Here is a 71,721-nt window from a genome sequence, read left to right on the forward strand (position 1 = left end):
GGATACACATAATAAAATCATCATCATCATCATCATCATCATCATCATCATCACAGACTTTGGTGGCAGCCAGATCTCACAGTAGGCCTTGAAATCTGCAAACATGTTGATCAATGCTATTTCTATCAAGTCTCCAGTCTGAAAGATTTTGATATGAAAAGGGGAGAAGACTGGGGCCACCAGAACATCCAAATTTGACAGGAAACAGGTCAGGCTATAAGTTTCAGTTCAATTTCATTTTGCCACTTCCAGTGGTTTTATGTCAAGACAAAAATACTCAACTGTTTTTGTTCCTGCTCCCTTCAGTACGGGACACGGGTGGCACTGTGGGTTAAACCACAGAGCCTAGGGATTGCTGATCAGAAGGTCGGCGGTTCAAATCCCCGCAATGGGGTGAGTTCCCGTTGCTCGGTCCCAGCTCCTGCCAACCTAGCAGTTCAAAAGCACGCCAAAGTGCAAATAGATAAATAGGTACCGCTCTGGCGGAAAGGTACCGGTAAACGCCGTTTCCGTGCACTGCTGTGGTTCACCAGAAGCAGCTTAGTCAGGCTGGCCACATGACCCAGAAGCTGTACGCTGGCTCCCTCAGCCAATAAAGCGAGATGTGTCATCCGCAACTGGACCTAATAGTCAGGGGTCCCTTTGCCTTTACCTTTACCTTCAGCACAGTAACAACACAGAAAGAAAGGGGTGTACATTATTTAGCAGCTCAACATTTTGGCCTTTTAGAGCACTTATACAAATGACAGATTGGACTTGTTTGATTTAAAATATTTCTATGCTGCCTTTCTTTCAACGGAATGGCCAAGAGACTTACAAACAGCAAATAACAATAACATAATAGAATAACATAAATACAACAGAAATTATATAGAATAATTAACAAATAATTGGTTAAATGATTACGAATCATTAGTTAGACAATTACAATCTATAAAACTATTAGAAAAACAACTGAAAAAATAAGCTAAACAGCTCAATTACAACAAGTCATATTACAGGATTCCCAAAGTAATAACTACAGCATTCATCTATACCCTGTTTCTCTGAAAATAAGATGTAGCCATAAAATAAGCCATAGCAGGATTTTTAAGCATTCAAGAAATATAAGCCATACCCCAAAAATTAGACATAGTGGTAGGCGCAGCAGCAATGCCGGCCGCAGCAGGAGGAGGAGGAGGGGGAAAAATAGGACATCCCCTGAAAATAAGCCATAGTGGGGGGTTTTTTTGAGGAAAAATAAATATAAGACGGTGTCTTATTTTCGGAAAATGGTGAAGGTGCATGTGTGTTATTCCCCACTTTTCTCCCACAAGCACTTACCCGATTGTCCTGAAATTTGGCCACATCCTCAGAGTCACATGTGAGCAGGTAATCATGCACTTACACTGACCAGCTGACACACTTAACACAGGTAAAAACCTGGATTTGTGGTAAAAAAATTGCGCCCTCCAGTGGACATTCAACGAACAATGGACAAACATACTCCCACAATCCCTCAAGCCCCGGAGACCACGACTCCAACAGAGAGCAAACCGCCCCGAGACAAAGCCGTTCCATAGGGAACCAAGCCCGCCTTGGAGATCACACATCCAAGACCAGGCCGCTCCCCAGGGACCCGCGCCCGCCCAGGAGATCACGTACCAGTGACCCCCTCCCCCCGACCAAGCCCCTCCACAGTGACCCCCTCCCCTCAACCCTCCCCTCCTGTGGCTAATCCCTGTGATTGCCCCCACCCTGTCCTGATCCATGATGTATTCTGTTTGTGTCCCCCCCCCCATAGGCTTATCCCTGTGAATCCCCCAACTCCCTCTTCCCGGTAACCCCCACCAGGGGAGGTGGGGTTCCCTGGGTGATCCTGGTATTTGGGGGGTGGGAGGGAAGGGTTGAGGAGAGTTGGGGGTCCTTGGGGAGTATTGGTTGGGGAGGGTATTGTGGGTGGAGGGTCTTGGGGGTAGAGGGTTGTAGTGGGGGTTTGTGGTGGGGCGGGATTCCGAGGGGGTTAGTGTCCATGAGGATCATGGGACTTTGATTGTGGAGAGGTGTGTGGAAGGTGTAAGTCCGTGGGGGGAGGGGGTTTGATCGGGGTGGAGGGGGTCAGACGGTCTGGTCCGTGGGGGTGGCGTTATCGGTGGTAGCAGGATCTGTGGGGTGGGGGTGATCTCCGGGGTGGGGGTGGTGTGATCTCCGGGGTGGGGGTGGGTCCCGGGAGGCGGCGGGATCAGCGGGGGTGTGATCCGTGGGGTGTGGGGATGTGGAGTGGGGTTGCTTGGGGGGAGGGGGTTGTGGGAGGTAGTTTGGAGAGGGCTAGGCCTGTTGTGGAGGCGGCCTGGTCCATGGGAGTGACGTTATCGGTGGTGGCAGGATCTGTGGGGTGGGGGTGGATTGGTGTGATCCCCGGGGCGGGGGTGGGTCCCAGGAGGTGCAATATGTGGGGGGGGGTATGGAGGGGGCTTGCTCGGGTGGGAGGGGGTTGCGGGAAGTGGCGGGATGGGGGCGGGATCTGTGGGGTGTGTGTGTGTGGAGTAGGCTTGGTCGGGGTGGAGGGGGTCACTGTGGAGGGGCTTGGTCGGGGGGGAGGGGGTCGCTGGTATGAGATCTCCTGGGCGGGCACAGGTCCCTGGGTAGCGGCCTGGTCTCGGATGTGTGATCTCCGAGGCGGGCTTGGTTCCCTGAGGAACGGCTTGGTCTCGGGGCGGTTTGCTCTCTGTTGGAGGTGTGAGGAATTATGGGAGTTTGTCCGTTGTTTGTTGAATGTCCACTGGAGGGTGCAACATTTTTGACCACAAATCCAGGTTTTTACCTGTGTTAGGTGTGTCAGCTGGTCAGTGTAAGTGCAGGATTACCTGCTCACATGTGACTCTGAGGTTGTGGCCAAATTTCAGGACGATCGGGTAAGTGGGAGAAAAGTGGGGAAGAACATCACAGTTCAAGAAGGATACTGACAAGCTGGAACGTGTCCAGAAGAGGGCAACCAAAATGGTCAAAGGCCTGGAAACGATGCCTTTTGAGGAACGGCTTAGGGAGCTGGGTATGTTTAGCCTGGAGAAGAGAAGGTTAAGGGGTGATATGATAGCCATGTTCAAATATATAAAAGGATGTTCATATAGAGGAGGGAGAAAGGTTGTTTTCTGCTGCTCCAGAGAAGCGGACATGGAGCAATGGATTCAAACTACAAGAAAGAAGATTCCACCTAAACATTAGGAAGAACTTCCTGACAGTAAGAGCTGTTCGGCAATGGAATTTGCTGCCAAGGAGTGTGGTGGAGTCTCCTTCTTTGGAGCTCTTTAAGCAGAGGCTTGACAGGCATATGTCAGGAATGCTTTGATGGTGTTTCCTGCTTGGCAGGGGGTTGGACTGGATGGCCCTTGTGGTCTCTTCCAACTCTATGATTCTATGAACACACATGCACCTTCACCATTTATATATACTGTATATAGATTACTGGTAGGTACTTTGAAATGTCTCATTGTTTCTGTTTTAGGAACTACTGTTACAATGTTACTAAAAGTGCATAAAATAAAAATCAATTTACGTATAAAATCCATAAATATAGTAACACAAAAATTTAAAATCCATCTTATTGGTTTTAAATACATAAAGTTGATAAGTTATATATGGGATTTAAAGTGGGGATTTTTGGAAATTTGTTTAAACAGGGTAGTTTTCCCCTCTCGAGTTTTTAATTTGTAAGACTCAAACTGGGTTTTTGAGTTTTCATGTGTTACATGTATGAATTACATAAGCTTACGGTTGGTTACAAACACTTCTAGGAGAGTTAACTATTATTAGTCATTCCAGCAATATGTCAGCAGAGGGCACGTATATTCATTCTAACAAATTTCAACAGGTTTGATTTAAACTACCCTTCAAAATGCTGTATTTTCACTGAGGTGCTTCAGAAAAAAATTAAAATCTCTCAAACTTAGAAGTCAGAGCGGAGAGTTCTAGCTTTGCCTTCTTTCGGAAGTGCAGTGTCTGTTTTTCACGGGAGCTGTGTTAGACTGTTGCAGCAAAAAGGGGTGCCTTAACAGCTGCAATATTTGTCATCACATGAGCTTTTCAATGACTCCAGTGCAAGCAAGCTTATGCCACAACAGACGCTAGAATCTAACAGCTCCTCTAGACCAGACAAAAAGCCTATCTTAGTCTAGAATTCTGTTCCCACAGGGATCAATTCGATGCCTATAGAAAACTCACCAGATTTGGGGGCAACATGCCTCTCCCAGAGGTAATTTATAAACATGCCATAGACAGACTTATTCTCCATGAATTTGTCGTTTTCAAGCTGTCCAAGTTGGAAAAGCCCTCTTTGTATCTTGTGGCAGTGAATTCCATAGTTTAACTAAGAATTTCCTTTAGTCTAGGCAGCCCTTAGGATACCAAATATAAGGAGGGAAGTCTTACTGGGAGTGTTATTTTACAGACATTGCAACCCTTGTACCTGAACAATAATGTCAGTGAAGTGGGCACAAGACGAGGATAAAAATCTGCCTCAGCTCTGAACATTTATTTGCCCAGAAGGTCTGGTTCAGCCTACATTAGACTCTTATGCACGTCATGGCTGGCACCTAAGTGCAGTGTTTTATATGCAACAATCCATTCACAGATGTCCATTATGAAATGCCATTTTTAGCCCACCAGAACAGTAGCTTATGAGTTAAGCATAGCTATAAAGCCCACTCATTATAGGCCCAATAAACTTAGCACCCCACTCAGGTGTCTTTTGCCATGCATTTCTTACTCAGCTTGCATATATTATTTTTCAGGTGCCCAAATCAGCTCTCAGTTCAGAAAGCAGCTGATGTGAAAACTCATGGGATAAAAATACTATAAACTTTAATTCACCACTCTTGGCAGCATGAGGGAAGATGGATTAGAATACAACCGATCTTGTATACATATGATCTTCAGTATATTCTCCCAGATCACCTTGCTTCTACATCCTGCGCTTGGTGCAGCTTAGAGGTAGTGAACCTGTAGCTCTCCAGATGCTGCTCAACTTGCTAAACTACAATTCCCAGAGTTCTCATTTGTTAGCCATGGTGGCTGGGGATCATTGGCTAAAAACCAAGTGGATGTTGAAAGGTAAAGGTAAAGGACCCTTGGACAGTTACCGTATTTCTCAGTGTATATAATGCCCCTGTGTATAAGACACCCCTATTTTGGGGGACACAAAATTAAGAAAATGGGGGGAGATTTCCCTGAGTTGTTGAGTTTTTTGGGGGGAGGATTGACCAGACTTGTTGAGCTTTTTTAACGAGGGGTGCCCCAGGGTTGTTGAGCTTATTTTAGGGGGGGGGGCTGGTGAAAATAGCTCACCCACCTGACCTACGGTGCCACTCGCATGCGTCCCAAAAGCCACCTATCGTCTGTCCCCGCGCTGGCAGAAGCTGCCATTCACCCATCCTAGTGCAGCAGCGACAGCCAATCAACACCAGCACTTGCCACAGCCACCATAACACGCCAAATACCGGCTGACAATCTAAGGCTCGCGGCAGCAACCAATCCCACATCCCCCCTCCATTATACATGGATATACACTATCCATGTATAAGACGACCCCCAATTTTTAACATAGTTTTTAAATATAAAAACTTTGTCTTATACACGGAAAAGTACCGTAAGTCCAGTCAAATTTGACTATGTGGGGTGGCGCTCATCTCTGCTTTCAGGCCAAGGGAGCCAGCATTTGTCCACAGACAGCTTTCTGGGTCAGGTGGCCAGCAGGACTAAACCACTTCTGGCACAACAGGACACCATGATGAGTGCCAGAGCACACAGAAATGCCGTTTACCTTCCTGCTGCAGCAGTACCTATCTACTTGCACTGGTATGCTTTCGAACTGCTAGGTTGGCAGACGCTGGGACAGAGCAACAGGAGCTCACCCCGTCACAGGGATTCAAACTGCTGATCTTGTGACTGGCAAGCCCAAGAGGCTCGGTGGTTTAGAGATCACAGCATCACCCGCATTGCTATGCTGCTAATCCTGCAGAAACAGATTTCAACTACAAATACAGTGATAGAAATAAGAAACCTGTGGCCCTCCCTATACTGTTGGGAGTCCTCAGTGCTCCTCAGCCCCAGCCCATGTGGCAAATGATCACCGATTATGCAAATCATAGTCCATTGTCTGGAGGGCCAGAGACCGCTCATCTCTGACATATACAACCTTACATCAGCCATGGCATGGGTACTTATACTATACTTATATGCTTCCACGACAGAGCAAAAGATGGTATTTTTTGTATAGACTTTATATATTACAGGTATGAAATGAAAATTTGATTTGCTAATTCCTAGGTAGCAAAAACCAAATTCATCTTCATATTCTAAATAATGTTTTTACTAATACACCTTTAGCATCCACTGGCGAATAGGCAATAAATGTATGATCTCATGAACATTTGCTCCAATCAGTTTCTGTAAAACTGTAAAGAATCACAACAAAAATGTTGAAACAAGGAAATAGTCAAAAGATAGGCTTTATTTGTGTTGTCTTTGAGTTGTCTTCATGTACAATAATCAGCAGAATGTTTAAACAGTTAACAGTGGGTAAAGCTTAGACCCAAATTTAGATAAACCGAATCTTGAGAGAAGAGAAATAACACAAGCAAAACATTAGTAGCATTAACATGGTTTAGATTTAAGTCAATGCACATAGTTTCCATTTCAGATAATTCATTGCATTGCCTGTAGAAACATTAGATTATCCTCTTTACTAAAGCAACACTTCCATAATTGTATTCTAAGCTCACTTTCAGTTGTGAGGGTCTCAAATATCCCTAAGTAACCAGACCAGTTTGAGGTAGTGCTCAGCCTGAAGTCGCAGATCATGTGCCCATTTTGTTCTCAGGCTATAGGATCCAACTCAGCCACCTTCATCCCCCCAAAATCATGAACACCAAGAGTTGCCAAGCTTGTAATGCACAGGAATGAAATGAATCTCCTAATCTAATGTTTCTACAGACAATGCAAGCAGTTCATACTGCTTTTTAGCACCAATCCTAAAATAAAGATGACAAGCTTTTTCTGGCCAATACCTTTTCACTTGAAAGTGAAAAGATGCAGTGGTCATTTGCAAAAGTTATCCCAGTTGCCACTAGCAGCCCTATAGTGTATATATTTAAAAAGTATCAGTACAGAAGGAGCATCAAGCCTTACTTGGATCTATGGAGTGTATGTCGGCTTTAATGCCCATGCAGAGCCCTACTGCAAATACATTTTTAGAAGCCATACTTACCGCTCTTGACCAAAAGCCCATCCCCAATCCCCTCCCCTCTCAAATGCCTTGTGCAAAATGTGTTTTGAGTAGCATAATTTGATTCTACTAAGGATAAGCAAATTTGAATTTATTTACAGTATTTTCAAAAGGTATATTATGGTAGTCTAGATTACTAACCTAGATTACTAGGTTGCATCAATGTTTCCACAGCTAATATGTTGGGCATGTCCCAAGTTTGTTAAATCATTAGGAATTAGTCCTGACATGGCAAAGCACATCATACTTCTCTGAATATAAAGGGGGGGGGGGAGAAGTATATTAATGCTTTTTCACACTAACAATTACTATCTGCCGGCCAACCGCATCCAGAGGCTGCAGCCTGCCTCTTTACTAGCTGATAAAAATGGATCATTTTGCCCACAACACCCTCAAGGATGGACAGGAGAGAGGACAATGCTACACAGCAGCCACTTATAAAGTCACTGTAATGCAGCACCAACCAGGGGGGTGGCTGTCTGTAGCATCAAGCTGTACAATGAGGTAAATTTTCCCATTCGTCACAGCTACAATCGGAAATGTGGGGTAGTGTGGACATAATAAAAGTTAGCTTCCTACACAACTAGCTTCCTATACAACTATAAGTTATATATTAACAATACAACTGTAGCCCTACCATGAATTTACAAGCTGCTTTACCCAAAGACAAATGTTGATTTCACATGTAGACTAGCAAAGTTAAGTTACCAACCCTGGTTAGCTCTAAAGCTATCATATGGCCACCTATATCGCTGCCCTGATTTTACTTCATTTTAAAAAATAAAACAACCCCTGGATTAAATGTAAGTTTCTGTGAAGGTGTACTTTGGAATTAAGTTGAGTTTTATTGGAGCAGCTTTTCATGTGAAAAACTATTAAGGTTCTGAAACATACCCAAGACAAACAGAAAACAAAGAACACAGTCGTATATGTCTTGTACTAATCTGAGGTGAAAGTCAACCGGTAAGCTTTCTCTCAGCAATTAACTGAGCCAATTGCCCCCTCATATCAAAACAGGGCATCTGGATAAAAACAATTTGAGGAATGATGTTTGAGGGATGGATTTCTGACAGTGACCAGATAGAAGAAAATTTAGCAGAGCTTCTCTAGAACTAAAAAGGTAAAGGTAAAGGGACCCCTGACCATTAGGTCCAGTCGTGACCGACTCTGGGGTTGCGCGCTCATCTCGCATTATTGGCCAAGGGAGCCGGCGTATAGCTTCCAGGTCATGTGGCCAGCATGACAAAGCCGCTTCTGGCAAACCAGAGCAGCACATGGAAACGCCGTTTACCTTCCCACTGTAGCGGTTCCTATTTTTCTACTTGCATTTTGACGTGCTTTCGAACTGCTAGGTTGGCAGGAGCTGGGACCAAGCAATGGGAGCTCACCCCGTCATGAGGATTCGAACCGCCGACCTTCTGATCAGCAAGCCCTAGGCTCAGTGGTTTAACCCACAGCGCTGAATGTTTAAGCAAGACACAGGAGAGAAGGTGGAGATTGAGGATTAAATAGATTTCTGCTTTCAGTAAAGAATAACCAAACATTTTGATTTCACTAGTGCAGAAGAGTAAAGAAATACCTGTACTGTATAGTTAAAAGAGTAAAGGTTCCCCTGACCATTAGGTCCAGTCATGGATGACTCTGGGGTTGCTGCGCTCATCTCGCTTTACTGGCCGAGGGAGCCGGCGTTTGTCCACAGACAACTTCGGGTCATGTGGCCAGCAGGACTAAGCTGCTTCTGGCGAAACCAGAGCAGCCCATGGAAACTCCATTTACCTTCCCGCCGGAGTGGTACCTATTTATCTACTTGCACTTTGATGTGCTTTCGAACTGCTAGGTGGGCAGGAGCCGGGACTGAACAACGGGAGCTCACCCTGTTGCGGGGATTCGAACCGCCGACCTTCTGATCAGCAAGCCCTAGGCTCTGTGGTTTAGACCACAGTGCCACCCGCGTCCCTTATAGTCCCTTATCAAGCTACAAAACCTCAACTTTCACAGCTCCAGTAAGTTTAGTGACACTTTCAAAGGCCAAACTAATATGAATGTATGCATATTTTGCAGTATTGTAAGCCAAAATTTACATAGGCACATAACATTATATGTCGAGTCAAACTACCTCAAAGAGTATGATGCTACGCTAGTGCATACATTTCTAATTTGTGGTCTCAACTTATTTAACAAACAGAATCATGATGGCACCTATAAAATCTTAAGCACAGAATGTGTGTTCTATCAATTAGCAACAGCAGAAAGTTTTTAGCTCAACTAGCACAACTCCAGGTCAGTTCATAGATGCTGTCTGCTTGCTTTGCCCCCCCCCCCTGCTACAACTGACTCTCCTCCACATAGTCAAGGGACAACTTCAGTGTGATGCAGGTGGAACAGAGGGACTGCCTGCAACAAGGACGGAGATCATGGCATAATTTGTTCCGTTTATTGGGGAGGGGCACAATGTGTTACTATATTGCATGATGTTTGTTTAAATACAGTGGGGCGGACCAATAGGATACACCTCTGAATCCAACCCAGTAACTTTGGCATATTTGCCACCCACTGTGGCAAGCCATAAATCATTTACCCTTGTATACTTAATGTGTCTACTCCTTCATTTATGAAAACATTAAAGCTACTCTAAGCTTTAATTAGAAGCTAGCATGACTTCTTTTAAGCAAAGTGTATCCTGAGACAAGCTGAGTCTCTCAAGTAGAAATGGATTATGAAAATAGCAAAGAGCTGGAGAAAGAGAGGTCAAGATAATGGAAGCAGCAGATTTGGGCAAGATGTTTTAGTCACATAGGGAATTGTGCTATGTCAGGAACTTTGCTGTTTATGCTTTGCAGGAAAAGCTCAGCATCAAGTGTGTGGAATTTCTGTTATTTGAGTTAAACATATCAGAATCTAGGCATTCACAATACAGAATACATTTCCCCCAGACAATCACAAAAATGAGTCGAACAAGTAAACTATGTAAGGCTTTAAAATGAGAAGCACAGTGTGGTTTGAGTATTACTTTGTTTACAAATTAGGCTACATTTTAGGTCTATTTTATATTTTATTCAAGCAAAAATGTATTCAAGGGAAAGGCAACTTTTTTTTACTATGAGGTGTCAACATTCATTTCACTATATAGGAGTACATTAGTAGGTATTTCATAATAATTGAAACAATTAGTCCTACACTTACAAACATTCAAATCAAATCTGAAATGACAACTGCAACTTTGCATGTTTGCCAATACAAAAAAGTTAGAGGAAATATTAGTTTAGTATTATCCAAGTTCTGTTTCTTTACATGATGATTTCCAAAATGGCCACTTAACAATGATATTCGTATTTCATACCGATTTCAGAGAAACCACTGTGTTTAGTTGTTTTAATATGTACCCTGTTAACAGGAGTAGTTCTAAAAATCACAATTTTGTGCCTTTCAGAGCGACACAAATGGCTAAATACGCATTTTTCGCCATTAGTCATTCAGGAAAAGAGAAAAACATTGAGAACAAGACATGAAAGATAATAAAACACATGTTTTGACTTGCTCCCTATATAATAGGGCCTGTAAATTCCAGTGGTTGTTTTTCCTTTTTCCTATTCCTTCAAATATAATGGCTATTTATATTTTACAACTGCTTCAATTATACCTGTGCAACAGAGTAGATCACAGTACAGTTCGAGATGTTTTAAAAATATTGTATATAAACTTGTTTGATATGCTAAAGCATTTGGCAACACTTTTACAGCATTTGATTTTACATAATTAATTTTTTTTCTTCTTTTCTATGGTTTTTGTACATCTTAAGAAAAACTTTCAAATTGACTTATGCATTAGTCTAAGAAAACTTGCAAAAAATAGATGAGCTACACAAACTTGTCCCCAACATCCACAGTTCCAGCTAATACTGGTATTAAAATCTTCATTAATTATGTTTCCAAACATTACCTGTACATGCTTGAAGGCAACTGACCCAATCTGAAAACAAAACCATCAGGTTTTATGCTGTGGCTATAAAGATCTACAGTTCTGCCATGAAATTCAACAGCAAATAATATATGCAGCAATTTACAAATTCACCAGTTCCTGTGATACAAACTGTTTTAATCTTTCAAGGTACTGTCCATAAAGCTCAACATCATTGTGTCCTGCCCCTTCTACCCACAGTGGCTCAACGGGTCTTTGGCAGCGCTCAAACAATGCTAGGCCATGTGAAAAGTCAATCACTTCATCTTCAGTCCCATGGATTATTAACACCGGGGATGTAATTTTAGAGATCTTGTCAATGCTATAGGAAAACAAAAAAAGAAATCAGTACACAACTTCACAAATAGCCATCCTTGGAACATTAGGCAACATCCAACTCTGCCTGCCTGTGAGTGAGAAGACTGACTTCCCCTTCCCAGCCCCCTGGCAGCTGCCTGTGTGTCTGCCAAATCTGATCCACAATGTTGGTGCTCCATCCAGAGCGGATTTGGGGAGTGCAGGGTCTTGAGAGGAAGGGTAAACCCATCTACACTACCGTGTTTCTCATATTATAAGTCATGTCTTATATTAATTTTTTCTTCAAAAAAACACGACATGGCTTATTTTTGAGGGATGTCTTATTTTTTAATAAAGTGCACGCGGGCGCTGTTTGCCGGGCTTGTCAAGCCCAGCAAACAGCGCCCGCCGATCTTCGGTGACAGGCGGGGGTGGGCGGAGAGCGGAGAACGATCTCCGCTTCCCCCCCACCCCCGCCTGTCACACAGCACAGGTCGGCGGGCGCTGTTTGCCGGGCTTGTCAAGCCCAGCTAGGAGCGCCCGCCGATCTTCGGTGACAGGCGGGGATGGGGGGAGAGCGGAGAACGATCTCCGCTTCTCCCCCACCCCCGCCTGTCACACAGCACAGGTCGGCGAGCGCTGTTTGCCGGGCTTGTCAAGCCCAGCAAACAGCGCCCGCCGATCTTTGGTGACAGGCGGGGGTGGGGGGAGAGCGGAGCACGATCTCCGCTTCCCCCCCACCCCCGCCTGTCACACAGGACAGGTCCGAAGATCGGCGGGCGCTGTTTGCCGGGCTTGTCAAGCCCAGCAAACAGCGCCCGTCGATCTTTGGTGACAGGCGGGGGTGGGGGGAGAGCGGAGCACGATCTCCGCTTCCCCCCCACCCCCGCCTGTCACACAGGACAGGTCCGAAGATCGGCGGGCGCTGTTTGCCGGGCTTGTCAAGCCCAGCAAGGAGCGCCCGCCGATCTTTGGTGACAGGCGGGGGTGGGGGGAGAGCGGAGAACGATCTCCGCTTCCCCCCCACCCCCGCCTGTCACACAGGACAGGTCCGAAGATCGGCGGGCGCTGTTTGCCGGGCTTGTCAAGCCCAGCAAGGAGCGCCCGCCGATCTTTGGTGACAGGCGGGGGTGGGGGGAGAGCGGAGAACGATCTCCGCTTCCCCCCCACCCCCGCCTGTCACACAGGACAGGTCCGAAGATCGGCGGGCGCTGTTTGCCGGGCTTGTCAAGCCCAGCAAGGAGCGCCCGCCGATCTTCGGTGACAGGCGGGGGTGGGCGGAGAGCGGAGAACGATCTCCGCTTCCCCCCCACCCCCGCCTGTCACACAGCACAGGTCGGCGGGCGCTGTTTGCCGGGCTTGTCAAGCCCAGCTAGGAGCGCCCGCCGATCTTCGGTGACAGGCGGGGGTGGGCGGAGAGCGGAGAACGATCTCCGCTTCTCCCCCACCCCCGCCTGTCACACAGCACAGGGCCGAAGATCGGCGGGCGCTGTTTGCCGGGCTTGTCAAGCCCAGCAAGGAGCGCCCGCCGATCTTTGGTGACAGGCGGGGGTGGGGGGAGAGCGGAGAACGATCTCCGCTTCCCCCCACCCCTGCCTGTCACACAGCACAGGTCCGAAGATCGGCGGGCGCTGTTTGCCGGGCTTGTCAAGCCCAGCAAGGAGCGCCCGCCGATCTTCGGCTCTGTCCCCCGATGCGCGACGGCTCGGGGAAGCAGGCAGGGAGCTCCTGCTGGGTCCCGCGCCTTCGCCTCTCGCTCGGTCGGGGCTACACGACATGGCTTATTTTCGGGGTATGTCTTATTTTTCACCAACCCTTAGAAATCCTGTCATGGCTTATTTTTTGGGGATGCCTTAAAATATGAGAAACACGGTAGCAGTGATTGGCTATCACCTGTTAGCTTCAAATTCTTTGTTTCTCTGAAGTGCGCCTTATTTTATTGACACAATGCCAACAGAGAGACCCATTAGTTGAGGAATACTAGAAAGTATTCATATGGAAATTACCAGTTTGATGAGCCGGGGGGGGGATTGTTTTAACCATTTTAAACAGTCTCATTCACAGCAAAAATCAAACTCAAGCAGCTCTGCACTAATTAAGGCTTCTTTATTTTAAGCTTAGTGACTTCTCTAGTCTTTGTTTATGAAGTGCTCTCTAGGTGGTTTGTCTAACTGTATAATACTACAGCTTACTTTGGAAATGCGTCAAAGCAGTAGGTCTTCTTGGTATCAGGAAAAGCTACACGCATTCCAGAGGTCAGAGGAGAATGAAGAATTACAGCAGCACTTTCATAACGAGCAGCGAGATCCACAGATGGCACCGTTCCTATACTTTGTCCATATATAATCACATTTTCAGGGCGGATGCCGTACCTGAAAAAGTAAGTAGCATGTTATTCCATGAATAACATTACTGTACTGTATATACAAATGTTAGAAAACTCATACAAACTCCAAAGCATATACCATTTTTTGCTCTGTCATCAAGTGTAACAAACTTGACGGGTAATAACTTGAATTCTGCAATTTGTAATAAAATTATTTGCTTTAAAATAGGGTTTTTTAAAGGTATAGGTAAAACATTATACTTCTGAGACCCAATAAATGCAGCAGATGCTGATCCTTTTTAAAAACATCTTGCAATACTGTTTAAAAGTGGCATTCACTATTTGCATGGCAGAAATATCTGTATTTCTTTCTCAAATTCAGGGAAAAAACTATTTACAAACACACATTTTCTAAACCAGTCTAAAAAGGGCAAGCAAAACCATATCCAAGCCTTGTTACCTATCTTGGAGGGTGTGCCAGAAGGGGAAGGTAATAAAAAGCCAGGCAAATACATTTCTCTGGAGAATTATTACAAGTGGCTGTGTCCAGGCTACAGAGAACTACTCAAATACTTCCCAGTGTTTTTCAGACTGTTCCTCAAAAATTACGCTCCCCTTCAATGCCACACAGCAGGCTATTATTGAACTGAAGGAAGTCAAGCTATTTTGCTATGCCACTGGAATCAACTGTGAGAAAGGAAGAAGGGAAAATGTACCAGATACCCAAGAATGTAAGAAGTGCTGTGCTGGATCAGGCCAAAGGTCCATCTAGTTGGGCATCCTGTTCTTACACTGGAAAATTGGGAAGCCTGCATAGAACCCAGGAGGGCAACAACTCTTGACTTGTTATTGCCAGCAACTGGTACATAGAGACCTGCCTCTGACATGGGAGGCAGAACATAGGATTCGGCAAATTTTTGGAAGTCTCTTTTAAAGCTGTCCACGTTAACAGACACGGCCGCATCTTGTGGGAGCAAATTCCACAGTGGACCTCCAGGCTCCTCTATCTGACTCTCAGGACTCCCTCTAGGTGACCCCCCTTTACTGGCCTGCTTTGGGATCTCTGCAAGTGCTTCTGCCTAGCAAAAAACATTGACCTTCAACGGTGATAATAGGTGCACAGAAACCTGATTTTTGCTTGACTGAAATGTAGCCAACTGTCAGAAGGTTAAGAGTCCACCCACTTTTGCCTCTGACTGCACCCACCATTGGCAGGGCCCCTCTAGAAGGTTCCCCATGAACCTTCATGCTGTGGAAGGTCCTCCCTCCCTCTCTGAGCTTCACCAGCTGATGGCTGATGGGAGCTGCAATCCAAAGCACCTGGAGGCAGGCACCAGGTTGAGGAAAGCCATCTTGTAGGGTCCTTAGGATTATAACATGTGAAACATTCTGAACACCTGAATTCACTATACAAGTGCTAACTCCTCCTGTTAGCGTGGTGTCTCTTTGAAGATGGACAAGCAAACTAAGAGGGACTCAAACCTTCCAGTTACTCTCCAATTGCTCCTTTTATACATAGGAAACATTATTCCTTCATACTGCAACCAATTCAAACTCATTAGACACTCATTGTATCAAACATGAAACAAAGCTAGAAAGCAGGATAGACTGGTGGGATCAGCAGCAAAATATGGCAGTTTGGAGTGCTCTTGTTCACTGGCCCATGCCAGCAGCCAGTCATCCAGTCATCCCTTCTGCATGGTACTTCCTTCTCCCATCCACCCAGTTTTCTATTCCATCACCACCTGCAAACTGTTCACTGGCCATAAAACACTAAGTTTTCAGGGCAGTAGAGCTGGGAGGTGGGCCACACCCGAAAATAAGCCTTGAATTTTAAAGGTGTGTCTTATATTCGGGCCAATATGGTACAATACTTAAAACCAATCATTAATAAAATACAGCAGCAAGGGTGGGTGTGGGTGTTTTACAGCACAGCATCAACTAATTTTCTCCAAAGGCAAGAAATTGTACTTTGGCAAACCCTGGGGTAACCCAAGGCTACCAATACCCCCTTGCATGAATGGAGAGAATATGGAGAGAATGATTATTACATAAAATTAAAATTAGAACACGGCAGCTGGTGCAGAGTACACACCAGTTAAATTACAGCAATATGATTTTGTACAGCTTGTGCTTAGGTCTTTAAAAGAGCGATACTAATTTAATGTCAACTGGCTAAAATGGCAGACTTCTATAATCAAGGGGCTCATGGCACTGCATAAAATATATTGATAATGTACAAAAGATAGTTTAAAACCACTATCTTGGAATAGTTTCATACACAGGATAAGCTTTCAGATCAATGAACTATGTTCCAATGGACTACACTATCACATAAAGGGAAGTACAGTGGTACCTCTACTTACGAATAACTCTACTTACGAATGTTTCTACTTACAAATGGAGCTCCGTCCGCCATCTTGGATGCGGTTTAGATAGGATTGTTTCTACTTACGAATTTTTAGACTTACAATTTTTTTCTCCCAATGCATTCCTATGGGATTCGACTTACAATTTTTTTTCTACTTACGAATGTGCATTCGGAACACATTAAATTCGTAAGTAGAGGTACCACTGTAGTTCTCAGTATTTGACAGCTCAACCACCAATTTTTTACACCACCCAGGACCGAAACCAATTCCACAATACCATTGATTGTAAAAGTTAGGGGCAGCCAGACTATAGATAATGAATCATTTAAAATGTTTAGGAAACAATTTTAGGATGAAGAGATTTTCCATTCTCTCTTCTGTCTCCTAGCTCCATATTAGAAAGGAGGAACCAATAAAGAAAAAGTTGGTGTTAGTCTCACAACCTATATGAGTGCAAATTGTGAATGTTCTTTGGTATAATTATTTTGGCAGCCACATACATCTTAGGGTAAAAAGAAAAACAGCAAGTGAATAATGGTGGGGTTGGGGAGGCAGGCTTGTAACTTTGGAACCATACCCAAAGCTTTCAATATGCAGCTTTTAAGCTTAGGATCTTTGACTACCACAACGCAGAATCCTAGTTCTAGTTTTGTAACAAACAATATACTTGCACACCACAACTATCGCTTTCTCTGTTCAAATTTAAGTCTCACTTCCAGATTTGAATTTACCAATGGTAGGGACCCCCTCCCCCCAAAAAGCCTGTCTTGCCTCATTATCAAGTTGTTTCACCACTCAACTACCATATATGTATTACTCATGACTATCAAATACTAGCCCTTATTGTTATAAAATAAATCTCTTAAAAGTGACACTCAATGTTCATTCTCTTGTGCAAAGGAAATCTACTTGTACAACCAGACTTCCAGTTTCTTCTCCCCCTTAAGCCCTCCCCAGTCTGTTATGGATGGTCCCACAGGGACAGGGATAGGCAGAAAGGAGAAGTCCCAACAGATGAGCAGACACCCCCCTCATACAACACAGAATCACACCTTAAATGTTTGGAGCCATTTGAATTCATGAACAAAAGGTTTCTGAGAAAGACTCCCAGGAACTTGTAGGATAGGGCATGTTTTGCAGTACCTGTGCAACTACCAGATCCTTTCACTTAACATCCAGTTTTACCTACACACTTCTAGTCAATACGTGCATGACCAGTTCCTAGTAAATATCAGAACACAAAAAAGCTGCACAAATCTTAGTAAAACATACAATGTGCACATTTCTTCTACACTATTTTATGCAGAAACCTATACAATAAAAATATAGCTCTATTTTTACTCATAAATCTCTATATATGCAAGTATTTAAAATGCAAATGTTCTACCAGGTGGGAAAAAAGGTTAGAAGGTGGAGCAGAACCAAGCCTAAAAGCTTCTTCCTACCCTTAGATTTATTTTCAAGTAATTAAAATGTTAGAACACTGCAGAGGATAAATACCTGGCAGTAGAAAGGTCTTAAAAATTCACCTGTAGAATGCAGAAAGTAGTTAATCTCTGCACAATGCCTCAGAAATATCAACCAGTCTAAATATATATTTCCTTTAAATATGTATTTCCTTTAAAATTTCCTTTAAACAAACAGCCTCCTCATATTAAAGAAATCTTAACTATTTGATCCGAAAGCACCCTCAGTTGTTCAACTTTTAAACAATATCTAACTTAAGTAGACATTTGAGAGATTTGAGTTTCAGGTTTTCAACAAATGATGCCTGTTTCTTGCAGTGACATTTGAAGAAGCAATTCACTAGGGCCAAGGTAATTGGTCCAAGGTAAATTCTAGTCTCCACAAACTCTATTTTGCCTCTCAAATAGGAATTAGCACTACAGTGCTGTTTCGAGCCTGGAATGTGTGACACACACACACACACACACACACACAGCTTAACCCTTAATGGTCAGAGAGGCTGTACACACAGCTGCAGAGTGCTCACTTTTTGGATCAAAAACATCATGGAGAAATAAGTGTCTCTTCCATCCTTGAAGAGTGAGGAGTGACAACCACAATTACAAGAAGAAAGCGGGGAGGAGATAAATTGGAATTAATCAGAAAATTAGTAGGTATGCTTGTGTCTGAATGTGGACACAGATGTATGTAAATATAAGTGAATGGAAAGATGGCGGTGAACAGGAAACCTAAGATTTGCAAGACTTGCTTAAAGCCAGCTCGGCTGCAAAGCTGCCTTTTAAGAATTCAGAGCCATTTGTTTAGAAAAGGTCCCCCAGTGTTGGAAAACGCAAATGAATGGCTATAGGTATGCAAACCAGAAAGAAGGCTGGCTAGAATTCCAGTTCTTAAATGTGCAGACTCTACATATCTGCAGATTCTTTTCTCAAATAAGGAAACGTTCAAACAGTCTATCTCCACTGAAAGGGTTCAGTTTCAGAACAGAAATATATATTTTCTGAACAGATGAATCAGGAGTAAGGATTTGAGCAAGAAGCCTCTCACTTGGGTCTCCTTCCTGATGTAAAATTACTAAATAATTAATCCATTTGCTATGGGCTCTGCCAATATAAACTGTTATCTTTCTTTTCTTTTTCAAATAATATTTATTCATTTTATAAAAATAAAAAATACAAGAAAAAAGCAAAAAAGCAAAAAACAAAAAGCACAAAGAACAACATTTCATACTACTTAACATTGTTCTATAGACTTCCTCGATTCCCCCCCCCCACTGAGTCCATTTTTAATCCATCCTTAGCAATTTTCATGTTATATCTTAAACCATTTTTCAACACTCGTACATTTTCACTCCATTATTCCTAACCTATGATCATAAATTATTCTTAACCTATAATCATCAAATATTCATAACATATTTTATGTTATGCAGGAGAGGGAGAGGGGCGGGCGCAGGACGGAGGGACGCTTGAATTTGGCCCACAGAACAGAATTGACATGAGCGAGGGTGGGCAGGTGGAGGTGTAGAGTGCGTGTTTGCGTTGAGGAAATGGCACTGTGCAACCGGAGAGCAGACTTTTCCAGGCGCGGAGCCCTCGCTTCTCCTGCAGGTGCGCACACCGGCGGACACACAGCGGCCCCGGACTCCATCCCTCCCTCCTTCCCGGCAGCTCTCGCTCAACTCTGGGAAGGAGGGGCAGATGGGAGCCAGCTAGCCAGCTATAGCCAACAGTAAAGAACGAAAAGGGGGCTTGGGCGAGAAATGGGATGGACGGGGGTGGGTGGGGCAGAGAAGCTGCGCTGCTCTGTGTGCCCCCCCCATGTTTTCTCTTCAATCCTTCAGCTGCCTCATGTTCTTTCTCTCTCTCTTCCCACCGCGATCCCTGAGGGAAACATGAGAGTGGCTGTGGTGTTTTACACTGCTTTAATTCACAGCCCAGCTCTTCCAATTCTGGCTCCCACCCCCACCCCCGTGTTCGCTCTATGAAGAGCAGCAGCAGAACGAGCGATGGCTGCGGGAAGGCCACCCGGGCAAGCTCCAGCAGGAGGGTGCTGCGCTCTCCCCCCCCACTCTCTCTCGCACGTGCGCGCACACACACACACCGCCGCGCCTGCTGCTTCCTGCCTCGCTCGACTCCTTCCATAGTGGGAGCGACACCTCCCCACCCCCCGCTGGGGCTGGAGGAAAGAGCGAGTGGCGGTGGGCACGGTTGTTGCTGCTGGCTGAGGTGGCTGCCGCTGCCATGTAAATGTGTGTGGCAGCTGCCTCAGCCAGGCATAGGCATAGAATGGGGGTTCGGAAAGTCCTGTTCTTTTCACAGCTGTTGGCAGAGGGGGGGAGGCGCCGCTTCTCCCCCCCCCCGCCTCGCACAGAGCAGGCATAGGACAGGGGTTCTCCGAACCCCCAGTCCTGTGCCTTTCTCCGCCACCGCCAGCCTCTCTCGAGTATAAGCCGAGGGGGCTTTTTCAGCCCATTTTTTGGGCTGAACAATTTGGCTTATACTCGAGTATATACGGTATATCTAATGCTGCCCCCCCCCTCCCCTGGACTCGGAATCTCCCAGAGGACTCAGCAAGTTCCATAAAACAATCCAGTTTTGGTCCATCTTAGCCAGTCAAAAAATAATGTCCATTATTACTTCTCACCCCACACCCGCTCTGTCACAACCTAACAGCTACACTTCCTCCTTCCCCCCTGCTGCCCCCCCCCAATTCTCTAACTGCTACATGATGCCAACCACCAGAATATAAACTGTTATTTTTCTTTGGTATTTAATGATTAGTATTATTCTCCATCTTCCTGAAAGGTGAAAGGGCAAAATATGGGACCAGACTACTGATGTACAAAGCTCACCTGATTAAATGGAAACCTTTATTCAAATTAAATATAAATACATTTGCATATACACATACAAATAATGCGTTTCTATTTACCTTGTTCTAAGAGCTACCCAAGCAGCATCGATGTCAGCATATAAATTCTTCTCGGTTGGTTTTCCGGAACTTGCTCCATATCCAGAATAATCATATGAAAATATGTTGCAGTTAATCCGTGAACCAAGTCCTATGTAGAAGCTGCTCATTTGGCCCAGGTCAACGGCATTTCCGTGTGAAAAGAGCAGAGTATACTTGGCATTAGGGGAACAACGCACAAACATGCAGGCAATCCTGTTACCTTTGCTGGTTCGAGTCATAAAACATTCAATGGCATCTTTTTCTCTAGAGGAATATTGCCAGTCTGCTCGTTCAGAAAGGTGTAGAGTCCAGCGACTCCCACTTTCATCACACATCAATGTGTATGTAGGATCTGGGGGCAAAAATGCCAGTTTGGAAGCGATCTTTCCTGGACATGGTGGACAACAGAATAGGCAGCACAGTTCACTAAACGAAAGATTATTCATCTTCCAATCTGAAATGAGAGAGAAAAGTGTGAGCTTCCAGTAAGATTCCCATACATGCATGTTATCAAGCACTAACACGCCAGGGATTCAATTGCCTGTCTACATTTGCAGAACAAAAAAACTTTTCACATCCAAGCTAAACAAGGTAAGTTCCATCAAGCCAAGTAATACCCACCAAAATCAACAAACATTACTAACTTAAGTCCACATATTTCAATGGGTCCATTGCGAAGTATGTTACCACCCAACTTAAAGACTTGTCATTCTATTTTTCTTTTTCAATGTTAGGCAAATGTTAGGTTGTTTATAGGTTAGTACTTGGTCAGTGCCTATATCTTTCTGAGAAGCCAGTAATATCAAACAAAACTAGATACTAATTTAAGAAATGTATACACATTTCTTCAGCTTAAAGTTTTATTGAAAGCTGTTTACAAAAATAAAAAGCCAGCATACAAGTCTATACACTCAGGGAAGAAAAGAAAGCATATAGAATAACATCAGAGTATACGTTGGCAGGAATGTCAATGCCAGGATAATTTGTCCGGAAAGAGAATTCTACTATTACAGTCATACCTCGGTTTAAGTACGCCTCGGTTTGAGTATTTTCAGTTTAAGTACTCTGCATACCTGTCTGGAACAGATTAATCCACTTTCCATTACTTTCAATGGGAAAGTTCGCTTCAGGTTAAGTACAGATTTCCGAAACCAATTGTGTTTGTAAACCGAGGTACCACTGTACTGGAATTAAAAAGCAAGACTTAAAACTTTTCCAATATGCAGTCACAGCAGTAAGAATATTAATTGCACGAAAGTGGAAACAAGAAGAATTACCGACAAAAGAAGAATGGACAGTGAAATTGATGGAGTATGCGGAATTGGATAAGATGACGGGAAGAATCCGAGAACAGCTGGACCAGAAGTTCATCAAAGACTGGACTAAATTTACAGAATATTTGAAAGACAGTTGCACTCAATTTACTATGTTGGTAGAATTGCAAGAAGCTTTGTAAGTTATAGAGAGAAAAGTCTTTGTAATTTAGTTTTTAGTGATAAGTTTTTGTAATAATTTAATTCAAAGATTGATTGGCATTAAATGTTAGAAAATCAACAGAAGGGGAGGACGGAAGTCAAGGCTTTAAAAAGCCAAAAGGAGAAAATGTGAAAAATAATGAGTTGAATATGAGTAATGTATTGCAAAATTAATAAAATATTCTTTGGCAAAAAAAATTGCGAAAATGTAAAGAACCATCTCAAATTTGTGCTGAAAATGTAAAAGGGAAGAAGGTACCTTTTATCATATGTGGTGGTCCTGTGCCATGGTAAAAGCGTTCTGGGAAATGATATATAATGAGTTAAAAAACCCAGAGGCTTTCCTGCTAGGTATAATAGGTGAGAAACTACCAAAATAAAATAAAAGACTGTTCATGTATGCACTACAAGGATGCTTCTAGCCCAGAGATTGAAAGGAGGATAAGTACCGACGACCAGAGAAGAGTGGCAGACCAAACTGATGGAATACGCAGAAATAGCAAGACTGACAGGGAAGATCAGAAACCAAGAAGACCAAGTATTCTTCAAAGAGTGGAATAATTTTAAAATATATTTAAAAGACCACTGTAGTCATTGGCAGGAATACAATGACACTTGTAAAGTGAAATGAACTTTGGTTACTATGATTATATAATAGATGGATACTTGTAAAAGATGCAGGAAAAAAAGAATAAACCTTTTGAAATAGAACCCATGGAGGTAGAGAAGGAGGTCTGAAGGTTCGAAAGAACCTTTATTATTTTCATGTTTCGGAATGGTTACAGTTATTGTGTATAACTTTATGTGAAACTAATAAAAATCTATTTTTTTAATAAAAAAAATAAGAATCCACAAATCCTCACTGATGGGAAGGTACCAGGCACAGTGTTCGAAATTCCCCAGGTACCTGGTGCGTTTCGTGACTGGCACGGGTCCAACTATGACCAAGTGAACATGTCTTGTTGTCACGTTTGGCAACTGACATCTCCACTATTTGGCTGGCGCACGGCAGTGTTTACCAGATGGAGGAGGACACCATTCCTGATAGGATGACCCTCCCTACTGGAGACAGGCAGGGTCTTCAGCTTGCCATATCCTTTCCAGAGGGAGGAGCCCTTCCATTTCTCCAGACTGACCCTGCCTGCTGCAAAGGGATGGTTGGGTCTTTGTGTCTCTTTGTCTAGTTCTCTCCTTCATCCTGTTTGCTAGATCATCATTCTGAATGAGTTCTTTTTTACTGTGTTTTCCCGTTCACTGTTCCCCCGCAAGCTTCATTTCTATTTTATTCTTGTCATGTCCCCCCTCTCTTGCTCTGTTGTCTGCCATTTTGTTTTAGCAACTCAGCCTTTATTCAGGAGACCCCAAAAGCTCCTAGAGGTGCGATTGCTGCACCTGTTGGTCTAGTGCTTTCCTACTCTCTGCACTTTTGGGTCCCAGCACCAACTGGGAGATTTGAGCAGCGACTGATGTGTCCTCAGTCGCATTCCTGCCCTTCAACTGCATCTGCAGGCAGGATGATTTCGCCTCTGCAGGGCAGCCTTGCTCCTCGCAATGTTGCTAAAGAGGAGGAGATGGCAAGCTGAAGACCCTGCCTGTCTTCAGCACACAGCCTTGGGTGATTCTCCAAGATTCTCACCAGAACAGGTGGAAGTGAGTATGGGGAACCATCTCTCTGGTTCTGAGGCCATCCTTAGTTCAAAAAATTTCCCAAGTCTGCTTTCGTGGACGAAAGGCTTTTTCTCCTCAGAGATTAATGATTCTCTCAGAGGAACCAACCTAGAGAGCTCTCTGCTGAAGTTTTTCTGCCTTTATTAAAAAGGCTTCTCGAGTGCTGCAATTGCTAGAGGAAGAGCACCCCCCCGAATCCCCTATGGGACCCTTGGGAGCAACCAAAGCTGTTTCTGTGAGCACTAAACCTGCCTCCATTGCCTACCTCAAGGCCGAATGGGGAGCCCCAGATAGAGCTTAGGCTTCTTGCAAACAGGGAAATAAATATTACAAGTTTCTAGATAAGTTTATGTGTCGCCATAAAGGTCCAGTGACAGATCCTCAGCCAATTCCACCTTTCCACATCTCTGAAAGACACTGTTCCAAGTGGATAGTGTACTCCGTTATTCAGACCTGAATAAAGTTCACATCCATGCCAGTGGCGGAGCTTCATGCTCTGGCACCAGGGGCGGGGCTGGCGCCCGTTCTGAGGGCGTGGCGCACCTCCCGGAGGAGCGTGGCGTACCTCCCAGAGGGGCGTCACATGTGTTCCGGGGCGGGGCGGGCGCCTGAGATGGCGCCCGTTGGAGCCCGCTGCTTGGGGCAGCTCGCCCCCACTGCCCCTATCTTCCTACACCCCTGATCCAGGCATCTGTACATTATATACTAATCCTACTTGCTCATTAAAAATGGTTTGAGGTGTCTCTTAAAGGGTTGCTGCAATTCACAGCATCATCTCTATAGAGCAGGCATGTCCAAAGTCCGTTTCGGGGGCCGAATCTGGCCCCTGTGGCAGTTTATTTCCTGGGCTAAAATCCTAAAAAACAACTTCAATCTTAAAAAAAAGTTAACTACTTTGGTTGGCCTTCAAATCTGAGATCACGCAGATGGCCAGAGAAAGAGCTTTACAGTAACTGCATCTCCACTTTGGAATGTGCTCTCCCCCCCCCCCAGGTTGCTTGCCTGGTGCCTAGTCTGATAAGACTTCTTATTTCCCCAGGCATTAGAGGATGCTAGCTGCTGTTCTTATGGTATTTTTTGCTGCTCCTGTTGTGATTGTAGGTTTTGTAACATTTGCAAATTGTTCTGATTGGAAGTCATATCAAAAGTTCTGAAGGTGCACACAATCTCTCAAAATAAGATTTTTTATGACAGAATTACCTGGCAGACTACAGGAAGCAATTTATACGGGCTACGTTCGAAGAAACTGATACACTTACTCAGAAGTCTTTCTAGGAATTATTTGGCCAAGTGTTAAGCAATAGCATACCATACATCAGCTACCGTGTTTCCCCGAAAATAAGACACTGTCTTATATTTATTTTTATTCAAGCAGACATACTATGGCTTATTATCAGGGGATGTCTTATTTTTTTATTATGTGTCCAGCCTCGCCTCTTCCTTGGCGCCCCCCAGAACTGCGGCTATCACTATGTCTTATTTTCAGGGTATGGCTTATATTGCGCAAATGCTTAGAAATCCTGCTGCGTCTTATTTTCGGGAAAACAGGGAAAATAAAGTGATGGGGAGAGGATGGCCAAGTGTGGTGGAAAGATTCAAGGACAATCAAATAAACATTTAAACATTTTAGTGCAGAATACAGTAGTACACTGGTACCCCACTAGACGAATGCCTCGCGCAACGAAAAACTCGCAAGACAGAAGGGTTTTGTGTTGTGCGAGGCGTCTCGCAAGACGAAGCCTTCTATGGCCGCGCTTCGCCTTCTATGGCCGCGCTTTGCAAGATGAAGCCGCAGAACAGCTGACAGCTGATCTTCTTTGCCTTCTTGCCATGCTACAGCTGGTTCCCCTTTGCATTCCGCTGGTTTCTGCCGGTTGCTGCACGCAGTGGCGGCGAGAAGCAACCGGCAGAGACGAGTGGAACACAATGGGAACCAGCTGTAGCGTGGCAAGAAGGCAAAGAAGATCAGCTGTCAGCCTTCTTGCTGCGCTACAGCTGGTTCCCCTTTGCGTTCTGCTGGTCTCTTCCGGTTGCTTCTCGCCGCCGCTATGAGCAGCAACCGGCAGAGACCAGCAGAACGCAAAGGGGAACCAGCTGTAGTGCGGCAAGAAGGTTGACAGCTGATCTTCTTTGCCTTCTTGCCATGCTACAGCTGTCAGCGCGAGCCGAAGCAAAGCTTGGGGAAGGCAGGCAAGCAACAACAGCCCTGGAGCTGAAGCCATAGCTCAGCGGGCGCTGCTTGCCGCCTGCCTGCCTTCCCTGCCAGTCCCCCGAGCCAAAGCGGAGATCGGGGGACTGGCGGCGGCAGCGGGGCCTGCCTGCCTGCCTCCCCCAAGGAAGCCCCGCTGCCGCCACCAGCCCCCCGGAGCCCATAGGAACGCATTAAGTTTCAATGCATTCCTATGGGAAACCGCGATTCTCAAGACAAATTTTTCGCAAAACGAATTGACCTGTGGAACAAATTAAATTTGTCTTGTGAGGTATCACTGTATAAAAACAATAATTTGCAGAGTACGGATAGGTATCTTCAGTGCTTTTTTTCTGGGGTACTCAAGGGTACGCAGTACTGGCACCTTTCCTCCCCAAAATGTTAAAAGTGTGGTATTTCTGTAACAACTTCATGGTGAGTACTGGCACCTTTCCCCCCTTAAAAAATCAAGCACTGGGTATCTTTTCAAAATGAGAGCAAGAGCATCAACTGTTACTGAGGACAATCCTGGCTGTGATCCAGAAACACCGTTTGAACACAGTTATGGAGAATAGCATTGGTATTTTTCTACAGTTCACCATGACATACTGTTGTGAACAGGGATTTCAAACTGACAAATATGAAAGATCAGAGAAGGAGATGAGGGTTTCTTTGTCTCAAATGACACCTTATGTATATGAGATTACCCCATCTCATTGAGTTTGAATACATACTTAGGGTACATATATAAGAGGTGCATTTATAATTATATTTGGGAAATGATTCATGTTCTTATGTTTTTTATACTTATGCATTTTTTATACTTATGCATTTATGCATTGTTTTATACTTTCTGGATGTCTCATGATCATATCAAAAAATAGTTGTGTTCTATGTTATAAATCACCCAAACTATTCTATCCAAGAGCAGAGAAAAGCAGTTGTGTCCTGCCATTCATTTTAGAAGCCAGAATGGCAGCAGTAGACTGAAAGGACAGCCCATAAATAGTGAAATCTTATCCGACCTAATGTCATTTAAGTTCAGAGATGTTATCTCTATTTGATCTGTTCAGTCGAAGTTAATGGGAAACTCACAAGTGATGACAAAGCCATATTTTATGTAATGTTTCCATGCATCTTTGTTAAGCTTCAGTTTCATTAGGGGCTGATGAAGTCAAGTATTAACAAGGTCAATTTCAAAATGTTTCTTCTGCCCAGCACCATTCGCAGAATAAACATGAACACAATCTGCAATATTACCTTTTTGGAGTATTCTTCAATAAAAATAATATTGAGATTTCCATACGGTTTAATAAAACAGTTAGCACATTATTTCCTTCTACCCACTGCACTATTTCCTTTTAGATAGGTTTCTTAAGCACTACAATCAATTATCAATATACAACATTAGGAACACAGGTTATAGCTACCAACAGTAGTTGTTTGGGACAAACTCAATGAAAGATTTAGGGCAGCTCTGATTTAGAAGTCAAATAAAGCAAGAGTCCTACTTTTAAAAAGCAAATGTAGTCTGGGGTAAATTATTATAAGAGGTGCGTAAAAGTAACAATATCTGGATGAGAATATCTTTTCCCCCCTTTCAAATAATTTTTATTCATTTTCCAAATACAAAATCACAAAAACAGAACAAAAACAAAAACAAAAATAAAAAATAAAAAATTAAAAGATCTCAAATCTTGTATTATTTACTTAACACTGTTGACTTCCTCAATTCCCCCCTCACTGGGTCCGTTTTAAAATTCCAATTAAGCAGTTTTCATCTTATATCTTAAATGATTCTAACACATTTTATCATTAACACTTGAATATTCTATTCTAAAAACATCATCTATTCTCCACTGATAATTAATCAATTTATCCAAATCAAAAATTATTTTCCCTTCCTTCTATCTTCTATTTCTCCCCTTAGTCTAAAAATTTTTACCAAGAGCTTTCCATAAATTTAAATATTAATTCTTCTATCATACTAACATTTAAACACATTATAACAAATTTAGCCCCCCTTCCCCTGGACTCAGGGTCTCCCAGATTCTTCAGCGAGTCATTCCAGTTTCGGACCATCTAAATCAATCAAAAAAGTTACATCCATTACTACCCCTCACCCCACTTCCACCCTGTCCCATCCTACCCACCATTCTTCCTCAATCATCCCCTGATGCCTCCCCAATTCTTTAAATACAGTAGTACCCCACAAGACAAATTTAATTCGTTCCATGGATCAATTCGTTTTATGAAAAATTCGTCTTGCGAATCGCGGTTTCCCATAGGAAACATTGAAACCTATGGGCAAAAAAGCACAAAAAGGCGCCGACTCACCCGCCATGGCCGCCCCAGAAGTTTTTAAGGCTCTGGCGCCGTCCCCCAGAGCCGAAGCGCGGCGGTGCAGGGGCTGTTGCCGCTTGCCTTCCCCTTGGCTCGAGGAAGGAAGGCAGCGAAAAACCCTGGCAAGCAGCGCCCGCCGCACTTCGGCTCCGGGGGATGGAGCCGAAGCACAGCGGGCACTGCTTGCTGGGGCTTGTCGTCGCCTGCTTGGCAAGCCCCGGGGAACCAGCTGTAGCGCGGGAAGAGGGCAAAGGAAGATCAACTGTCAGCTTCCCGCGCTGACAGCTGATCTTCCTTTGCCACCTTCCTGCGTTACATTCTATGGCCGCGCTTCGCAAGACGAAGTGGCGGTCATAGAAAACCTCGTCTTGCAAGTCCCTCGTGCAACGCAAAACGCTTTCGTCTTGCGAGTTTTTTGTTGCGCGAGGCAGTCGTCTTGCGAGGTACCACTGTACTGTAGTACAAAACCGTCCAGCAATAATTCCATTTTCCAGCCCTTTCTCAGTTTTTATTCCCTTTGGGTTCTGACCCCAGTATGGATCCTGCCCTCCCTCTCTCACTGGGAGGACATTACTCCATGCTGGTTCTTCTGTGGGGACTCCTTGGATCAAACAGATGTTCTGTTCTCCCCCTCTCACTGGGGGAACAATGTTCCATGTATCTTCCTCCTTTTTTAAAAATTCAGTTACACTGTCCAAGACTGATGATTGTTCATCTTCGTTCTCTGTTAGAGTTAATCCTTTTTCTCTGTCCAGAGACTCCAGACAATTCTGGTTCCATTCACACAACTGTATATTACTTTCATGCAACAATATACTGTTTTGCCGCAATTCATTTCTCAAGTCCAAAAGCAATTCCAAAAGTTCCTTCTTAAAGTCCAGGCCATCAGGTGTGGCTACAGGCATCCTGTTCATCTCAGATTTCATGGGAACAGAACAGAGCAGGAAGTGGAACAGATTGTATTTCCAAAAACATCAAAAACCGATTTTATATCCAAACTGGTTATAGTCTCATTTTTTAATTCTTCTTCATGTCCTAAAATTCTTGTGTCCATTTATGAAAAGAGCAATTGTCAAACTTCTTATACACAGCCTTCTATTTTACACTCTCTTCACAATTGACAGTTCTCAGGCTCAAAAAGATAAACAAATTCCTATCTATTGTGATGTCATATTGGCGGCTCGCTGCTTCCTCCCAGGACCCGACTTCAGCTTCCAGGGGGATTTCCCCCAGTCCAAATTTTTTAAAAAATTGATAGGGATTTTAATAAATTTAATCCTTCTCCCCTTTACCCTGCCTCCGGGGGTAAGGTGTTAAGTCCAATCCTTGGTAATTAATAGGTTCCTTTCAATTTTCCGGCTATAGGCAAATTAACTGCATTACTCTCAATGGGGGAGATCGACTTCCTGTTTAAATCTCCTCCCATGGCCAATTCATGCCTGGCAGGATCGCAGCTTCGTGCCTCCGAGATAGCTATGCTCCGTTGCACCGTGTTAGCTCAAAAACCCCTGCTCTCTCGCCGCCCGAAAATAGGCTAGCCAGAGGAGTGGGGAGCTCGCTTCTGGCGTCTGCTGGATCCATGTCCCCGAAACGCTCAATTTGGGGTGTCTTCTGGGGGGCCGCTGCGCTGGAACAGTCCCCCCTTGCCTCGGGAGCACCACGTTCTCCTCAGCTGAGGAGAACAGTGCCCGCCATTGCTGCGCAATCGGCCGGAAGTCCTCTGAATGAGAATATCTTAAACCATAGACATGAGCTGAACTATACCATTCTTCCCTAATCCCACAGAGCCCTTATGTTATAAGGACATGGTCCAGGTGGACTGGGCCCCAGACTCCCCACTCTCAGCCAACTTATAACAACTACCCTATGGGAAGGAATATCTGGTGCCTGCTCCTGCATTTCAGAGCACATTTTTTGGTGTATCTGTTGGGTTTTATAAATGTAAGCTACTTTGCCAATTCCTGTCAAAAAGAATGATATAGACCTATTAAATAAACAATGGAGTGGGAACTATGGTGTACAATTTAGCTTACTAGATTGACAAGCAGTGGGTGGACCAAATTTAAGGGAAAAATAAACAAACAAACAAACAAATAAAATGTTATTATTTGTATCCTACCCATCTGACTGGGTTGCCCCAGCCACTCGAGATGGCTTCCAACATAGATAAAAACATACCTAATAAAACATTAAAAAACATCCCTATACAGGGCTGCCTTCAGATTTCTTCTAAAAGCTATATAGTTCCTAATCTCGTTGACCATCTGATGGGAAGGCGTTCCACAGGGCGGATGCCACTACCAATAAGACCCTCTGTCTGGTTCTCTGTAGCTTCATTTCTCTCTGTGAGGGAACTGCCAGAAGGCCCTTGGCGCTGGACCTCAGTGTCTGGCTGTGTGAGCCAGTGTGGTGTAGTGGTTAAGAGCGGTAGACTCGTAATCTGGGGGACCGGGTTCGCGTCCCGCTCCTCCACATGCAGCTGCTGGGTGACCTTGGGCTAGTCACACTTCTTTGAAGTCTCTCAGCCCCACCCACCTCACAGAGTGTTTGTTGTGGGGGAGGAAGGGAAAGGAGAATGATAGCCACTTTGAGACACCTTCGGGTAGTGATAAAGCGGGATATCAAATCCAAACTCTTCTTCTTCTGGGCCAAAATATATATACAGGGCCAAGGCCGTTTAGAGCAGGCATCCCCAAACTGCAGCCCTCCAGATGTTTTGGCCTACAACTCCCATGATCCCTAGCTAAGAGGACCAGTGGTCAGGGATGGTGGGAATTGTAGTCCAAAACATCTGGAGGGCCGAAGTTTGGGGATGCCTGGTTTAGAGCTTTAAAGGTCAGCACCAACACTGAATTGTGCTTGGAAACGTACAGGGAGCCAAAGTAGGTATTTCAGGGCTCTTGTTCTATGGTCTCGGCAGCCGCTCCCAATCCCCAGTCTACCTGCCACAATCTAGATTAGTCGTAGTTTCTGTGTCACTTTCAAAGGTAACCCTGCATAGAGTGCATTGCAGTAGTCCACTTAGCATTATATGAATGTTTGATTTTTTTAAACCCACAATTGGAAAAAGTTATCTCCCCCCCGCCCTCAAATGACAAGTATATTGCAACTGGGAACTAACACACATGCTTCCTGTAGAAATTAACGGCAAGTAATATTAAGAAACATTTTCCTGATTTGTGTCACAACAAGTCTAGCTCAAAGTCCTAAAGAACACCTGATCTATTTCAAGTAAGCAAAGTTCTCCCCCCCCCCAACCAGGAAAGGATGAAGTTACCAAGAAAAACCAACGAAACAGAACAATATTGCAACTAATTCCAACTCGATATTTTCACATGCCAAAGAACTACACTATAGCACAGGCACCCCCAAACCTGGGCCCTCCAGATGTTTTGGACTACAATTCCCATCATCCCTGACCACTGGTCCTGTTAGCTAGGGATCATGGGAGTTGTAGGCCAAAACATCTGGAGGGCAGCAGTTTGGGGGTGCCTGCTATAGCACTTTCTGGTTGTTGTTGTTTTTAAAAAAGAGCACACAATCTGCCCATTCATAACAGCTGAAATCCTACATTGTGTGCCTTTTACCATCCCAGACTGGTACCTCTTTGCACCATCACAAGACTTAGGGAATCTCAAAGCCTCAAAAGCAATGACATACTAGCATGTTTTTCAACTCATTTTAGCGGAGAAGTAGAACAAGCAAAAGATGATTGTTTACAAGTATGCCATAATTCAAATTCCGCTTTAGACTGCCAAGTATTGAGATCCCTCAGGGCAGAAAAGGGACCTGGAGCGGAGGGAGGGCAGGGGAAGAAGAGCTCCGAGGAGCACAAATGGAGGCGGCCCTCCTTGGCTCCTTCCTGTAGAAGAACACGGCGCTGTTCACGCCCCGAAGGGGGAAACGAAGACCGACTGCCTCACATACTCACATTTCTGCTTCTCATTGATTCAACGACCCCCCCTTCCTCTTCCTCTCCCCAAGGGAAAGCGCAGGCTTTGCTTAGGATGGGCTCAGGATCCCCTCCAAAGGGATCGCGAGGAGGAGGAGGGAGGAGGCCGCGAGGGGAGACGGCGGGGGTCCCGGCGGGGGATGCGCGCGCACCTCCCCCCCCCAGGCCCGAGACCCCGCCGACTCTCCCCGGTCGCTGCGGCCGGGAAGGCGCGAGAAGGGAAGGCGCCGCTCACCTCGCTCGCTCGCTCCGTCCCTCGAGGGAAGCCGAAGGAGGTTTCGGACAGGGCTGGGCGGGCGCCGCCGTCGCCGCCGCGCAGGATGCAGGGCCGTCAGCCGAGGAGGCAGCTTGGGCTCACGGGGCGAGGCGAGGGAGAACTCCGGCCGGAGCCGCCGGGGAGAGCGAGCAGGCAGGCAGGCGGGCGGGCGGTCCGCCTCTCAGTCACCGGCGGCCCCGAGAAGCGACCAATGGAGCGGCGCCTTCGCCTCCGAGTCGCCCTCCCGGGATACCGACAGGAAGGCGGGATCTGCACAGGCGGAGCCAATCCGGGGCCTGGCGCTGGAACCCGAGGTCCAATGCGGGCGCTCAGGAGACACTGCGGCTCGCCAGCCCATTCGGCGGGGCGGGGCGACAGCAGCGGAAGGAGGCGAGCATTGACTTCCGGGGCCGGAAGCATGAGCTCCCAGCGGGGGAACGTGGCTCGCAGGAGGCCGCAGCGGCACCAGAACGCGCAGGCCTTCCGCAACGACAAGTACGACGCCAGCGCCCAGCGCAAGGTAGGCACCCCGTCGCCGCGGCCAGAGAGCCGAGAGAGGTCGGGGCGGCAGGCCGCCTCTCCGCAGGCCTGGCTCCGGCCGCGGAGCCTGCTTCGGGGCGCCCTTTTGGGTGGCGAAGGGCCCCCTTCGGCTCATGGGTAGAAGAACCGCGGGCGCACCTGGTGGTATTCTCACTTTCTCTCCTCAGCATCAAAGCATAAGTTGAAGACTATTGCTCTAAAGCAGGCATCCCCAAACTGCGGCCCTCCAGACGTTTTGGCCTACAACTCCCATGATCCCTAGCTAACAGGACCAGTGGTCAGGGATGATGGGAATTGTAGTCCAAAACATCTGGAGGGCCCAAGTTTGGGGGTGCCTGCTCTAAAGCAATCCTGGGCAGCCTTTGGTCCTCCAGATGTTCCGGGATATAACGTTAATGACCACTGACCATTGGGTATAACTAATTAACACTGACCATTGGCTATGCTGGCGGAGACTGACAGAAGTTGAAGCCACCAGCATCCCGAGGGCCATAGGTTCCCCTCCCCTAAAGAAAACACTGCAAACCCCCTCACCCCTGTGAAGATGAGTTTAGAAAGTGTGAAAACAACAACAACAACAGCGCGAATGGGCTTGTGTTTGACCATGAACAGATGCAGTTGTAGTGGTGTTCTTGTATTATAACATTGCATACCAATGGCAGGGCTTGAAAGAGAAACATTTGTACACTGCAGGCAGTGAAAAAGAAAGAAAAAGCACCATTGGTATTTAACTAAAGTTGAAACACGGGGTGTGTGTGTGTGTGCGCACACACACACACAAAAGCCACAGATGGAGCAGAATTTAAAACACGTTTAAAGTATTTTTCATTCATTTCTGCAGAGCATAAAGCTCTGAACAATTCCGGGGGGGGGGGCTCTTTATATAACTAGTATGGTATAAATATAAATAAAAATTTGTCTAGTAGCACCTTATAGACCAGTGATGGTGAACCTATGACACGTGTGTCAGACGTGACACGCAGATCCGCGTATGCTTCAGTTTCTAGCCATGATTGCACCAGTGCGCACATTCCTCTTTTAGTACACCCTTTTGAATTTGAATTTAATGCAGTACACTTGGCTTTCTTGAAAGCAAAAACGTAGCCATGAGGCAAGGTTAAGACTTACCCTGAACTATAGTATTACTTTTTTAAAAAGAACAAGACAGCTTTCTGTTTATACTCAGAAACTGAGATATTCTACAGCAGATGTCATCAGGTAAGAAACCGCTTTTGTCATATGACTTATTGTGTGCTTAGTAAGCATGTGTCTCATCATGTGCACATATCTTACCTATTAATCCTTTCCAGTTCTTGTTTATCCTGCAGTTGAGCTCTGCTTAGACTTGAGTCACTTTCACTTTTAAGCACTACTGCACAAAGCAGGGCATGAGAACAGCATAGCAGGCAGGCTATTCAGTGGCCCTGGCTGCATCTGCTTAGGAACATTTTTCATTCTAGGCTTGATAGGCTTGGTGCTGGCAGCAAACTTGAAGTACAAGAGAAATGGCCCAAATAAGGAGGATTGTGGCATAGATGAAGCTATGCTGGCACTGCATCTTATGTGAGGGCAGGTGTTTGGCATGGCTCTATATCCATCACTTCTGCTGTGCAGATAGACCGGGTTTGGCCCTTGCTGGGCACATGCATGGCATGGGAGAGAATCAAGTGTTTCTAAAATAGCCCCATTCAGGTGTTCAGTACTTTTTGTCTTCATACCCACTTAGTACTCTCTTTGTCATCATTTACGTACTAGGCATTGTCTGCCTTGTTCATGCATGCATGTGAACGGGAAAGTGGTTGGCCACCTGCAAGGCAAGATGTGTTGTGAATGCAGCGAGTGAGGTGGCAGCCCCTAGTATGGGATATGAATATAGCAGTAAATAAATAAAAAATAAGGTAATATAAGGAACACAGCAGGGTTAACATAAGAAAAATAAAAAGTAGAATCATAGAATCATAGAGTTGGAAGAGACCACAAGGGCCATCCAGTCCAACCCCCTGCTAAGCAGGAAACACCACCAAAGCATTCTTGACATATGCCTGTCAAGCCTCTGCTTAAAGACCTCCAAAGAAGGAGACTCCATCACACTCCTTGGTAGCAAATTCCACTGTCGAACAGCTCTTACTGTCAGGAAGTTCTTCCTAATGTTTAGGTGGAATCTTCTTTCTTGAAGTTTGAATCCATTGCTCCGTGTCCACTTCTCTGGAGCAGCAGAAAACAATCTTTCTCCCTCCTCCATATGACATCCTTTCATATATTTGAACATGTATCAGGATTATGTATGACATTCAAGTCAATTGCAAGATATACCAAGCTTGTGATGATGCTTGTCTGAAAAGTGTATTACAGTATTCGTTGTGTGTGAAATAAAAGAATGCCATTCCACAGTGCGGTACCATTTGAAAGGGTTTCAGATACTGTAGTACACTGTGTAATTTTTCCTAGTTTTTTAGCTAAAGAAAACAATTCAAAGATAAAATAGTATTATTAAAACTACCCCCAGAGAAGGGGGACAGTAGGAAGACAAGACTCTCAAAGGGGAAAACACTGCCATTATATATATATATATATATATATATATATATATATATATATATATATATGTGTGTGTGTGTGTGTGTGTGTGTGTGTGTGTGTATGTTAACTGGGCAAGTGTGTGTGTGTCTCCACTTTTCTCCAAAACCGCTTGACCGATTGCGTTCAAATTTGGACACAACGTCCCATGCGAATATGTGAGTGACCATAAAAAGTTTGCGTAGACAGATGTCACACCTGGGCCAGGTAAAAACCCCAAAACCCCGTGTTCCAGAACACAAAACTCACCCTAAAGTGCATGCTGGGAAATAGAAGCCAGAATCAATGTCTCCATGGGTGGGGCAAGAGCATGACTTCAGCAACCAACATGCTGAAACTGCCATTACTCCACAAAGGCCAATGCCGGTATCCTGCCCCTAGACCCCAGCGTCCCACTGTCAGAAACAACCCGCACTGCCACGCCAAAAAGCAGACCACGCCCTACCATTACGCCGACAACTGCACCAACAACGTCTGAAACAGGCCAGAAACCTACCACCGCCACAGCCAAACCGCAAGCCAAATCCAGCCTGGCTGCCACCGCCACCCCCACAGGACGAAACCCACTGCTGTCACCACACCCCGGACCCCACCACCACCACATAAACACCGTGAGACAGGCCAGTCCCCGTGACACCGCCGCCCATGACTCTGGCCAGATGGGGTGGGGGGAGGAGGGGACAGAATAGTTCATGGGACAGGACACGGTGGAGGGGTGGGGGGAGGAGGGGTCGGGATAGCTCATGGGTCGGGACAGGGTGGGGGAAAGGGATGAACTGAGGGGTGGGGGGAGGGGGAAGGAAAGCTCATGGGTCAGAACAGGGTGGGAACCCTCATAGGGATGACCCACGGGAGGGGGGGAAGAGGGGACAAATACCTCATGGATCGAGACAGGCTAGGGAGACTCACAGGGATGACACACACTGAAGGTGAGGGGAATCTGAGGGTCCATTTAACAGACTGAGCCACAGCAACACGTGGCCGGGCCAGCTAGTATCATATAAAAAGAGTCTAGAGATTGTAGTCCTTTTCTGAAATAATGTGTAATCTTCAAATATATATTCTTTCTCAGACTTGTAGTGTTAGATGAAAATGTACACATTTATTGCTCCTATCTTCTCTCTTTCTGTGTGTGTGTTTAAATAAAGTGGAGGGTGAAGTTTTACTCTTCCTATAATTTACAAATATAAAGATTTAGAATAGCCTTAGTATAAATAGAAGAGTTACAGAAAGAAAACCATACTGCTGATTTTTAAAAAGAAAATTAAACATACTTCCTTATTAATGTAAAGCAATGCTTTTATCCAGTTAAAGTTTGCTTAGAGAGAGAAAGAGAGAAAGAACTCTAGAGTAGGAAGCATAGGTCAAACAGGAAGTGGGTGTTGTGCCTCGGGTTCATAATTGCAGTATTTCATGCTTCATTACCATCAAAATAATCATCCTTGTGCTTTATCATAGATACCTGTTTGACAAGCTATAGGTAATGAATGACTTTTAAGTATCCCTTGGGAAATGTCTGCACTCCTCTGAGAGCTGTTCATACAGAGCACTTCTGGCCATGCCTGCTTGCATTCCAAGTACATTAAAATGGCTGGGCTGCCTTTATCGTTGAAACGTTTCCCCTTCCAGTTGTGATGTCATACTCCCTTAATGGAATAGCAAAGTATTTGGAAGGAAAGCTCTCCCCCCCTCCCCCCTAAAAAAGGACATTGCTTAGCAACACCAAGTTTTCTTTCAGTGCTGAAGCCTAGAACAGTTTTGAAGTTTGCCTGGTGCCTCCCCAAACTATTAAAATGGTTAAAGATGCCAGAATGCTCTCAGGAATACAAAATACGGTATCTTTTCATTTGTTTGCTTTTGCATACTAATGAATACAAACCAGAAATGTGAGGAAGAGCAAATAGAAGCTAGCTATGAATTTTAAAACTATTTCTCATAGTGTTCTGCCTACATGTATGCTCAGAAGCCTGTAAATCTTGTTAAAACCAGGGAATTGATGGCTTGTTCTGACGTCTTTAACATATGTCCTACAAAGGGGGATATGCATCTTTTTTTTAAAGAATGAAGCTTACTAATAGCTGTAGTTGAAACACCTTCTACAACCTTGATGATGATAATTTTATTACTTAAATGCCACCCATCTGACTGGGTTTCCACAGCCACACTGGGTGGCTCACAGCATATATCAGAACATACTAAAACATCATACACCAGAAGCTTCCTGATTCAGGGCTGCCTTCAGATGTCTTCTAAAAGTCAGATAGTTGTTTATTTCCTTGACATCTGAAGGGAGGGTGTTCCATAGGGACAACAACAACAAATTATTATTATTATTATTATTATCCCGCCCATCTGGTTGGTTCCCTATAACCTCACTTCTCTCAGTGAGGGAACCGCCAGAAGACCCTCGGAGGAGGACCTCAGTGTCTGCAAACAGTGGGGGTGGAAACGCTCATTCAGGTATACTGGGCTGAGGCCATTTAGGGCTTTAAAGGTCAGCACCAACACTTTGAATTGTGCTCGGAAACATACTGGGAGCCAGTGAATATGTTTTAGGTCCTGGTGGCTGCTCCCAGTCACCAGTTCTGGATTAGTTGTAGTTTCCAAGTCGCCATCGAAGTACGGTACTTTATATTGGAGCACCTTGGTTGGGATGCTGCAGAGAAGAGAAAGATAGATCTGCTGTTGAATTTTGCTGGTGGCATTGCTGCATTATTTTTTAGTTTCCTGCATTATTTAAGTCACTTTTGATGACTTTATTGTGTCTGATTATATATACTCAGTGCTTGATGCAGTATGGCTTACCTCCTGCTGCTAGAGTATACAATTTTCACAGTCTGCCCAGCTTCCTAAAATTAACATCTAAACAAGGAGAGTTATCTTTGGTCACTGTCCTTCCCAATTTTTAAGTTGAGGCTTAAGAAATTTCTTTTTCAACATAGGCTCTAGAAGGATCCTGGCTGTGTGCATATGAAAAGGTGCATTCCCAAGCAGCTAGGATACCATTCATTTCATACCCAAGGTGTACTCCACATCTCAACAGCTAGAATTTGCACAGTTGTACTTTCCTTATTTACCAGCTTGAACATTGTGATTCTGGCATTTGTTGCTAAAGTTTGCTGCTGCTTTTGTTGAGGATCCAGAGATAAATGTTCTCCCTTCACAAAAGTCCAAGTTAGCGATTTCTGTTGTTGACATTTGTATGCTACAACTTCAATTTGATGTTTCTTTTCAGATCTGATGTATCTAGATGTAAAAACCGGTTAGCCAAAACTAATTGTATAGCCCACATACTACCGAAATAGTTAAAAAGCAAGAGGATGTTGTTAAACTTTAATACTTTAATTCCTGCCCACTTGAAATGCCTTGATTTCACTGCAAAAAAGCAACAAATATAAGATAAAAAGCAGCTAGCTCCCACCCATATAATTCGAGCCTGTGGAAACTGGAAATCAGCCTTTCCCTATCCCTGCCATTCTTTCTTTTTAAAAAAACATTTATACCCATTTTTACTTTTCAGTTTTATACATTTCACTGATTTTACAATCATTTCGACATTTCAAAATTCGACTTCCCCCTCTTTCTGCGATTCCTTAAATTTATTTTTAATATCTTTTGCGTATCCAAATTAACTTAATTTGCTCATTTATTCATCTTCTTTAAATATATACTCTTATGAAACTACAGGCTATTACAATAATCCTGAACATGTTTTTATCTGTTTACAATTTAACTAAATATTCAATAAACCATTTCCATTCTTTTATAAAAAGTTTGTTATCTTGATTTCTTATTCTTCCAGTAAATTTTGCCATTTCTACATATTCCATAAGTTTTTGTATCCATTCTTCCTTTGCTGGGACTACTACTACTTTCCATTTTGGGGCAAGTAACATTCTTACCTCTGTAGTCGCATACACGAAGAGGTTTCTGTACAGTTTAGGTAGTTCTGTCCCTATAATTCTCAAGAGAAAAGCTTCTGTGTTTTTTATGAACCTTATTTTAAACATATTTTTCATTTCATTATGTATCATTTCCCAGTTACAGGTAGGTAGCCGTGTTGGTCTGACGTAGTCGAAACAAAGTAAAGAAATATAAAAAATCCTTCCAATAGCACCTTAGAGACCAACTAAGTTTGTCATTGGTATGAGCCTTCGTGTGCATACACACTTCAGATACCAAGAAGAAGTGTGCATGCACACGAAAGCTCATACCAATGACAAACTCAGTTGGTCTCTAAGGTGCTATTGGAAGGGTTTTTTATATTTTTTATATCATTTCCCAGTAAGCTTTAACCACAATACAATGGTAGTTGTGTTACCGCTGTAATTCTTGTTTGATAATCGAACTTGAAAGGCTAGACAAGCAAATTTCACTAAGTAGATCAGGTAAATAAATATACTTAGTGTATACTTAAGTACTGTAGTGTATACTAGTGTATATACTTAGTGTATAGATCAGGTAAATAAATTCTTAGTGTCACTAAGTAGATTAGGTAAATAAATATTTCTGATTCTCGCATAAGTTGAAGGCTGTAATGTGACTACCAGCACGCTTTGTCATAGCACAGCCCTTTTCCAATTTTTCACGAGCTGTGACAACAGGATGCCATTTAGTCAAAAGTGTCCCTTAATAATGTCCAATGACCATTTGGGGTCATTGTTGCTAGTCTTTCCATATTTACCTTTTGCCTTCATGTTTCTGAACCATTAACAAACTAAATAGTGCTTTTATCTTTTCTCAATATGTAATAATACATAGTGACAACATTAGAATCAAGTGATGGGGACTATTGTAGAATTCTCAAATGTATAGACTACGATCTTCAGAATGTTGACAATTCATATTTTTTAGAATTACATTTTGTTATATCAAATTGTGATTGCAATCACATAAATAAATCTATTGGATTGTAATTAGTTCACTTGAAACAACCATATAACAAAACACTGAAGGCTTCTTGTAGGAACATTAGGAAGAACTTCCTGACAGTAAGAGCTGTTCGACAGTGGAATTTGCTGCCAAGGAGTGTGGTGGAGTCTCCTTCTTTGGAGGTCTTTAAGCAGAGGCTTGACAGGCATATGTCAAGAATGCTTTGATGGTGTTTCCTGCTTGGCAGGGGGTTGGACTGGATGGCCCTTGTGGTCTCTTCCAACTCTATGATTCTATGAAGGAATTATTAGACAGTTTTCATTGTGTAGCATCTTTCTTTGGATTGTGCAGTTAAAATTAGCTAAGTGCCTTATAAAAACCTCACAATTCTAGCTAATATATTCAGGAAGTGTGAATTAAATGACTTAAAACCTAACTTCTCTTTTTCTCTTGTAGACTAAAATCTTTGTACCCGTCATGATCGCCACAATGGCCTTTGCAATAAATTAAAGGTAAAGGTAAAGGGACCCCTGACCATTAGGTCCAGTCGTGACCGACTCTGGGGTTGCGCGCTCATCTCACATTATTGGCCGAGGGAGCCGGCGTATAGCTTCCAGGTCATGTGGCCAGCATGACGAAGCCGCTTCTGGCAAACCAGAGCAGCACATGGAAACGCGGTTCCTATTTATCTACTTGCATTTTGACGTGCTTTCGAACTGCTAGGTTGGCAGGAGCTGGGACCAAGCAACGGGAGCTCACCCCGTCACAGGGATTCGAACCGCCGACCTTCTGATCAGCAAGCCCTACGCTCAGTGGTTTAACAGTTAATCTTTCCCACTCCAAGCCTTACAACCTTAGCTTTTGAACTGGGCTTATCCAAGTTTTTCTTTTGCCTTTGCAAAAAGAAAGCTATTTTCCACATTATTTTTCTACTGATGCTATTATCATGTCCCTGCAAATTCTTTGCTTTGTGTTTTCTGTGATGTGACTTGTTTGTAATTTTAACTGCTTACATTTGTAATATGCAAAACATTTTTTTTTAATTAAAAATTGCTCTGTTTTTCCTACCAACACTTGACCTTGACGTCTGAGTCATCTTAGTTTTCTCAGTGCTTACACTGTTTCCATGAAGAAATTTTCATGGGATGAATACAGGCAATTTAAACCACCTTTACAAACAGAAACAAAACTGTTTGCATTCTAAAGCAGTTATTTCTTATTTATTTATTTATTTTACTTTACTTTCTCCTGATCTGCTGTATTGTACTGAATATCATTTGGGTAACCATAGCAGATGTGGAATTCATAATTGTCACAGTGGCCGGAGTGGACTACTTCAGAGTAACGACGCTACGCAGCTCTGCATTTTATTCTTTTATTGGTGCTGCGTATTTACAGTGCTCAAGTCATTGCTATTTACACGGAGCGATGTTGTCAGTCTGTTTCAGAACCTCCTAATGGCTTTTGGCGCGTCTTTCTCCAACACAAAAGCTTTGGCAGACCCATCCTCTTGCCCCTCCTTTTCCTGCGTAATTCTGGAGTTGGAGGGATGGGTCTTCCCCCCTTGCTTGCCCCTTCCTGTCCCACCTGGGACCCTGGCTCCTCTACCTTGCCTGAGCCTCGGACACGACTTCCTGCTTCCCCACTGGAATCGGAACTCTCCCTGCTTTCCCCTTTGCTCGGGGACGGGCTTGAACTCAGGAGGGGAGGGACTTCGCGATATCCCCTGTCCCTCACATCCACCCCCCTCCCAAGCTCTCCTTCACCCCTCCCCAGGCCCCCCCCATGTGTCGGTGATGACTGGAAGCCTAAGAACTCAGTGCTCTCCGAGCCCGTTGGTGTGAATACCTCCCCCCAGTCCTGCGAGCCCCCCCCTTCCGCCTGGGCGGACGGGAATCCCAAAAAGTCCGTGGCGTCAGAGCTGGTGGGGGTAAAAACGTTCTGCCAATCTGCTCCTTCCTCTGACTGGGTGGATCTCGGTGACACCCATACCTCATCCTCTGGTTCCTCAAACTCCGCTTCCCAGCGCCATGGTGAGCTGCTCTCCCGTGCCTCCTCCTCCTCCCCCTCCCTTTCCATGTGCCAGGGCTTGGGTCTGTGGGGAAAGAGGGCGTGAAATTCTTCCACCAAGAATTCCTCCTGTATCTGAGTGGCTGGGACCCATTCATTCTGGGACGGTGGAGCATCCTCCCATGCCATGAGGTACTCCAGTCCCCCCACCCCCCACCTTGAATCCAGGATGGCCGTGGCCTCATTGAGTTGCTCCCTGCCTTCCCTCTCCCCCCCTCCCTCGGGGGTTTGTTCGCTGTCTCGGAGCCTGCTGCTTTCCCTGTACGGCGACAGCAGCGATCTATGAAACACTGGATGCACCCTCATGTCCTCTGGCAGTGCCAGCCTGTATGCCACCGGGTTTACCTGTTGCGTGACCGTGAAGGGGCCCAGCCTTTTGGGTGCCAGCTTTTTGCACCTCCCTCTGGTGGGAAGGCCCTCCGAGGACAACCACACCTTGTCCCCCACCCTGATGACCTCCCCTTGTCGCCTGTGGCGATCTGCCCCCTTTTTGTACGCTTCCTTGGCCCTCTCCAAGTGTTCTCTGAGCTGCTGGTGCACCGTCTCCAGTTCCTCTGCCCAATCCTCAGCCTGTGGGCCCTCCTCCTCCTCCTCCTCCCTCTCCCTCTCTGGGAAAGATCTGAGGTCGCGCCCGTAATTGGCCTTAAAGGGCGACACCCCTGTGGAGACGTGCACTGCATTGTTGTAGGCAAATTCTGCTAGTGGCAAGCGATCCACCCAGTCCGTTTGCCGCTGGCTGACGTAGCATCTCAGGTACTGCTGCAGAATGGCGTTGACCCTCTCCGCTTGTCCGTTGGTCTGCGGGTGTCTAGCCGTCGACAAGCTGACCTCCACCTGCAGGAGGTTCATGAGCCGCCGCCAGAACCTGGAAACAAATTGGCGGCCACGATCCGAAATAACCCTTAAAGGTAATCCATGCAGTCTGAAAATGTGATCAACAAACAGTTTGGCTGTCTCTTCTGCCGAGACTGCCCTGGCACACGGTATAAAGTGACACATTTTGGACATAAGGTCCACCACCACCAACACTGCAGTCTTACCCCTGGACGAAGGCAGATCTGTGATGAAGTCCATGGACACCACTTCCCACGGCCTGTGTGGTGTGGCTAAGGGCTCCAGCAACCCTGGTGGCGCTGCTCTGACCACCTTCGCCCGCTGGCAGGTGTTACAGCCCCTTACATAGTCTCGAACATCTTCCCGCACCCCTGGCCACCAGAAGTGTCTCATGACTAGGTGAGCGGTTTTGTCCCTTCCAAAATGCCCCGCTGTAGGGTTGTCGTGCATCTGCTTGAGGACCGTACGTCGAAGCTGGGTGGTGGGTAGGTACAGCGCACCCTTGTAGAAAAGCAGCCCTCTGCGTTCTGCAAAGTCTTTTGCCTGCTCCCTCCCCCCTCTCAGTTCTCTGAAGATGCGGTTGGCAAATTCATCCGCTGCCGTCAGTGCTGTGAGTTCTGCCTCGCTCACCACAGCTGCTCCGCAGGACCATGCCGACGGGGGGAAAATGTGCCTTGGGGCTGGTGGCGCCTCCTCCTCCATGTACTCCGGCTTGCGGGAGAGGGCATCCGCCCTGACATTCTGCTCCCCCGGGATGTAGTGGATGGAGAAGTTGAAGTTCGAGAAGAACTCTGCCCACCGTATCTGCCGCTGGTTGAGCACCCTGGCAGTTCTCCAGAACTCCAGGTTCTTGTGGTCTGTGCACACCTGGATGGGGTGCTTCGCGCCCACCAGGAAGTGTCGCCAGTGCTGGAACGCAGCGTAGATCGCAAGAAGTTCCCTATCAAACACTGTGTAGTTGCGTTCAGGCTGTGTCAGCTTCCTGGAGAAGAAGGCACAGGGTCTCCACTCCCTGTTGGCGTCCAGTTGCAACAAAATTGCGCCCACAGCTTTTTCAGAAGCATCTGTCTCAATGCGTAGGGGCGCGTCCTGCACCACATGGAACAGGTTTTGGTCTGAGGCGAACACTCTCTTGAGGCTTTCGAACGCTGCTTGCGCCTCTGGTGTCCACTTGAACTTCTGCTTGCCTCTCAGGCAGTCCGTGATGGGAGCCGTAACGCGAGAGAAGTTCTTGATGAACTTCCTGTAGAAGTTAGCGAAGCCTAGTAGGCGTTGGGCATCTTTGCGCGTCCTGGGGCTGTGCCAGTCCAGGATGGCCTGCACCTTGTCCTTGTCCATCGCCAGCCCCTTGTCTGACAGCTTGTAGCCCAGGAAGTCCACCTCTTTGGTGTGAAACTTGCACTTCTCCAGCTTCACATACAGGTGGTTCTCCTTCAGGCGTTGCAACACCTCTCTGACATCTTTCACATGCTGCACTGGGTCATTCGAGTAGATAAGGATGTCATCTAGGAAGACCAAGCATTTCCTGAAGAGGAGGGACCCCAGGACGTGGTGCATGAAGGCCTGGAAGCATGCTGAGCCCCCTTGCAAACCGAAGGGCATCACCAGATATTCAAAAGAGCCCAGAGGCGTGAACATCGTGGTTTTCCATTCATCTCCTTCCCGGATCCTGATCAAGTTGTACGCCCCCCTTAGGTCCAGCTTGGTGAAAATCTTGCCCCTGCGTGCCGCTGTCAGGAGATCATCCACTCTGGGCATGGGGAAAGCCACGGGCTCTGTCACCGAATTCAGCCGTCTAAAGTCCACCACCAGACGGCGCTGTTGCGTGTCTTTCTTGTCCACCCAGAAGACCGGGCTGCCCCCTGCTGCCTTGCTTTCCCTTATGAACCCCCGCTTGAGGTTCTTGTCGATGAAAGCGCGCAGATCCTCCAGCTCCTGGTCTGACATGGCGTACAGCTTGGCTGGGGGTATCGTCGCCCCTGGCACCAGGTTGATCTGGCAGTCAAAAGGCCTGTGCGGGGGTAGGTGGTCGGACTCCGCTTCGCTGAAGACCTCCTGCAGGTCCCAGTACTGCTTGGGTATTGCCTCACCCCCTTTGATATGCATGGTGGCCACCGTGGCTATCGGAGGCCCCTCCCCTGGTTGGTGCTGCATGCAATGTTCCAGACAAAAGTCTGACCCAAACGTGATGCACCTCTGGTGCCAACTGATGGAGGGGTCGTGGCGCGCCAGCCAGCTCATGCCCAAGACGATGGGGGGGTCTGAGATGGTGGTGACGTTGAACGCCAGTGTCTCTGAGTGCCTTCCCACCGTCATTCTCATGGGGGGGGTTTGATGTGTGATGGCCCCGCCCAGCAGCTCCCTGCCGTCAATGGTTGCTACGTGCAGAGGAAAATCCAACTGCAAAAGCTGGATTTGGTGCTCTTCTGCAAAGCTTCTCGAGAAGAAGTTGGCGGACGCCCCACTGTCAATTAAGGCGAGGACCGTCAGGGGATAGCCATTTGGGAGCGTTAGCGTCACTTCTAGAACCACTCCTGCTCTGGGAGGGGTGGGCTGGCTCTGCACCTCTCTGTGCGGGTGGGCGGGCTGGGGCTGTTGTCTGCTGACTGTGCCTGGCTGCTGCCCCTTGTCTCCTGCAGCCAGGCTTTCCCGTTTCCCTGCTGTGGTGCTGCGTCAGTGGGGGAGGGCACCACCGTTCCCGCCTTTCCTTGCCACTCCCTGCGATGTGGGCAGTCTCTGACGAGATGCTGGGGTGAGTTGCAGAGAAAGCAATTCCCGCCCCTTCCCTCCTTGCGCCTTGGCGCCGCTGGGGTTTGAAAAGCCCGCGCGCGCGCGCTATCAATCTGCATGGGCTCCTGGTCCTGGCTGGCTCCAGGCGTGGCCTGAAAGGGTTGTTGAGGGAGTGGCTTCTCCTGCGACCGTGGGAACCAAGCCCGCTTTGCGCGCGTCGCTTGCTTGTCGTTCCACCGGGATTCCTGCCTCACCCCCACCGCCAGAGCTGCTTTGCTCAGCTGATCCATAGTACTGGGCTTTGGACCTCTCGAGAGTTCATCCTTCACCTCCTCGCTCAAACCCAAGTAAAACGCAGCTTGCATGGGAGGCGAATCCAAAACCCACCCCAGTCTGTGCACCAGCATGGTGAATTTCGCCCAATATGCGCGAACTGTCATATTTCCTTGGCGTAAATTATGCAGTTCCTCCTTAGTCTGGTCCAAATGACTATCGGACGAATACATCGTCCTCAAACCTTCTAGAAATTGTTGGACATTTTTCATGCAAGGATTCTTGGTTGCGATTAATGGTCTTAGCCACTCCCTGGCTGCTCCGGTGAGATGTTCCACAATAAACGCTACTCTGTGCTCATCATCGGGGAACTCATTCTGGTGCAGCTCAAGAGCATACACGATCTCAGTCTCAAAGCCCTGAAACTCCTTCGGGTCTCCATTGAACTTGCTTACAAGGGTCCCTGCTCTCCTTCCTGGCAGCACTTGGACTTGGGGAGCCCCTCCCGCCTTGTTTTTCTCTGCATCCAGCTTGTTTTGGAGGTCTACCGCCACCGCCCTTAAATGCTGCTCTTTTTCCTGGAGCTCTCTCACCTGTTCCGCAAGTTGTAGCCGGTCGTCCTGGACCTTCTTAGTCTCCTCTTTAGCTGCCTTCAATTCTCCCTGCGCCTGCAGCGACAGCTGTTGCAGTTCTAGCTGGGCTTGCTCAGCGATCTGCCGCCACTTCTCCGCCTCGGACACGCTCATCCCGGCAACTCCGAAGTAGCCCAAAAATGATTAGGAGGTTGCTGTCACAGTGGCCGGAGTGGACTACTTCAGAGTAACGACGCTACGCAGCTCTGCATTTTATTCTTTTATTGGTGCTGCGTATTTACAGTGCTCAAGTCATTGCTATTTACACGGAGCGATGTTGTCAGTCGGTTTCAGAACCTCCTAATGGCTTTTGGCGCGTCTTTCTCCAACACAAAAGCTTTGGCAGACCCATCCTCTTGCCCCTCCTTTTCCTGCGTAATTCTGGAGTTGGAGGGATGGGTCTTCCCCCCTTGCTTGCCCCTTCCTGTCCCACCTGGGACCCTGGCTCCTCTACCTTGCCTGAGCCTCGGACACGACTTCCTGCTTCCCCACTGGAATCGGAACTCTCCCTGCTTTCCCCTTTGCTCGGGGACGGGCTTGAACTCAGGAGGGGAGGGACTTCGCGATATCCCCTGTCCCTCACAATAATCGTGAAAGCTCAGCTTTCACAGTTTCTGGTTCTTATGGCTGTGAAAAATAAACTTGAGAGCATAGTGCCAGTCTTAACTCCATGCTGTCCTAACGGTCAGAGGACAGAATAAATACGAAAAAGGATACGCTTATAGGGGGCTAAAGGAATTGTGGATGTACCTAATGAAATATAATTTTCACTGTTGTTTCTGCAATACATCAGCAAAGGCAAAATCTCATCAGAGTCTTAACTTGACAGTTTGGGACCATCAGCTGCACATGTGATTCCCCAATGTTCATAGAATCAGAATTATTGAGTTAGATGACCAAGGGTCATGTAGCACAACCCCCTTACAGATGGCTATCCAACCTCAGCTTCAAACCTCTAAGGAAGGAGAGCTCACCACGTCCTGAGGGAGTCCGGTCCACTGTCGAACGGCTCTTACTGTCAGAAAGTTCTTCCTGATGTTTAGTCGGAATCTTCTTTCTTGTAAGTTCGAATCCTACCCTCCAGAGCAGGAGAAAACCAGCTTGCTCCCTCTTCCATATGACAGCCCTTGAGATATTTGAAGATGGCTATTGTATCTCCTCTCAGTCTCCTCTTTTCCATGCTAAAACATACTCAGCTTCTTCAACAGTTGCTCATAAAGCTTTGTTTCCAGACTCTTGACTCTTGGTTGCCCTCCTCTGCACACCTTCCAACTTGTCAGCATCCTTCTTAAATTGCGGTGCCCAGAACTGAACACAGTATTCCAGTTGTGGCCTGACCAAGGCAGAATAGAGTGGTAGTATTACTTCCCTTGATCCCTAGACTTCTGTTGATGCAGCCTAGAATAGCATTAGCTTTTTTTTGCTGCTGCATTACACTGTTGACTCATACTAAGCTTGTGGTCCACTAAGACACCTACCGTAGATCCTTTCCCCTTGTACTGCTAGTAAGCCAAGTGTCTGCTATCTTATATTTGTGCATCTGGTTCTTCCTGCCTAAGTGCAGAACCTTAAATATGTCCCTATTGAAACTCACTTTGGGCCCAGTTCTGCATTCTGTTATGGTCATTTTGAATTCTTAATCTTTGTATAAGGTGACATTAGAGAAGTTTATAAAATTATCCATGGCATGGAGAAAGTGGATAGGGAAGAGGTTTTATTCATCTCTAGCTGTGCAACTCATGGACATCCAATTACACTGAATGTTCAGGGAAGATAAAAACAAGTACTTCTTCACACAGCACCCACAGGAGGCAGTGATGGCCACCAACCTGTAGGACTATATGATCAGACAAATCATGGAGGAGCTTACTACGATGTGTCTCCACAGCCGGAAGCAGGAATGCATCTGAACACCAGTTGCTGGAAACCACAGGAGGCGAGTGAGCTTAGGCTTGCCACCTTTGTTCTGGCATAATACAGGGCAGGGTAGGGCAGGGTGGTTGGGGGGACCGGTTTTTTTAAAATAATAATAATATGGTGCTGAAGTGACTTGAAAGCAACCCATTACAATCTATTGCAACCAAACTGGATTGCACCTCTGGAATTTGTCACATGCACACACATACACAATGGATTTGTAAATCTGTCTGTGCTTGGCTACCTAGAGCTTAAATACATGACATTTTAAACATGCTTTTGGAAAGCATCTGAAATATAGGACAAAACCAAATCAATACAGGGCGTAGCATTTTACATTGAAATACAGGACAATCCTGTGTTATACAGGTGGCAACCCTAAGTTTGCTCTTGTGCTCAAATCCTGCTTGCAGATTTCCCACATGCATCTGGTTGGCCATTGTGAGAACAGGATACAGTACTGGAATAGATGAGTCTTTGGCATGATGCATTAGGCTCTTCTGATTAGTCAACAACGAGTCGAGTTCTTGTGGAGATAATGTTGGGATAGTAGGATGAGTAGCTTCCTGCTCACTGTTGGAATAGCTGGGTCACTTCTCTCTCAGTAGGTACAAGGGGAGATTTGCTATGCACTGATGTTTGGCCAGAGAGTGTCAAACTAGCCTAGCATGGTTATGTTCACATGCTAATACACTACTGTAAACATCTCTAATAAGAAAGTTGCTAGCAATGTTAATTTTGTCAGATTAGAGAGAACATTTGGAAATGCTTCCCTTCATCTCTTAATTGCTCCTCCCTGCCTTGCAGTGATGACGGCCAAGCAGAGAATGGTTGTGAATTTATTTGGAGCCCTTGGTGGAGTTATAATATTGCTAGTTCTTCTCTTCAGATGTCTGTGTCTGACAACATGTGTCTGTCTCACAGCTGATGGGATTTTCAAAAGCTGTTTAATATGGAACTGTGTGTTTGGTTAAAAGAGTGACGTGAGAAATCTCACCAGGTATTTCTAAGGCTTTTTGGCTGGAATTCAGAAAGCTTTTTTGAATGTACCCAACTAAGTCTGCAGTCAAACAATAAGTAGAATGCTTCATTCTTTCCATAAAAATCATAGCATGTGCCTTTCCTCAAACAATCCAGAAAACAGTGTAATTAATGCTGACAAAATTTTGAACACCTTTTCATAGATCATACACATTACATTGCATATGGTTTCTTAAAGTTTTCAAAACTTGAAATAATGTCGTGACTGATTTGTGAGATTTTGTATTTCAAGTGCAACTAAGTAAATGCAAACTCTTCATATTCCTTTTAGAAAATTAATGCAAAAATTCATGAAGGGTTATGCCAGCGTTGTAAGGAAGTCCTGGAATGGCGTGTAAAATTCAACAAATACAAGCCACTAACACAACCTAAAAAATGGTGAGTAAATATTGTTCCATAGCTTACTACTTTGCTGTTTTTACATGTGCTCAGTGAAGACCAGTATGTACTGAAGATACTTGACTGTATTCAGATGTCAAGATGACCCAAGGTGTGGACACAGCCACAGTCTTGTGATATCATGAAATAAATTTGTGAGTAATGAGGCATGCTGAGGAAATGTTGATACAATAAGCCATGCAAAGTAAAGACTGTCATTAAATTGGAGCTGTGGAACACTTCCTTAAAATTAATCTAGGTGAATAGTCTTCAGTGGACTTTGAACTATCTTAGACCTACATTGCTTGAATAATCATTAGTTGCTCTTCCATACATTCAGAGACAAATAATGTATGCAGGCATGCATGTAAATAAGCTTCAGGGTATTATTTTTAAATGAGAAGCAGCCTCAGGAGTCTGCAATTTTGAGCAGGGCAATGATAAGGGTTTGCAGACCCTGCATGGGGAGGAAACCGTTTTGAGAGGGAGAGATTTAAGCACTCCTTTTCCATTGATAAGCATTCACTTACAATCAAGCCTGCCTGCTTTTCATTAATACAAAACAAAAATGTGGGCTTTGTCACATGTGTTTTTTGCTTCATGTGCTTCTCAAAAGGAGTAATGCCTTCGCATCACTAGGTGATTCATACAGAGGAACGCCTTGCAGTTATAAACAATCTTTGGGCTTGCCTTTGTTTTTGAAAGTGTTGTATTACTCAAAGTCTCTATTGCGAGGAGGAAAGGGTGTGTTTGAAACGACCTTTGTGACTTCCATATGAGTGAGTGAGTGAGTCCTGCAATAGGCAATTTATGTTTAGAAGTAAGGGCTATGTTTTGGCGGCACAAGTTTGATGAAGTAGCAGAATTTGAAGAAGTGTGCATGCACACGAAAGCTCATACCTATGACAAACTTAGTTGGTCTTTAAGGTGCTACTGGAAGGTTTTTGTTTTTTGTTCAGAATTTGATAGATAACTTTCAGAGTAAACCAGTGTCACTGAGTTGGGATTTATACTGGACTGTAACATTACTGTAGAGAGGATAATAACTACTGACTCCTCTGAGGAAACTGCCACTGATACAGGGTACAGTGGTACCCCGCAAGACGAACGCCTCGCGCAACGAAAAATCGCGAAACAAAAGCGTTTTGCGATTATTTTTAAGACTTGCAAAACGAAGCCATCTATGGCCGTGCTTCGCAAGACGAAGCAGCCCTGTGACAGGAAGGGAAGCCGCCACCGCCTACCTTTAGGACTCCGCCGGTGACGTCCACGGCTGCCGCTTCTGCCTCCTGCGGTGGCACGGAGGGAGCAGCAGCGGGGCTCACCAGCAGCGGGGCTCGCCAGGCGGCTTTTGGCGGGAACAGCGGCAGCACCTGAAGGAGTGGAGGCTGCAGCAGGAGGAGACCCCTGGCCCTCCTTCTGCTTCCCCCTTCCCAGAGCCTTAAAGACTACCTTTTTTTGTGCGCTTCTTTTTTCCCCCATAGGAACGCATGAATTAAATTTCAATGCATTCCTATGGGAAACTGTGCTTCGCAAGATGAAATTATCGCAACACGAAACGACTCGTGGAACGAATTAATTTCGTCTTGCGAGGTACCACTGTATAAGCAAGGAGCAAAGTGTTCTTTGTATTGGTTTGCCTTTTTAACATCTTGTGCGTCTGGGGAATATGTGCAGCTGGAAAATCTGCTTTAAAGAAGCCTTGTGCCAGGGATGTAGAATGTAATGCGGGAGAGGGGAACATTCTCTAACCCTTTGAGAAGAAAGGGGTTGCAAAAAAAGAAGAAAGAAACAAGGAAAGCCCTCTCATTCTCACATGATTTCAAAGCTTCTGAAAATCATTCAAACATCTATTTTTACTCAGCTATCTGAAATTTGAAAGATATGCAGCAATCTTTTGTAACAAACAGTCTGGTTAACCATTTAAATTGAACTTTTGTTTTCCTTTTAATAGTGTCAAATGTCTGAAGAAGACTGTAAAGGATTCTTACCACATCATCTGCAAACTGTGTGCTCATGAATTAGAACTATGTGCTAAATGTGGAAAGAAAGAAGAAATTGTGATTCCGTAAGCATTTCACTTAACATTTGTGTATCCCAATTTATTTCACACAGGTGTTGGCAAAATTTGGTGTCCCGCCAGAAACTTTCTGATGCCTGGACCTTCCTTGCCTAATGGGCAGGCAGGGGCAAGTTCAAAGCCACATCAGAATCCAGGCTTGGGCCAAGCTCCAAAGCTGGGAGGAAGTATCAGGTTCCTCCTCACGGTGGCAGTGAAAGTTAAATTGTCAAGCCCTGCTTATGCTATGGATTATTTCATGATCTATACCTTAGATTTGATGTGTGTATGTTAATACACTTCAATAATCATCTTAACTGGTCTTCGAGTAGGAAAACAGGGGGGGGGGAGGAATTCTGAATCACAGCCTCCTCGGGAGGAGAGCAATCCCCACAGAGGCTTGGGAGGAAAACTGAGCTGCTCTCTCCGCCATGACAGGGCAGGGAGGGGGGAGACTCTGAGTGGGGAAATGACCGAGACCCCTTGGAAAGGCCCACGCGCTCCTCGTGCGCTCCGGGTTCTCGGGGAGGCAGAAGTTGCCGGGAAGAGGGAATCCTGTTCCAAGCGTGTGGGGCTCAAGTCGTCTCAGGTCTACGGGGGGGGGGGGGGGGGGCGCTTCGCTCCATAACACGCATAGAGATTTCTCCTTACTCTTTAGGAGGAAAAAACTGCGTGTTATGGAGCGAAAAATACGGTAAGTAAGTAAGTAAATTAAGTAAAAAAGTAAGTAAGTAAGTAAAAATATTTGTATGAAATATTTGTATGAAAAGTCTCTTCTCTTCCCGCACCACATCCCAGTTTCAAGATTCAGGGATGAAAGCTGGAGAAATGATACTTTGTGTATTTTGTTACAGGGTTCAGACAAGTCCAGAGAACACTGAGCATGAACCTTCCAAAAATGATCAAACAAGAAACAGAAATGTTGAATTTGAGGAAAGCCATGAACTGGACTTAAGTGGCAGTGAAGATGAAGATCTGGATTTACTTGTGAAGAAAGTTATAAACTTAAAGCCTGAAATGACAGGAGTCTAATTATCTCTCCAAAGAGAAGATTTGGGTACAAATTATATTTCCAGTCAGGAGACTGCATATTATTGGACACTTGCAGTTTAAGGTTCATGGTATCTGGAATAATTTGCACAAACCTTATGCCTGCATTTTCTTAAAATGTGTTAGAGAATACTACCATTTAATAAACTTTTTTTAAAAAAACATGGGTTAGAGTAATTCTGTGCATTCAAATTGAGTGTCTTCATTGCTTGTTGATTCCCCCGGGCGCCTGCCCCGTCGCCTTTCCCAAAACATCCTGTAGGTGACAGTGGAAGAAGCTCAGACAGGTAAGCTAGGCACCAAAAGACACGTTAAACCTTGGTTACAGTCAGCACAATGGAACGTCTGTTAGTTATTCTATGATCTCAACCACATTGCTTGACTATAGTCTGCTTTTACAACAAATCACTTGTCCCAGTATGCAAGGAGGATAGAGGGCTAAGAAATAGGAATATATAATTTTTCTCTCTTTTATAGAAGTTGGTGTAATCCTATATAATAATGTCCATGTTGTCCCTGCGTCCAGTTGTCCCGTGTGTCCCTGGGGTACTGCGCATGTACCCCAGAGACACGGGGATTGGACGGAGGGACAACGGCCAACCGCCGCTCCGCCAACTGCCGCTCCGAAGCCCAGTCTCATGCTGGAGGTGCGCGGCGAGGCGGCGGGGAAAAGAAGCGCTCCCCCCGGCAGCCTTGCCGCGCACCTCCGGCATGGGACGGCGCTTCCTCGGCCGAAGCGGCAGCGGGCGCCGAGGGAAGCCGGCTTTGGCTTGGCGGCGGCGGGAAGAAGGGAAGGAATTCCTCCCCTTTTTCCCGCCGCCGCCAAGCCAGTCCCCGAGCCAAAGTGCGGCGCGGCGGGGGCTTTTCGCCGTTTGCCTTCCCAGAGCGAAGGGGGAGGCAAACAGCGAAAAGCACCCGCCGCGCCACACTTCGGCTCGGGGACTGGCTTGGCGTGCGCGGCGAGGTGGCGGGGAGGAGAAGCTCTCCTCCCCCCCGCCGCCTCGGCACGCAGCGCCGACATGGGACGGGGCTTCGGAGACCTTCTCCGAAGCCCCGTCTCATGCGGGAGGTGTGCGGCGAGGCGGCGGGGGGGAGAAGCGCTCCTCCCCCCCGCCGCCTCGGCACGCAGCGCCGGCATGGGACGGAGTTTCGGAGAAGGTCTCTGAAGCCCCGTCTCATGCGGCAGGTGCGCGGCGGGGGGGGGGGGCGGGAGAAGTGCTTCTCTCCCCCCCCGCCTCGCCGCGCACCTCCCGCATGAGACGGGGCTTCAGAGACCTCCGAAGCTCCGTCCCATGCCGGCGCTGCACGACAGCAGCGTTCTAGCGCCCGTTTTTAAACGGGCTGAATTCCACTAGTAAGTTATAAATTGTCAAGAATCAATTTCAAGGATATGAACATTGGTATTGTATGGTAATGGAATGTAGGTTTTTGTGTCTTTGTAAGTTTTTTGTATGTACGTATGTATGTATCATGGATATAGGAATTATAGAGTATAAACTTTGGTTCATGTATCGTGAGGCATTGTGGGAGAAGGGTGAAACTCCATGTTTTAAGAATGCAAACTGGTTTCTTTAAAAACCGGCCTCTCCTCTCCCCCCCCCCCTTTATCCTGCCTGTAGAGGGTGATTTAATTGCCTTAGGGCTGTAAAGCGGCCCCAACTCTTATCTGATTAGTCCTGATTCATATTCGAATAGCAGGGCCTGTGGTATTCCGAGGGAGGAGGTGGAATAGGTTAGAAAAGATCAGGCGACTTTCTCCACCTGAGAGTGCTACACATCAATTAAGACCTGGGAAGAATTTAAGAGTTTCCAAATTCAAGGTCCATTTCAAGGTCCCCTTAGACGCCTAACCACGGACAGCTGTGTGGGCCCCGTGAGTTATGCTTCACACTTAATATTATTGGTGGGTTCCAAATTAATACAATTGGATTCGCTGAAAAACGGAACCCCGCGTGGGAACAATTCCTTGCTAATGGAACTTCACACTTTGCCAAAGACTGATCAGCATGCGGTCTGCCAACAGGAAGTGTCTGCGGACACTCTGCCGTTCACAACCAACTTTGGACCTCTTGCTGTGTTCCTGAATTACTATTGGTTCGTATGTATGAGTTAGTGATATTATATACTTTTATTATTTTCTGTTTGTAACTAGTGAAAGAAATGTGCACTGTTTTTTAAGCTATCTTGTTTTATTTTTTAAATAAATCCTGGAAAAGGAATATTGCCTTTCTGTTTTGTGTGCTTTGCTGAGGGGGGGGGGGAATAAATTCAGTCCCTAAAGCCTCTTAGTCACCTACCTTTTGATTGTTCTTCTGTTGGCATCACGGTAAAGTGAGCCAGAGTTTTGTAACTAAAAACCTTACCAGTTGAATTTCTGTCTGCGTCTCTAAAGAGAGACCAAGAGCCTTGCAACCTTGTAAAAGGCGGGGATTTCTTCCTTGGGTGCTTGGTGGGAACGGGGAAGTGGTGGCAGTTCTACCAATTTTGTTTTGTCTAGTTTTGCAGAAAGGTTCACCACCCTTGCCATTCTCGACCAGTCTGGCCGGTGTCAGGAGGGCTGGTTGGGAGGAGCAAGAGTTGGTGAAACCTTACAGTATTTTTGTATGTACATTTGCTGTGTTAAATGTTTGTCGGTGATTGTAATAAATATTTTTTTTAAAAAAGGATACACACGGTATGCACACAGTAGGAAGGGAAATGGTATTGACAATGGACTAAGGCAGAGTTTTTTAAACGGTGGTCTATGAGCTCCATTTGAGTGGTCTGTGGAAAGGCTGCTGCAGAGTCAAATATACTCAGCCCTCCACTTACTTACCTTGATGATGGAGGACTCAGATGCCCAGCAAAGGGTGCATGATTCGTGTGGCAGTGCAGAGGCACAAGGCGGGTGTCTTTTGCTGCCCATGAGTTGGCTCACTCAATGGAGATGTCAGTTGCCAACTTGACACCCAGAAGTCTCCACGTAGTCACAATTGGACCTGCACCAGGAGCAAAACATGTCTGGCGCCTGGGGAATTTCAAAAACTGTTGGTAAGTCAAGTGACTTCACTCTGCTCCTTCAGCTCTCTTCTCTGTTCTCACTAAATCAACAAGGCCTTGTCTGAATCATTGTTCCACCTTTGTATATCTTTGTCATTAGCAACCCTTTCTCTGCCCTGCTATAAGAATGTAACCATAACTCCGCTGGATTGAACCAAACATTAGGCTCGTGCAGCAGCATCCTTCCAACAATGACAAAAATAGGCTTCTGGGAATCTTACAAACGGCCTGAAAGAAATAGACCCGACTTCCTGCTGACCTCCCTGCCTGTCTCGTTTTCCTACCTGTCTTACTGATCTCAGTGAGTGAAGAGGAAGATGGATAGTTCTCTGGTGCGAAGGCTGTAGAACACCCCTTGATCTAGATGCTATACTCCTATTGATGCAGCCCAGAATTACATTGGCTTTTTTAGCTGCTGCATCACACTGTTGACTCATGTCAAGTTTGTGGTCTACCAAGACTCCTAGATCCTTTTCACATGTACTGCTGCTCTCAAGCCAGGTGTCACCCATCCTGTATTTGCCTTTCTTTTTTTGCCCAAGTGTAGTACTTTACATTTCTCCCTGTTAAAATTCATCTTGTTTGCTTTGGCCCAGTTCTCTAATCTGTTAAGGTCATTTTGAAGTGTGATCCTGTCCTCTGGGGTATTAGCCACCCCTCCCAATTTGGTGTCGTCTGCAAACTTGCTCAGGATGCCCTCAAGCCCATCATCCAAGTCATTGATAAAGATGTTGAATAAGACTGGGCCCAAGACAGAACCCTGTGGCACCCCACTAGTCACTACTCTCCAGGATGAGGAGGAGCCATTGATGAGCACCCTTTGGCTTCGGTCAGTCAGCCAGTTACAAATCCACTGAATGGTAGCATTGTCTAGCCCACATTTTACCAGCTTCTTTACAAGAATATCATGGGGCACCTTGTCAAAGGCCTTGCTGAAATCAAGATAGGCTATATCCACAGCGTTCCCTTCATCTACCAGGCTTGTAATTCTGTCAAAAAATGAGATCAGATTAGTCTGACATGACTTATTTTTCAGAAACCCATGCTGACTTTCAGTGATCACAGCGTTCCTTCCTAGGTGTTCACAGACTGTTTGCTTAATGATCTGCTCTAGAATCTTTCCTGGTATTGATGTCAGGCTGACTGGACGGTAATTGTTTGGGTCCTCTCTTTTCCCCTTTTTGAAAACATCATAGGTCAAGCATTTTTATGTACTGTATTTTATTACTAATAGCATTTTCTCTTGTGTAGAAGAGCAGCCTTTAATACTGTTCTTTAATACAATGTTTGATAGACAGTCATTCTACTTCAGAAATTAAGTATAGGCTTTAAGCATGTTAAATCCAGCTTTCCTTTTAAAGCAGGTTATTTAAAAAAAAAACATTTTTGGTTACCTGAAATAATTACTGACTTATCTAGACATTGCCTCTTATCAGTTTATTGACAGCTTGTGTAAATAAGTGAGAGCATCACCTAGTGATAAGTTTCTGTAATTGCTTTTATTTCTCTTTTGACAGTTTGAATTAAAATATCCAGACTTCTTAATTTGCTTGGAAGGTGTGCTTTTGTATGTGTACAGTTAGAGAATTAATATTGTTTCCATAATACAGAAATACAGTGACCGAAATACAGAACTGCAGGGGTGTTGGTGTGACAGGATTGTTCCAACCAATACTGCAACAGCACAAATTTGACCTTCTGTTGTTATGCCTTTTACTTGGATCAGGAAGATGTTAAGAATGAAATTACTGATCTAAACATTTATATAGGATACAGTGGGTCAACGATTGTTGCCCTGACCGTGAGGGCCATGTATCACCTATCCGAAGCTAAAAAGCATGCAGGCAAGTTGGGCCCCATGTTGGATCCATGGAGTGAACCTGTAGTCTAGGGGTCAGCAAACTTTTTCAGCCATGGGCCGGTCCACCATCTCTCAGACCATGTGGGGGGCCAGACTATATTTTGTAAAAAAAAAAAGTATGAACAAATTCCTATGGCCCACAAATAACCCAGAGATGCATTTTAAATAAAAGGACACATTCTACTCATGTAAAAACACACTGATTCCCAGACCGTCCGTGGGCCGGATTGAGAAGGTGATTGGGCCGCATCCGGCCCACGGGCCTTAGGGTGCCTACCCCTGCTGTAGACCCTCAGCTGCACATTCTGGAAATGGTTGTCTCAGAACCACCATAATAAAGTGCCCTCTATCCCAGCACAACCTGTCAATCTGGAACAGGGATGGGGAACTTGCCCCCCCCCCCAGATGATGATGCGACTCCAACTCCCACTAGCCTCAACCAGCAAGACTAATAGACAGGGATGATGAGACCAGTAGTACAAAAATGTCTGGAGGGCTGCAGATTCCTTATCCTTGGTCTCTAGAAATATAACTTGATTGCAGGTATTATAAGCTGATAAGAGGGGAAAGTACCAGGTTTACACTCCCCTTACCTTCCCAGGCTGAGCAAAACAGTTTCTGTGCCAAAATTTGGCCTAAAGCCTCATTGAAAGGAGTCCAGGGAGAGGGAGGTGGGGAGGAAACTAATCCAGGAGGCTTGGAGTTGCATGGCAACCACTTGGGCAACATGCCCAGGAAAAAGAACAATAAGAGCAAGCCTCTAGCCATAATCTTGTGGTTCCAAGGAGAGTTTTACAGCCACCTCCCTTAAGGAAACATAATTGTCTTTAGGACCGGTTCTGCCTCAGAACATGTTACTCATTTATGGTGCAGAATGTACATTAAAATATAAAATAGCTAATTCCAGTATTTGAAACGGTGGAAATAACAGCATGTATGTGTACTAGTCTGCAGGAGAGTTTATCCTGCAAGTTTCAAAGATCTCAGAAGCAACATTAACCAGAGCTTCTAGTGTAGCTGTCCTTGTCCTGTGGAATGGCATTTCTGTTCAGATATAAAAGGTCCCCACTATCCAGTGAGGCAAGAGAGTTGAAAATAATGCCAATATATTTCACACCTGACAACCAATATGCCACTTCAGTTTCAGGTAGTATATGGGCAGATGAGTCTAAAAAGCTCAGGACACATGTTCATGGCCCTCTGGCAGATTAGTATTTAGCATTAACTCAGGAAGTGTATACCCGAATCTGACCAAACTAAGCCATCTAGAGCAAAATATACATCAGGATTAACCTCCCCCCGATATAATAAAACCATAGAATTATAGAGTTGGAAGGGACCGCCAAAGGCCCTCTAGTCCCCCCACAAAAACAACCATAAACCTTCAAATCCCACCCCATTCAATTTAAGAGCATCAAACATGAAAAAAATGAATTTTCCCCAGCTCTTCCAACCCCACTAATTTTTACTTTCTGAAAATCACTGAAGACATTTTTGTTTCAGCAGGCTTTCCCAGCTGGCTAAATAGGTCTTTGCCTCAAGTGTCTATTTTGTTTGGTCTTAGTTTTGCTTTAAATGTATATATCTGCTTTTGTGTTTTAATTTTTTTGCTGTTTTTAATTGAGATTGTATAGAAGGCAATTGATAAAAATGGTGATGATATTTTTTATGGATAAAAAGCAAATGAAAGTTTGCTTCAATGTGGAACAATTTGTTCAAAGACTTTTAAAACCATTTCCAGGATAAACAACAGCTCAGCACTTTATAGCTTGGACTGTGGTCAAATAGGAAGTGGACATTTGGACTCTGACACTGAAGAACAAATTTTACAATTATTTAAAGAAATTCTCCCCTGGGATCCTCCTGACGTGGGCTGCAGCAGGCTTTGCCTACCTTCCTGCAGTCGCTACATCAGTGCAGGTACTAGCATATCAAAAACTAACTACACCTGCTTGGAAATGTTGACATGGAACTTGGAAACTAGAATCCTGACTGTCATACGCAACCAGTTTTTTTACTCAAGAGAGTAATATACATATGACAAGCATCCTTTCCACCATGTGCAGTAATATTGTTGGAAAAGATTGCTAATGATGCAGCCCATTACACCCAAAGGTGAGAGGAAATCCTGCCATGGTAGGAAAACACATCATAGAACTGCCAGTCTCTGAGAATTAAAGTGCGGGTTTTTTTGCTGTAATAGTGACTAAGCCTATTAGTACAGCTGGCAAAGCATAGCAAGCAGATGGCATGCCTAAAACGACAAAACAGGAATTGGGAGTGGAGGAAAGACGACATTTAGTTCTTCCTACAATGTGACTTTTCTGTTACACCCTTTATCTATATCTGCCATAAACTTAACGGATACCTAAATAAAAAATATTATCTATCTAGAAACATTACCAAAATAATGGCTGCAGAGTCTTGCACCATTTCTTTGGCATAGCCCCAAATCAAATCTTCAAACAGCCTTGTGAATACCCATTTAAAAAGTAACCATGTGGAGTTGTTCCATATGCGGCTTATTTAAATCATGTCATCCATCTTTTTTTAAAGTTGTTTGCTGCATTGTGCTTATTTTTTATTTATTTAAGTATTTATAATGCACACTTTCATAAAGTACACCAAGGTACATCTTTGGCAACATACCGGTACTAAAGATTATAATGAAATCGGTAAATGCTGCAGTAAAAACATCAGTAAATACTGGTTGGTTAACCATGACCAACCAGTATGAAGAATCCCAACCAAGCCTATGAGGAGGCGTGTAGTGGTGATAGGGAATTCCCTACTGAGGGGTACAGAAGCAGTGATCTGTGGGCCTGACAAGATGTCTCGAGAGATGTGCTGTCTCCCCGGGGCCAGGATCAAAGATGTAACAGAACGGCTGTAAGGAATCATAAAACCCACGGACAAATACCCCTTCCTTTTGGTCCATGTGGGACCACTGCAAGCCATAGCCTTCAGAAGATAAAAAGTGATTATGAGGCTCTGGGCAGGAAGTTGAAGCAATTAAATGCACACAAATTGTCATCTCATCTGTCCTCCCAGTTGAACGACGTGGCCCAGGGAGAAGTGAACTTTGCAAGTGGTGCAAACAGGAATGGTTTGGATTCTTAGATACGGTCTGCAGTTTCTTGAAGATGGACTTCTGGCAAGTGATGGGCTGCACCTCACAAGGGTTGGGAGGAATGTTTTTGCCATGAATCTCAAAAACCTCATCAGGAGGGCTTTAAACTGACTTACGTGGAGGAGGGAGACAGTGGTCCTGAAGGTAGGAGTCTATCAAGTGCTGAAGATGATCATCCAAATGTGAAGGACCAAATGGAGCAAACAACATGCAGACCAAGTGGTGGAAGGAAAAAATCCTTAAATTAGAGACATGGGAGATGGGAATGATCAATGGTCTTCAATGTCTGTATATTAATGCACAGAGCCTGGGAAATAAACAAGATGAACTTGAACTCTTGGTACAGCAAACTGAATACGACATAATAGGCATCACTGAAACCTGGTGGGATGAGTCTCATGATTGGAATGTAATAATAGAGGGATGCAATCTATTTCATAGAATCATAGAGTTGGAAGATACCACAAGGGTCATCCAGTCCAACCCCCTGCCAAGCAGGAAACACCATCAAAGCATTCTTGACATATGGCTGTCAAGCCTCTGCTTAAAGACCTCCAAAGAAGGAGAATCCACCACACTCCTTGGTAGCAAATTCCACTGTCGAACAGCTCTTACTGTCAGGAAGTTCTTCCTAATGTTTAGGTGGAATCTTCTTGTAGTTTGAATCCATTGCTCCGTGTCCGCTTCTCTGGAGCAGCAGAAAACAACCTTTCACCCTCCTCTATATGACATCCTTTTATGATTCTATGATTCTAATACTTTATTCGACCAATAGAAAGAAAAAAATATTTCTCAATACAAATATAAAACTGAAGGCATCAGAGGGATACATAAATGAAGTATGAACCTCCTACAGGTAACCCACATCAAGGCATTCTATTATACGTTTCCGACACTTGAGCGTCAGGAAGAGGAGTTTAGGCACCAAGAAGGTTATTTTCCCAGTGGGCTTGTTTAGCAAATATGCTGCCTGCCATTCTCTTAGTCGGGAACTAAACTGAGATAAATATGGGGTTATAAGATATTGCCTTAAATCATTATAAAAGGGACAACTCAGTAAAATGTGTTCTGTGGATTCTACCTCACCCAAGGCACAATGGCACATTCTCTGAACGTATGGGACTCCTCCAAATCTTCCCCTCAAAACCGCCGAATCAAGAACATTCAGTCTAGCCACAGTAAGTAGTCTGCGGTATTTCACGTAGTGGATATCCGCCAGGTAACGGGTACACCTGCTCCCCTAAAAACATCCCAGATTTCACGCGGGCTATGTCCACCTGTCTGGCGATATCCCCCAATCTCTGAGCGATCACCGCTTTAGCGCGGCTGTATGTCATGGACTCAGTATGAAGGGAGGACAGACTGCACTTTTGCACTTCCTCTACCAGTTCCCTTTCCCATGGAGATTTAAAATTATCACTCAGAATCAGGGGGGCCAAATCCAGCGGTCTGAAACATAATTTGAGCCATAGCCATAATTTCGCTTTCAGGGCCATATACCTAAAGGCTTGGCAACCGGTTTCCAATCTCATGATCGCACCCGCAACAGAAGGGGGGATCCTGAGAATGGCCCTGAGGAATTGTGATTGGATAGATTCCAATCTTACAAAGTCCCTACGTGAACCCAAGGCAATGCCCAACAGAAGTAGTGGGAGAACTTTCATTTTAAAGAGTCGCAGGGCAACTTCCACTGTTTGTGCCTGTTTCTTGGAATACAGGGATCTAACCAACAGCTGCTTTAGAAGCATTTGTGGCTATGTATGGCTATGTATTCTCTGTGTGCCAAGAAGGACCTGTTTGATTGAGCTATCTGACCCAGGTATTTGAAACAACTAACCTGTTGGAGGCAGTGAGAGATTTCACCTTCTTGGGCTCCTTGATCACTGCAGATGGTGACAGCAGTCACGAAATTAAAAGACGCCTGCTTCTTGGGAGAAAAGCAATGACAAACCTAGACAGCATCTTAAAAAGCAGAGACATCACCTTGCCGACAAAGGTCCGTATAGTTAAAGCTATGGTTTTCCCAGTAGTGATGTATGGAAGTGAGAGCTGGACCATAAAGAAGGCTGATCGCCGAAGAATAGATGCTTTTGAATTGTGGTGCTGGAGGAGACTCTTGAGAGTCCCATGGACTGCAAGAAGATCAAACCTATCCATTCTTAAGGAAATCAGCCCTGAGTGCTCCCTGGAAGGACAGATCATGAAGCTGAGGCTCCAATACTTTGGCCACCTCATGAGAAGAGAAGAATCCTTGGAAAAGACCCTGATGTTGGGAAAGATTGAGGGCACTAGGAGAAGGGGACGTCAGAGGACAAGATGGTTGGACAGTGTTCTCGAAGCTACGAACATGAGTTTGACCAAACTGCGGGAGGCAGTGCAAGACAGGAGTGCCTGGCATGCTATGGTCCATGGGGTCACGAAGAGTCGGACACGACTAAACGACTAAACAACAACAACAACAACAAACCTGCTCTAAGGGAATACCATTATTCGACCACAAATTAGGCTTTGGTCGGGCAACAAAGACCATTATTTTGGTCTTGGCATAATTGAGATGGAGCTCGTGTTGGGTCTCGTATTCATGAAGAGCTCGAAGCATCCTCCTTAACCCGATGGGGGAGGTAGCTAAGAGGGCGGCATCATCCACATACAGGAGGACATTCAAGGCTCTACCTGCTAATTTTGGCAGGTTTAAAGCAGCATTGGTCATATGAGCCACTAGTGAGTTAATATAGAAATTAAACAGGGCAGGGGCAAGCAAGCAGCCCTGTCTTACCCCTCTAGTGGTGGCAACCGGATTAGAGACTAGCCCCTTACCATCTAGCCTAATTCTCAGGAAGGTATTTGTATGCAAATTCATAATCAGCCAAAGGAGGAGGCGGTCGATAGATGTCGCTGCCAGTTTTGTCCATAGCAGGTTCCTGGGGATTCTTTTTTAAGGTGCAGGGAGTTAAAATTTCCTCCCTTTCTTGATTTTCTTCCTTAGATGTTCCTTGTTCCTGAGAAATTTCTGTCGTTGGTGGACTGTTATGGACAGTAGGACTGTTTCCAGTCTCTACTTCCATTTCTTTGGCCTCATTTGATGTACTACACTTGGGCAAAAAAAGTGAAAGGCACAAATACAGGATGGGTGACACCTGGCTTGAGAGCAGCAGTACATGTGAAAAGGATCTAGGAATCTTGGGCTTCCGGTTCGTCGCGGCGGTGAGAAGGACGCAGGGACTTCGCGTGCCGAGGTCCCTGGCTTCTCGGAGGGGGGGGAAGTCCGCAGAGCGAGCGGACTCCCCGTAAAAGCATCGGATCGAGAGTTCCGATGACTCAGGCGTCCAGCGGCTGCTCCGTTTGGCGGATCCCCCGCCGCCCGAGAGCTCAATAGAGCGATCGTGAGCCGGTGGGGTTGAACCGCGGGAGCCATTTTGGGCCACATCTTACCTCCGGGAAGCGAAGCTCCGAGTCCTGACCCGGCAAGCGGCGGATTCTTCCGATTTGATACTAAAGATTCCTAAAGAAGTAAGTGGAACTTTGATCGGGATCCTAAATTTGCTGATTGGAAAATAGGAGAGACTTAAAGAAACGGAAGCCGGTCTCTTCCTAATGGGAAACTGGGAGGCGTTTGGAAAAAAAAAAATCCAAAGCTGAATAACGAAAGAATTTGAAACTGTGGTCCTGAGAGGGAAAAAAGACTTTTTGGAACCATCTCAGCCCCCGAGTCCGGCACCCCTTGAGGTACAGCGGCATTAAGGGGAAGAGTGTTTTGACAGCTGTCAAAAGCTGTCAAACTGTCAAAAGACTGGGTGGATTGATTGCATTGCTGTGAACAGGAAAAATTGTTGGTAAAAGTGAAAGAACTATTTAAATTGGAAGTAAGAATGGATTTGGGACTGAGTTAAGAATCAAGAAAAAGAACAGCCAAAATGGAGTCGATCGTCTGAGAGAGGAATTTTCCAGTACTTGCCCACCCCCCAGTACCCATTTTCCAGTACCCATTGTTCCCTACCCCCTGTTTATCTGCGGTTACGAGAGGTATGAAAACAAAGCTGTCTCGAGCCTTCCAGGAGACTGTACTGAACTACTTGCTGTCATGGGAAGATTTCTACAAGGAATGGCATCATCCCAACTTACTACCAGTTGAGATTGAAGTCCAAGTCCAGGACTTAGAGGATAAACTAAATCTAAATTTGGAGACTGCTGATTCTGAGACTGTGTGTGAGGAGAAACAATTGGAAGAGGACTTGGACTGTGACAAATTTGTTTGGGATGAAGCAAAATATGACTTCCAAAAGGAAGAAAAACAACCAGAACAAGAAGATGAGAGACTAAGGGACTTAAAGTTTAATGGATTTGAAGATCCTGGAGGGGTTAAAATGTGGAGTGGGGTGTTTGAGGGATGGGAAGGACAGGGGCAGGGGGGGGCAAAGGCCTGGAGATGGACTTGGGAAAGAATGGGTGTGGGGTAAAAACTTTAGTTAAAAGGTATTGTTTTGGTTTCTGTAAGACGGTCTTCGAAATCTTGGCATGACAATGGAAATGCTGAACCAATTGGGGGGAAAAGACTTAGGGAGAAGAGATGGAATGTAAAAAAGAAAGGGAAAAAAGTGTTATGTTTCCTTAAGGGAGTATAAGAATGGCTTGGAAAGAATTTTTAAGTTACTGTAAATTATTGCAGGTTAAGTGAGGTGTTTAGGCAGAAAGTTGCCTGCCCCCCTCTCCCTATTCTGAGGCACTCAGTGGCAGGGGGTGCCCAGAGGGGTGAGGAGGAAATGGAACCTTGGAAGTGCTGTACCCTGCAGGCACCTCTTGTGGCAGGAGGGGACCTGTGGGAGGGCAGCATGAAAAAGGAGGAGGATTGAGTTAATATTATAAGATTAAGATTTGAAGCTGAGTTGGAAAATTCGCCACAAGTAATTAGAATTTGCAAGGAAAACCATGAGGAAGACAACCGAGGGAGTCGCAATTAAGATGTCAAAATAATAAGAACTGGGAAGTTTGAACTCTTCCCAATTTTCTTTTTGTTTTTGTTTTTTTTCTTCTTTCCTTTCTTTCTTTCTCTTTTTTTTTCTAGGTTTATTAATATGATTATGAAAGAGTTGGGGGATGCAGATCCCCATAACTCCTTCCTCCCTGTTCTCTCAGTGGCAGGGGGGGGATATGGAGGGAGGAGGGAGGGGGGAAGCAGAACTCAACTCACAATTGGACCCCTTTGTTTCCTAAAGCACACGGGCCCTACTGGTGGCAGAAGTGGACCGGTGGGTGGAGGGAAAATGAAGGGACAGTGTTATATTATATGTCTTGTTTGTGTATTTCTTGTTTGAAAAATTAATAAAAATCTCTTAAAAAAAAAAAAGGAAGTAATAGTACCACTGTATTCTGCTCTGGTCAGATGTCACCTGGAGTACTGTGTCCAGTTCTGGGCACCACAGTTCAAGAAGGATACTGACAAGCTGGAACGTGTCCAGAGGAGGGCAACCAAAATGGTTAAAGGCCTGGAAACAATGCCTTATGAGGAACGGCTTAGGGAGCTGGGTATGTTTAGCCTGGAGAAGAGATGTTTAAGGGGTGATATGATAGCCATGTTCAAATATATAAAAAGATGTTATATAGAGGAGGTAGAAAGGTTGTTTTCTGCTACTCCAGAGAAGCAGACACGGAGCAATGGATTCAAGCTACAAGAAAGAAGATTCCACCTAAACATTAGGAAGAACTTCCTGACAGTAAGAGCTGTTCGACAATGGAATTTGCTACCAAGGAGTGTGGTGGAGTCTCCTTCTTTGGAGGTCTTTAAGCAGAGGCTTGACAGCCATATGTCAAGAATGCTTTGATGGTGTTTCCTGCTTGGCAGGGGGTTGGACTGGATGGCCCTTGTGGTCTCTTCCAACTCTATGATTCTATGATATTCTAACAGAGATTACAAACTCAAACAAAAATTGCAAACTCAACTTCACAGAGATTCATAACATTATTGCAAATGATAATCTTGAGGAAGGAAAAGGTTTATAAGTCCATTATCAAGTTGATGTCTGCAGCCAATATTGATGAGAGACCAATCAGTTATGTCAGTTCTGTTTCGATGTAGAAATCTTCATCAGCTGGAAGTATCAAATAATGCATACATTTTATGTCAGTTATATAAATCAAAATATTAAATAATTATAATTTTATAAATTGTTACACTCCATTTAAATATGTGGTTCCTTACCTAATCTTTAAAGGGTCGTGTAAATCGTATAAATGTTCTATTGTTTTCTATGTTTTTCAGAGATTGCAACTGAAAATAGTCAATATTAATCATGGTTACATGCATTAAATTAAATCAACATTTAGATAACATTTCAACGCATTCAAGAATACAATTCCTCACCTAAGTGTGTGTAGAACAATGTGTATCTTAGGGTATTTTTTTGCATTTGAATTTGCAAAAGAGCTTGTTGTCTTTTATAAGCACGTAGGGAGGTGGGCTAGCATCCTGAGAGCTTCTTAAAGGGACAGAGTTCTAAAATTCAAAGGACAGCTGCAGTTGATCTGAAAGTCTTAAAGAAATGATGTGTAATTCTGATATCCATGCAGACCCATTGCGGGAGGGTCATGGTCTTAAACAAATGGATGTACCGGGCTTCCTGTTGTAACAACAGTCTATTGATATCTCTCCAATTAAATGGGTCTACTTTCGGTTTCCAGATAATAAAAAAATACAAAATCATCTTCCTGGTGTTTCTGTTGTATGTAATGTTCCACCAGTGGGGCCTCTAGTATTTTATTATGGATTTGGGAACAGTGTTCATTTATGTGTAGTTTTATCAGTCTAATACTTTTGCCTATATATAACTTCTTGCATGGACACATCCAGATATTCAAGTTTCAAAGTTTATTGCAGCTAAGCAATAACAACTGGAGGACAACAAATGGAGGACATTACATTGGTTACTCTTGCCTTAAACATTAGTTTTCAAGAGAATAAAAATAACAGAAATGCAGACTAGCTATGGTCTGAGACAGAGTAATGGACGACTATGTTGACCACAGATTGAAAAAACCGAGACCTTTAAAACTGTCCCAAGTGTCATATACTTCAAGTGCAGAAACAGTTCACCAGAGGAAGAAACCCCATATATTGAAAGGACTGCATGTAACTGCAATTGTAATTAAGCCTGGTTGGTGACTTATTAAGTAGCTGAGGAGACCAGGATTTTAACATTTGGGCAGGATATACCTCTAATACGTCAACAAATGAAGTTTTTGTATGCAATTAACACCCACCTATGTCCTTTACCTTTATCTTTTTATGTTAATGTCTGTTGTGTAGAAATTATTTAGGACACTAGGTGTCACTGAAGCAAAGGAAGGAATCATAGAATCATAGAAGGAATCATAGAATCATCCCTTAGTCTCAAAGTTTCTACCCCAATTTTTTAAAATACTTACTTATCAAACCTTTATTAGGCATTTTACAAATAAAACCATAAAAGAGAAAATCACAAATAAGAGCCTTGAAATATATATATAAAAGGCAGCAGTTGGCGACATAGACTGATATATATATATATATATATATATATATATATATATATATATATATATATATATATATGTGTGTGTGTGTGTGTGTGTGTGTGTGTGTGTGTGTGTGTGTAGAATCTGGGGTTTTCTCTGTTGACCTGCTCCTTGGAGGACTGCTACCAAAAACTCGGCTACCCCCGCCGTTACCCTTTGGTCAACTTCAGATAGGCAGTACCCCACACTTTCACCTTGCTGGGGTTCCAGACCACCCAAAAGAGGGGACAGCACACGTTGACGGAGCGTACTGTACAATGGACAATGAAAGAGAATATGCTCTACAGTGTCCGGGACATTCATAGAACATTTGCAGAATCTCTTGTTGCTATGAATGTTTTGATATCTTCCCCTTACAAATGCCGAGGGAAAAACATTCAGACGGGCCAACATAAAAGCCCTACGTTGGGCTGGGATTATTAATTTAGTGATGTAATTGGCTCTGCTATCTAGGATATTTAAATCATAGAATATAGGGGAGCAAATTTTGTTTACAGCTGCCACAATATTTTGTCTGTCGACATCCTTTAGTCTAGTTAGGATATTATGGGAAATGTATTGCTCACTAGAATTGTACATGGGCTCCAACTCGATGCCTATAGATTCAATATTTTTTTCAAGGTACTGATACCATCTTAATTTATTTTCTTTTTTTAAAATAATATTTATTGAATTTTCCAATGTTACAAATCAAATCAATATATCTTCACATCAACTTTATATCTTTAGCAAAAAAGAGAAAAAAAAGAGAAAAAAGAGAAGAAGAAAAACATACAAAAAAGAAAAAAAGAAAAAATATCAGAGAAAAAAGAAAAAAGAATTTTTGTAAAAATTAAACATCTAATATAAACCATTGTAATATACTTTGACTTCCCCGTTCCGTCCTTCCCAAGTCATATTATATCCCATTTTGGCAATTTTCCTAATTCTTTGCATTAATTCAATTATCTCAAATAAATTCTTATGATATCAAATTACATAAAATCCCATCAATTATATTCCCCACACTTTAATTCTATAATAATCCCCTTTAGCTTCCTGTTTTCCCTAAAAATCTCCTCAAATCTCTATTTCTAATAATTTCTAACAGAAAAGAACATTTATTATTTTAAATCAATACAGAAGATCACCCTCCTTCACCCGGGTGCCCTTCTCCGGACGGCCCGACCAGCATCTTTAAACAGTCCAATTCAAAACCGTGTTATCCGTCTCTTAGTTATAATGTCCTCTGGCACTCAGCCTATTCCATCTCTCGCCCACTCCAACCCCATCTCTTCTTCCCAGCAACCCTTCTGTCACCCCCATTGTTCATATCCTTCGCCCGGACCTACCCTCCCCTCTCTCACTGAGGAGGTTCGACTCCGGGCCATCACTTGATTGTTTTTCCCTGGAACCAGCTCTCCTCCTCTCACTAGGAGAGACAGCTCCTGGATTTCTTTGCACATTGGAGCTCCTTGGTAGCAATCTAGGTCCTGCGCAACCTCTCTCACCGCTTGCGCTTCGATCCAAAACTTCTTCTCCTCTTGTCCTGTCATCTTTGTATCAATGTTTTTGTCATCCTCTAATTTGTCTTCTTGTTTTTCCTCATTGTCAATGGAGAGAAGTTGTTGCTGTGTCTCAAGGCATGACTTTGTAATCCTTTTATATTCTTTTACTCCTTCAAAAATTTCGTAGATTTTTTCCCAGACTCTTTGTAACCCATTCTCTCCCATCTTGTGATGTTGTTTAGTCTAGGGATTTCCTTTGTCCTCTCCAATTTCAATATGGCATTCGGGCAGAAGTGTCGGAGACGTATCTTAAACTTCAATAGCCGGGGCTCCAGATTCCCGCCACCCGGTTTCCGAAGGGGTCGCCAATTAAAAAATAAATCCAGTTTTGCAGAAATCCAGTCATATGAAGTAAAATCGTCTCCCCGTGGCTCTGCTAACCACAGGGGAGAACTCCTACTTGCTGTTTTTAGGGAGATTCCAAGTCCCGTTCCAGCTTGGTAGCTGCAGGCTCAGTAATTGCATCTAAGAAGTCTCAGTGAAGGGGGGGAACGACCTCCGTCTTCTTTAAATTCCACCCCCAAGTCCAAATTTTTCCGAATTAAAAATAGAGTCTTGCTTGTAAATCCAATTTTGATTTTGGAGGCATCTGGTGCTCAGTTGGTATCGGCTCGGAGCTTTGCGCCACAGAGTGAGCGTATTGTCCCGAGGCTCCATCGCGCGCCGCCTGCGGACTTCACCCCCTAAAAAAGGGGGGTTACTTGCAGCGGCCGAGACTTTGAGGAGCTCTGCCAGGTGCCACGTCCCTGGACAGCCCAGTCCAGGGGTTCTCCGGGGGGCCACCTCGCTTGGATGGCATTCCCCCCTCTCTGTAACGCCCGGGGATCTCGGAGATCGAGAATCCCCCGCTGATCCCAATGGCCGCCAGACCGGAAGATCGATACCATCTTGATTTATAGGAGTCTTTGAGCAAATCAGCGAGCAGACTTGATGGAGAGCAGCAAAAATGGCAGCGTAACCAGTATTTTATTGAGGTGGTCCAAGCCCAATATTCCATTGTGTGTATGCCTATTTCTGCACACATTGTTTCATATTTGATAACAGTTGGGAGTCCAAGAATACGTCTCACGAAGCTGGAGTGAATCTTTTTAAAATCACTGTTATATGCT

At 44.9% G+C, this 71,721-nt stretch overlaps 2 protein-coding genes across 3 annotated transcripts; one reads left to right on the forward strand and one right to left on the reverse strand.

The window, feature by feature from the left end:
* Window positions 1-5,634: 5,634 nt before the first annotated feature.
* On the reverse strand, window positions 5,635-32,843 carry ABHD17B (abhydrolase domain containing 17B, depalmitoylase). Its single transcript, XM_035100085.2, has 4 exons — window positions 32,494-32,843; window positions 20,612-21,086; window positions 13,708-13,887; window positions 5,635-11,540 (listed from the first exon to the last, which is right to left on the reverse strand). Exons 2-4 carry the CDS (start codon window positions 21,076-21,078, stop codon window positions 11,321-11,323), a joined length of 867 nt encoding a protein of 288 aa, XP_034955976.1. The 5' UTR covers window positions 21,079-21,086; window positions 32,494-32,843; the 3' UTR covers window positions 5,635-11,320.
* A 67-nt stretch (window positions 32,844-32,910) lies between these two features.
* C11H9orf85 (chromosome 11 C9orf85 homolog) lies at window positions 32,911-54,099 on the forward strand. 2 transcript variants are annotated; one of them, XM_035100107.2, is made up of 5 exons: window positions 40,733-41,015; window positions 48,842-48,978; window positions 50,272-50,378; window positions 52,333-52,446; window positions 53,292-54,099. In XM_035100107.2, the coding sequence occupies exons 2-5, from the start codon at window positions 48,943-48,945 to the stop codon at window positions 53,467-53,469; spliced, it is 435 nt and encodes a 144-aa protein (XP_034955998.1). In that variant the 5' UTR covers window positions 40,733-41,015; window positions 48,842-48,942; the 3' UTR covers window positions 53,470-54,099. The 2 variants fall into 2 exon arrangements, with proteins under 2 accessions (XP_034955997.1, XP_034955998.1); XM_035100106.2 differs by lacking the exons at window positions 40,733-41,015; window positions 48,842-48,978 and adding an exon at window positions 32,911-33,034 and having other exon boundaries at window positions 53,292-54,098.
* The last annotated feature ends 17,622 nt before the right edge of the window (window positions 54,100-71,721 follow it).

The sequence above is a fragment of the Zootoca vivipara genome, chromosome 11 (genome assembly GCF_963506605.1).
Source record: "Zootoca vivipara chromosome 11, rZooViv1.1, whole genome shotgun sequence".
NCBI classification, from domain to species: Eukaryota; Metazoa; Chordata; class Lepidosauria; order Squamata; family Lacertidae; genus Zootoca; species Zootoca vivipara.

Coding starts and splice junctions, on each gene's coding strand:
- ABHD17B (XM_035100085.2), bottom strand. CDS start 21,078: ATGAATAATCTTTCGTTTAGTGAACTGTGCTGCCTATTCTGTTGTCCA. Junction 13,888..20,611: donor TGGGTAGCTCTTAGAACAAG/GTAAATAGAAAC, acceptor TTACTTTTTCAG/GTACGGCATCCGCCCTGAAA. Junction 11,541..13,707: donor TGCTTTGACGCATTTCCAAA/GTAAGCTGTAGT, acceptor GTTTTCCTATAG/CATTGACAAGATCTCTAAAA.
- C11H9orf85 (XM_035100106.2), top strand. CDS start 32,933: ATGAGCTCCCAGCGGGGGAACGTGGCTCGCAGGAGGCCGCAGCGGCAC. Junction 33,035..50,271: donor ACGCCAGCGCCCAGCGCAAG/GTAGGCACCCCG, acceptor TATTCCTTTTAG/AAAATTAATGCAAAAATTCA. Junction 52,447..53,291: donor AAAGAAGAAATTGTGATTCC/GTAAGCATTTCA, acceptor ATTTTGTTACAG/GGTTCAGACAAGTCCAGAGA.